This window comes from Octopus sinensis, linkage group LG17 (assembly GCF_006345805.1).
Source record: "Octopus sinensis linkage group LG17, ASM634580v1, whole genome shotgun sequence".
NCBI classification, from domain to species: domain Eukaryota; kingdom Metazoa; phylum Mollusca; class Cephalopoda; order Octopoda; family Octopodidae; genus Octopus; species Octopus sinensis.
The window spans coordinates 43,566,867-43,638,955 of NC_043013.1; the positions used below are offsets into that span (position 1 = coordinate 43,566,867).

At 38.1% G+C, this 72,089-nt stretch overlaps 2 protein-coding genes across 3 annotated transcripts in view; one reads left to right on the top strand and one right to left on the bottom strand.

The window, feature by feature from the left end:
- Positions 1-2,716: 2,716 nt before the first annotated feature.
- Positions 2,717-48,234, bottom strand: LOC115220848 (WD repeat, SAM and U-box domain-containing protein 1-like). Of its 2 annotated transcripts, none has more exons than XM_036510537.1 (12): positions 47,683-48,234; positions 41,346-41,545; positions 30,850-30,933; positions 25,391-25,484; positions 23,032-23,065; positions 21,069-21,109; positions 17,134-17,228; positions 15,423-15,674; positions 12,229-12,315; positions 11,915-11,980; positions 8,994-9,138; positions 2,717-3,152 (listed from the first exon to the last, which is right to left on the bottom strand). In XM_036510537.1, the coding sequence occupies exons 1-12, from the start codon at positions 48,105-48,107 to the stop codon at positions 3,140-3,142; spliced, it is 1,536 nt and encodes a 511-aa protein (XP_036366430.1). In that variant the 5' UTR covers positions 48,108-48,234; the 3' UTR covers positions 2,717-3,139. The 2 variants fall into 2 exon arrangements, 1 of the variants encoding a protein (XP_036366430.1); XR_005002701.1 differs by lacking the exon at positions 2,717-3,152 and adding an exon at positions 7,936-8,030 and having other exon boundaries at positions 8,424-9,138; positions 47,683-48,214.
- Positions 48,235-52,994: 4,760 nt separating this feature from the next.
- LOC115220844 (aspartyl aminopeptidase) overlaps positions 52,995-72,089 on the top strand; it is a 46,217-nt gene continuing 27,122 nt past the window's right edge. Inside the window, exons 1-3 of the mRNA XM_029791024.2 lie at positions 52,995-53,150; positions 64,807-64,885; positions 66,889-66,977. Coding sequence (XP_029646884.1) covers positions 53,148-53,150; positions 64,807-64,885; positions 66,889-66,977 — 171 coding nt within the window. The 5' untranslated portion in view covers positions 52,995-53,147. The remainder of the gene's footprint in view (positions 53,151-64,806; positions 64,886-66,888; positions 66,978-72,089) is intronic.

Consider the following 72,089-nt stretch of genomic DNA (forward strand, 5'->3'; position numbering starts at 1 on the left):
AGCGTCCGCTTTCCATGCCAGTATGGGTTGGACAGTTCAACTGGGGTCTGGGAAGCCAGAAGGCTGCACCAGGCCCAGTCTGATCTGGCAATGTTTCTACGGCTGGATTGCCTTTACAGTTAAATGATTTTCTGGTGTAAAATGTTTGTGCTGTCTAAAGTGTGTGCAGCACTCCATTGTAAGTCTTATTTCAGCTTCAAAAACGGTTAAGATTTTGTTAACAATGTGATCAAAGAACTCAATAAAACAAAAGAAAAACAATGACAACAACAGATTATTTACAAATAATTCCAATTTTGGTAGAGTTTATTTCCATAATTTGTAACAAAAAATATTTACAATTAATCAACAGTATAACGAAGTGTTTGTAGAATTTGTTAGAGAAGAAAAAAATTCAATTTTTTTTTTATTAAGACACCGGGGGGGATTCAGCCAAAAGAACAAAAGAAGAAGACCATTAATGTGGCTTGTGAATAATACTGGTTTCAAATTTTGGCACAAAGCCAGTAATTCTGGGGGAGGGGCTAAGTCAGTTAGGTCAACCCCAAATTGGTGCTTATTTTGTCAACCTTGAAAGGATGAAAGGCAAAGTCGTCCTTGGTGGAATTTGAACTCAGAATGTGAGGACGAAATGCGGTTAAGCATTTTGCTCAATAAGTTAATGCTTCTGTCAACTTGTGAATAATATAATTAAAAAGGATCAGGAACAATAACAGATGGTAGAAGATGGGTGGAATGGCAAGAGCAGGAGTTTTAAGAGGGGTTGAAGTAGTTTTAAGGAAAAAGATTTCAGACAAGGATGAATGAAAATATTATGTGAAAGATGTTTAAGAAATGAAGGAAGTCAACAGCCGGGAGAAAGAAAGAAAATATAAAGAAGAGTGAAGGTTTGAGATGAAGGAAGATTGGGAATTGGTAAAAATATGTATGATTGTGATAGAAGGAATTTTGGAGAAAGGAAAATTCATTTTTTTTGTGAAAAAGAAAGATTAGCTCCAAGAAATAAACAACTTTTGCTGAGTTATTTTTTGCTTTCTACAAGGAAGGAATATTTAACAAATAACACTTTGAATGAGAGAAAAATGGTTTGAGTGATGTTCTTGAAGGATAATTTTAACTTATGTCTTTTATTTGATAATTTACTCTTTTACTCGTTTCAGTCATTTGACTGTGGCCATGCTGGAGCACCGCATTTACTCGAGCAAATCGACCCCAGGACTTATTCTTTGTAACTGCTAAGTGATGGGGACATAAACACGCCAGCATCAGTTGTCAAGCAGTGCTAGGGGGACAAACACAGACACAAACATACATATATACGATGGGCTTCTTTCAGTTTCCATCTACCAAATCCACTCACAAGGCTTTGGTCGGCCCGTGGCTATAGTAGAAGACACTTGCCCAAGGTGCCACGAAGTGGGACTGAACCCGGAATCATGTGGTTGGTAAGCAAGCTACTCACCACTCCTATTTATTTTGTTCACTATGGTATCATCTGACTAGTGATTCTGAGGAGAGAAACTAATCAGATATATTTGATATGACTAGCTAACAACTGCAGTTGATGGGATTTGCAGCATCACAAAAGGGAAATTGTGACAATGATTCTTTTCCATCAATACTTTGAAACACAGGAAACAACATTTATGGATTTCCTGGGAGATTAATTCTGTGAAAAGTAAAATTAAACCACCATTGTCTTCCTTTATTCTTTCTAATGATTTAAAATAATAACAAGAGCACTCAGAGAGCGCAAACCTCTGCCAAGGCAACACCAACGTCCTCTCAATGATTAGCCAGAGATGATTTTTAAAATGAGAATATCTGAAATAAACTCAACTGCTCTCACAAACAAGAATACTAAAAATGAACCAGACTGCTCTCAAAAATTAAGTAAAAAAAAAACAGAAAAATAATCCAGAATCCTTGACCAATAACTGTTCCAGTTATTGTGGGTGCTCTTGGTATGATAAGAAAGGGATGTCGGAAACATCTTGATAATATCCCAGGAGAACCATATCTCAGAGAAACCCAAAAGGTTGTGCTGACAAGTACTGCCCACATCCTTAGAAAAACCCTATCAATTTAAATGTATATGTTGTATTACATGAAGATATTTTTCTACTGCCCCTGCCACTTGCCCTCCCCAAGCTTTCAGTCATACTGTAACATCTTTTGTCCTTCACTCACCCTAGGATACTGGGTGTGTCTTGGTGAGTGATTGTAACAAACATGCAGAATAAAAGTAAATAATAATAATAATAATCCTTTATACTACAGGCACAAGGTCTGAAATTTTGGTGGAGGGATCTAGTCGATTAGACTGACCCCAGTATGCAACTGGTACTTAATTTATCAACCCGAAAGGATGAAAGGCAAATTCGACCTCAGTGGAATTTGAACTCAGAACATAGCAGCAGACAAAATACTGCTAAGCATTTCACCCAGCATGCTAATGATTCTGCCAGCTCCCAGCCTTTATTATCATTATCATTATTATTATTATTGTTATTAAGGTAGAGAGCTGGCAGAAACATAAGCACACTGGGCAAAATGTTTAGTGGTATTTCATCTGTCTTTATGTTCTTAGTTCAAATTCCACCAAGGTTGACTTTGCCTTTCATCCCTCTGGGGTTGATAAATTGAATACCAATTGCATACAGGGGTTGATCTAATCAACTGGCCCCTCCCCCAAAATTTCAAGCCTTGTGCCTAAAATAGAAAAGATTATTATTATTATTATTATCATCATCATCATCATCATCGATAATAATAATAGTAATTTATAAAGATTGATGTAACTCTTCATGAAGGTAATTAGACAATAATGATAATTTAGTTCAGAGTGTGAGAAGCATTGGTTGGTTAAAGTAAAAGTCAAAAGACAAACCAATTTTGGAGACAGAGAGATCAATGATGGAGAAAAGCTGAAGGAGAGGATAGAAGACATTAATTTCTCTAGTGAAGTAGGCGCAGGCATGACTGTGTGGTTAAGAAGTTTGCTTCCTAATCATGAGATTTTGGGTTCAGTGCCACAGTCGAGTACTTCTACTATAGACCCAATATGTAAATGAACAATCTGGTGTGTTTATTTTAATGGCTCATTAATGTATACAGTGAATTCTTTTTACCCTTGGTGTCAGAAAGACACTCTGCAAGAAACGAAAACAAAATTGAAAGAAGAAGAAAAACTAATAATAATAATAATAATAATAATAAGTTTAAGTTAATGCTAAAAAAGTTTAAGGAAGAAAGTTCAGTAAACAGCATAAAGTCTTTAATATAATATAACAACATGATTATGGAGTTAACTGAACAGAAATTCAGTAATTCAGGAAGTGTGTTTATAGAATAAGAACTGGATACTAAACTATCCTCACCGTCATTACCACCATATCTGGCACTGTCATCAACATTCTTGACTTAATGTTTACTTTTCCCATGTTGGCACATAGTCACAGAAATTTTGCTGATTCTTAAGGAATGCTAACTTTTTGTGGTTTGTCATCTGGTTCTGAAGTGTCAATGTGACATAAAATATTCCCTAAAACAAATATAAGAAACAGGAAATCCTTTGCCACCATCAAGTCATTGCAGGGCAGGTATAATATTAACACCCCATTCCAGCCCTACAATAATGAAAGACATCAACAGTAACAGCAACAGCTGAGAAGGCAGCCCCCGTTACATAGCAGCCAAAACTCCCTCAAATCACAACCAATTGTTTTAAGGAAAGGAAAACAGAGCGGACAATGTAGTCCCAAAGATACAGAAAGATGAGATGGTCACAGCTGGAAAGGCTTTGATTATATGCCTGCTCAATCAGGGCTGACCTAGAGACTAAACAATAACAACCAGAACAACAAAAATATAGAATGTTTATAGAAAAATGAGTGGGTGACATAATCAGCAGAGCACTGGAAAAAATACTTAACACTTTTGTTACCAACCTGGCTGAAACCAGCTCTGGCTCTGTAGTACAAATGTCTTGTTTTCATAAGTTTTGAATTAAAATCTTCCACCAAACCTTAGTCACAATTTATGTTCCTAACACTAGCTTAAAGATAACTAAGTTATTTTACAAAATTCTTTGTTATATTTAAAGTAATTGATGGAATAATTGAAATCTTCCACCAAACCTTAGTCACAATTTATGTTCCTAACACTAGCTTAAAGATAACTAAGTTATTTTACAAAATTCTTTGTTATATTTAAAATAATTGAAATCTTCCACCAAACCTTAGTCACAATTTATGTTCCTAACACTAGCTTAATGATAACTAAGTTATTTTACAAAATTCTTTGTTATATTTAAAATAATTGAAATCTTCCACCAAACCTTAGTCACAATTTATGTTCCTAACACTAGCTTAAAGATAACTAAGTTATTTTACAAAATTCTTTGTTATATTTAAAATAATTGAAATCTTCCACCAAACCTTAGTCACAATTTATGTTCCTAACACTAGCTTAATGATAACTAAGTTATTTTACAAAATTCTTTGTTATATTTAAAATAATTGAAATCTTCCACCAAACCTTAGTCACAATTTATGTTCCTAACACTAGCTTAATGATAACTAAGTTATTTTACAAAATTCTTTGTTATATTTAAAATAATTGAAATCTTCCACCAAACCTTAGTCACAATTTATGTTCCTAACACTAGCTGAATGATAACCAAGTTATTTTACAAAATTCTTTGTTATATTTAAAATAATTGAAATCTTCCACCAAACCTTAGTCACAATTTATGTTCCTAACACTAGCTTAATGATAACTAAGTTATTTTACAAAATTCTTTGTTATATTTAGAATAATTGAAATCTTCCACCAAACCTTAGTCACAATTTATGTTCCTAACACTAGCTTAATGATAACTAAGTTATTTTACAAAATTCTTTGTTATATTTAGAATAATTGAAATCTTCCACCAAACCTTAGTCACAATTTATGTTCCTAACACTAGCTTAAAGATAACTAAGTTATTTTACAAAATTCTTTGTTATATTTAGAATAATTGAAATCTTCCACCAAACCTTAGTCACAATTTATGTTCCTAACACTAGCTTAAAGATAACTAAGTTATTTTACAAAATTCTTTGTTATATTTAGAATAATTGAAATCTTCCACCAAACCTTAGTCACAATTTATGTTCCTAACACTAGCTTAATGATAACTAAGTTATTTTACAAAATTCTTTGTTATATTTAAAATAATTGAAATCTTCCACCAAACCTTAGCCACAATTTATGTTCCTAACCCTAGCTTAATGATAACTAAGTTATTTTACAAAATTCTTTGTTATATTTAAAGTAATTGATGGAATAATTGAAATCTTCCACCAAACCTTAGCCACAATTTATGTTCCTAACACTAGCTTAATGATAACTAAGTTATTTTACAAAATTCTTTGTTATATTTAAAATAATTGAAATCTTCCACCAACCTTAGCCACAATTTATGTTCCTAACACTAGCTTAATGATAACTAAGTTATTTTACAAAATTCTTTGTTATATTTAAAATAATTGAAATCTTCCACCAAACCTTAGCCACAATTTATGTTCCTAACCCTAGCTTAATGATAACTAAGTTATTTTACAAAATTCTTTGTTATATTTAAAATAATTGAAATCTTCCACCAAACCTTAGCCACAATTTATGTTCCTAACACTAGCTTAATGATAACTAAGTTATTTTACAAAATTCTTTGTTATATTTAAAATAATTGAAATCTTCCACCAAACCTTAGCCACAATTTATGTTCCTAACCCTAGCTTAATGATAACTAAGTTATTTTACAAAATTCTTTGTTATATTTAAAATAATTGAAATCTTCCACCAAACCTTAGCCACAATTTATGTTCCTAACCCTAGCTTAATGATAACTAAGTTATTTTACAAAATTCTTTGTTATATTTAAAGTAATTGATGGAATAATTGAAATCTTCCACCAAACCTTAGCCACAATTTATGTTCCTAACACTAGCTTAATGATAACTAAGTTATTTTACAAAATTCTTTGTTATATTTAAAATAATTGAAATCTTCCACCAAACCTTAGCCACAATTTATGTTCCTAACACTAGCTTAATGATAACTAAGTTATTTTACAAAATTCTTTGTTATATTTAAAATAATTGAAATCTTCCACCAAACCTTAGCCACAATTTATGTTCCTAACACTAGCTTAATGATAACTAAGTTATTTTACAAAATTCTTTGTTATATTTAAAATAATTGAAATCTTCCACCAAACCTTAGCCACAATTTATGTTCCTAACCCTAGCTTAATGATAACTAAGTTATTTTACAAAATTCTTTGTTATATTTAAAATAATTGAAATCTTCCACCAAACCTTAGCCACAATTATGTTCCTAACACTAGCTTAATGATAACTAAGTTATTTTACAAAATTCTTTGTTATATTTAAAATAATTGAAATCTTCCACCAAACCTTAGCCACAATTTATGTTCCTAACACTAGCTTAATGATAACTAAGTTATTTTACAAAATTCTTTGTTATATTTAAAATAATTGAAATCTTCCACCAAACCTTAGCCACAATTTATGTTCCTAACCCTAGCTTAATGATAACTAAGTTATTTTACAAAATTCTTTGTTATATTTAAAATAATTGAAATCTTCCACCAAACCTTAGCCACAATTTATGTTCCTAACACTAGCTTAATGATAACTAAGTTATTTTACAAAATTCTTTGTTATATTTAAAATAATTGAAATCTTCCACCAAACCTTAGCCACAATTTATGTTCCTAACACTAGCTTAATGATAACTAAGTTATTTTACAAAATTCTTTGTTATATTTAAAATAATTGAAATCTTCCACCAAACCTTAGCCACAATTTATGTTCCTAACACTAGCTTAATGATAACTAAGTTATTTTACAAAATTCTTTGCTATATTTAGAATAATTGAAATCTTCCACCAAACCTTAGCCACAATTTATGTTCCTAACACTAGCTTAATGATAACTAAGTTATTTTACAAAATTCTTTGTTATATTTAAAATAATTGAAATCTTCCACCAAACCTTAGCCACAATTTATGTTCCTAACACTAGCTTAATGATAACTAAGTTATTTTACAAAATTCTTTGCTATATTTAGAATAATTGAAATCTTCCACCAAACCTTAGCCACAATTTATGTTCCTAACACTAGCTTAATGATAACTAAGTTATTTTACAAAATTCTTTGTTATATTTAAAATAATTGAAATCTTCCACCAAACCTTAGCCACAATTTATGTTCCTAACACTAGCTTAATGATAACTAAGTTATTTTACAAAATTCTTTGCTATATTTAGAATAATTGAAATCTTCCACCAAACCTTAGCCACAATTTATGTTCCTAACACTAGCTTAATGATAACTAAGTTATTTTACAAAATTCTTTGTTATATTTAAAGCGATTGAAAGAAACACAGAGCATCTCAAAATAAATACAATAATGAAAGGGTTAATGAACTAAAATAATGTCCAGGTTCCTAAATAAGCAACAGAGCATTTTGTATCAGTTTGGAATATAACAATGATACTGTAAAGATATGAGGTGTGTGCTTGTATGAGGAGAACAAGAATACATTGTAGTATTAATACCTTTTTAGCTAACAATTTTGCATTTCCTATATTAATAGGTTAATAGTTGTATAGAAGTGGAGGCATACGACTTAATAGTTAAGATATTCGGCTTACGATCATGAGGTTGTGAGTTCAATTCCCAGCAGTGCACTGTGCCTGTGAGCAAGACACTTTATTTCACATTGCTTCAGTTGTGCCTGTATTTCAAAGGACGAACCTTGTCACAATCTGTGTCACACTGAATCTCCTGAGAACATTAAAAGTACACATGCACATACAAGCACACACCTCGTACAGGTAAACATAGAACTGGAAGAAAACGAGCACAACATACACGGTTTTATTAAAAATTTTGTTTGATGTTCAGAACATAATTATTGTGACTGTATGGGGTTAGTATTTGTGTTGCTATAGTTACTCTTTACTCTCTTTTACTTGTTTCAGTCATTTGACTGTGGCCATGCTGGAGCACCGCCTTTAGTCGAGCAAATCGACTCCAGGACTTATTCTTTGTAAGCCTAGTACTTATTCTATTGGTCTCTTTTGCCGAACCGCTAAGTTACGGCAATGTAAACACACCAGCATCGGTTGTCAAGCGATGTTGGGGGGACAAACACAGACACACAAACACACACACATACATATATATGCATATATACGACGGGCTTCTTTCAGTTTCTGTCTACCAAATCCACTCACAAGGCTTTGGTCGGCCCGAGGCTATAGTAGAAGACATTTGCCCAAGGTGCCACGCAGTGGGACTGAACCCGGAACCATGTGGTTGGTAAACTAGCTACTTACCACACAGCCACCCCTATAGGAACACCAAAGCAACAGGCACTAAGCACACATAAGTACTGCAAGTACACTAATGAGTGTTGGTAAGGTCGTTGATGTTACACAAGCAAGCATACATATTTAACATTGTGATATGACTGGTACAGAAGCTAAAACTTTAAAGGCATTCACCAACTTGCAATGACACTAAGTTACTTGATAACCCACCTGCCCCATACACAGACAAAGCAATGGATCCCTTGTCAGTTTGAATCATCAGCATTCCACTTGTTTATTCCACAAACCCTTGTACACTTCTTCAAAAAAATCTACAGGCAGAATCAGCATGATATTGTGTGCAGTTCAATTTACAAATGCAGTCTGTTTGATAGCGTATCACAGTTTCTGTCAAGTCAATTTAATTCACAAGGCTTGGGTCAACCAAAAGCTACAACAAATGACACTTGCCCAAGGTGCTACACTGTGGGATTGACCCAAGAATCTCTTGACTGAAATGAACTTCAACACCATTCAACTATGCCCTCTCTCTCTTTCTCTTGCACACACGCACACACACACACACATGCTCACATACATGGCCTTACGTTGTGGCATGATTCTGGATTAACATTTTCACGGTTAAATTAGGAATAAGCTGTTGACTAGGAAGAATGATATTGGTCATTGGACTGCGTATACTGCCAGATTTGATCCAGGACTCAATTGCTGTCCTCTCATAAGTGTAGCCATCTGTTAAGAAATAAAAATGCAATAATAATAATAATAGTAATAGTAATAGTAATAATAATAATAATAATAATAATAATAATAACAATAATAATAGTATTAATATTAATAATAGCTCAGATACTAGGAAACCCCAAAATGGCAGAAATTCAAAAGATAGTGCTCATGGGAACTGCTCATATCCCACGCAAAATACTTTCTATGTAATCTCAAGTTTTAAAACAAACATAATTTTCTTATGGTTTCTTAAACATTCTCTAGAACAACGCTATGTACAAAACCAAATACATGGCACCCGAGGCATAACACCAGCATGAACTTCCAACTTGTTGTCTCTTGAGGTCTCTGGGTGAGACTTGGAGCCAGCTTGTGCAAATGTAAAGCAAAAGTCAAACAAAATAATAATAAAAATTATGATGATGATAATAATAATAATAATAATAATAATATAATAATAATAATAATAATAATAAAAATTATAATAATAATAATAATAATAATAATAATAATAAAAATTAAAATAATAATAATAATAATAATAATAATAATAATGGTTTTAAGACTAACAATTTTAGAGGAAGGGGAAAGTTGATCACATCGATCCCATTGCTTACCTAGTACTTATTTCATTAACTGCAAAAGGATGTAAAGCAAAGTCAACCTGAGCAGAATTTGAACTCAGAATGTAAAGATGGACAAAATGTTTAGCAGCATTTTGTCTGGTGTGCTAATGATTCTGCCAGCTCACCACTTTACTCTTTTACCTGTTTCAGTCATTTGACTACAGCCATGCTGGAGCACCGCCTTTAGTCGAGCAAATCGACCCCAGGACTTATTCTTTAGAAGTTTAGTACTTATTCTATCGGTCTCTTTTGCCAAACTGCTAAGTTACAGGAACGTAAACACACCACCATCACTTGTCAAGTGATGTTGGGGGACAAACACAGACACACAAACATATACACACATATACATATATACAACAGGCTTCTTTCAGTTTCCGTCTACCAAATCCACTTACAAGGCTTTGGTCGGCCCGAGGCTATAGGAGAAGACACATGCCCAAGGTGCCACGCAGTGGGACTGAACCCGGAACCATGTGGTTGGTAAGCAAGCTACTTACCACAATGCCTATAGCTACTCCTGCACCTAACAATAATCCTTTCTACTATAAGCACTGGGCCAGAAATTTTGGGAGAGGGTTCTAGTCAATTACACCAACCCCAGTGCACAACTGGTACTTATTTTATCAACCCTAAAAGGATGAAAGGCAAAATCAACCACAGCAGAATTTGAACTCAGAACATAAAAATAAATAAGCTTTTGTCCAATGTGCTAACAATTCTGCCAGCTTGAAACATGAATTATATTAATGATGAAATAAAAAAGGCATCGGAGGGGCAATGCATACTCTCTTTTACTATTTTACTTGTTTCAGTCATTTTGACGGCAGCCATGCTGGAGCACTGCCTTTAGTCGAACAAATCGACCCCAGGACTTCTTCTCTGCAAGCCTAGTACTTATTTTATTGGTCTCTTTTTGCCGAACCGCTAATTAACGGGGACGTAAACACACCAACAACAGTTGGCAAGTGATGGTAGGGGGACAAACACAGACACATAAATACATATATAGATATATGACAGGCTTCTTTCAGTCTCCATCTGCCATATCTACTGACAAGGATTTGGTTGACCTCAAGCTATAGCAGAAGACACTTGCCCAAGGTGCCACGCAGTGGGACTGAACCCGGAACCATGTGGTTGGGAAGCAAGCTGCTTACCACACACCCACTCCTGCACATATTTTCACAAATTATAGTGTGGCTTACAATGCATTGCTTACCCATGTTTTTTAATTGAACTGAATTAATTTTTTTCCTTTTTAAGTATCACCATTATAGGTATTTATACTCTGGTGAAATTAAGAAATCAAATTATGAATAAATGAAACCCTTGAATCCACCACTTTACACACATGCACACACAAACAGAGTCACATATTTATGTACGCACACATCTCTACGCACATAGGTACACCATGATCTATATACACGCAGACAAGGGTTGATTCATATGAAAAGGAAAGTGAACAAAATAATATGCTTATCAGGAAATAAGTCACATTAACCAATACGTCACATTAACACTACAGAAAACACTCCATGGTAACACTCCCAAACTATAGCCAATACACAATGTTAACAGTTACAATACAACCAAATACTAGAGGATCAACTGTAATCCTAAAACAATTTAAAAAAAACTTTTTCCTTTTTTTTTTAAGATAGGCATAGGAGTGGCTGTGTGATAAGTAGCTTGCTTACAAACCACATGGTTCCAGGTTCAGTCCCTGAAATGCTGCTAAGTATTTGGTCCTGCATGTTAACGATTCTGCAAGCTCACCAACTTATTAATAATAATATATTTTTTTTCTTTCTACTATGGATACTGGGTTTGAAATTTTAGGGAAGAGGTTTAGTCAATCATACTGACCCCGGTTTTTCATCTGGCACTTATTTCATCGGCTCCAAAAGGAATAAAAGACAAAGCATTTCATCCATCTTTATGTTCCAGGTTCAAACTCCACCAAGGTCAACTTTGCCTTTTATCTTCTGGGGTCAATGAAATAAGTACCAGTTGAACACAGGGATCTATGGGATCAACTTACTCACTCCCCTGAAATTACCGGCCTTGTACTGAAATTTGAAACCAATATCAATGTTGAGAAAGTGCAGCTACAATCTGACAGTAATACCATGTCTCTTTTCTACACTGACCTGAAGCAATCACTGGATCTCTCATAATTTCTCTGGTTATTGGACACAGAAATTCATCTGGTGAATCTGTTGAAACAAATTTAAAGAGAAATCCTCCATTATTTTCTTATGTCATAGTAACAATATCTGAAAGAAATTTAATTTTCTTGACATTTACTTTCATCAACACATCACATTAACACTACAGCCAATACGTCACATTAACACTACAGAAAACACTCCATGTTAACACTCCCAAACTATAGCCAATACACAATGTTAACAGTTACAATACAACCAAATACTAGAGGATCAAATGTAATCCTAAAACAAACCTTTTAGAGACATCAGAGAAGTTGTAGACACTTGTTTAGTAAGTTGGTCCCTTGCACGAATAATTTTACTTCTGCTTCCATATGCCTCTGAAAGAAGAAACCAGAAATTTGGGACATTTTAACAATTTCAAAATGTATAGAAGCATTTAACTATTTGTTGTAGTGAAGGACTACAGAGATTTTAACTACCGTAAATCCTTGAGTATAATACGTAGGAGATTTTTAGGGGGCTGTACCTCTGAAAAACCTAAACCTTGTGTATAATACGCACTCCTTCTCCAACTTGAGAAAAGGAGGTCTATATAACGTCCTTGGTTTGTAAAAATGTATACGGTAACGTCCTTTATTATTATTGTATATATAACATAATGCAAACTTGTAGCTTTTTTGTGCATTTTGTTTGCAGAAAATAAAGAAGTAACAGTAATAGCGTTTAATAAATGTTGCTTACTGCAAGTTATGGAGGATTCTTTTATGATTTCATTGCTTTCAGGCTTAGCTTAAGGTATTTTCGCGTCCGACATCACAAAATGCGTCTGAATAAACATTGACGGACAGCAAATAGAGACTCGGACATTGCTTATAAAATAATTTTCATTTTTAACCTCGTATATAGTATGCACTAGGGATTTTGACCTTTAAATTTTGGGAAAAAAATGCGGATTATACTTGAGGATTTACGGTGTTTACATTAAGATAAAGGAATATGAATACATTTATCAATTTATATCATTATGATGATGGAATATAGATAGATTTTTACATTCTCTTTCTATACACCATGATACTAATACAAAAAATAAGATAAAAGCTGCATATTATATGTAAGATATATTTTTTTCTCAGGAATAGCACATAGTTACTGGTGTATGTTATACACGAGTGCACATTATAAACAAATATTTAACAGTATAGGCACAGGAGTGGCTGTGTGGTAAGTAGCTTGCCTACCAACCACATGGTGGAGGGTTCAGGTCCACTGTGTGGCACCTTGGGCAAGTGTCTTGCGAGCGGATTTGGTAGACGGAAACTGAAAGAAGCCCATCGTATATATGTATATATATGTATGTGTGTGTCTGTGTTTGTCCCCCCAACATGGCTTGACAACCGATGTTGGTGTGTTTATGTCCCCGTAACTTAGTGGTTTGGCAAAAGAGACCGAAAGAATAAGTACTAGGCTTACAAAAAAAATAAGTCCTGGGGTCGATTTGCTCCAGTATGGCCGCAGTCAAATGACTGAAACAAGTAAAAGATTATTTTAGACACTGTCTTGTTTACCAGAACTTACATCTATACAGAACCAAAATCACTCTCTTTGTTTCAGTCATTTCACTGCAGCCATACTGGAGCACTGCCTTTAATCGAGCAACTCGACCCCGGGACTTATTCTTTGTAAGCCCAGTACTTATTCTATCGGTCTCTTTTGCCGAACCGCTAAGTGACGGGGACATAAACACACTAGCATCGGTTGTCAAGCAATGCTAGGGGGACAAACACAGACAAACAAACATACACGCACACATATATATACATATATACAACGGGCTTCTTTCAGTTTCCGTCTACCAAATCCACTCACAAGGCTTTGGTCGGCCCGAGGCTATAGTAGAAGACACTTGCCCAAGGTGCCATGCAGGGGGACTGAACACGGAACCATGTGGTTGGTAAGCAAGCTACTTACCACACAGCCACTCCTGCGCCTATTGAAAAATGCAATAAAGTCAGTCTACCACGGTGCAACCCATATAATAATCCAATGCATATCAAAGTGTGCAGTATGATCTGCAACTAGGTAAAGATTCGGCACAGGTGTAATGGTGCATCACAAATCTATTCAATCATCAAACTATGGAAGTCAATGAGGCCTACAATCTCACAAAATAAGAAGGATATGTAATATATATTTCTTTACTACCCACAAGGGGCTAAACACAGAGGGGACAAACAAGGACAGACAAACGGATTAAGTCGATTACATCGACCCCAGTGCGTAACTGGTACTTGATTTATCAACCCCGAAAGGATGAAACGCAAAGTCGACCTTGGCGGAATTTGAACTCAGAACGTAACAGCTACGCATTTTGCCCGGCGTGCTAACGTTTCTGCCAGCTCGCCGCCTTAATAGGGTATGTAATATAATAACTGGTACTTCATAAGTTATGACAACGGGGGTTACAGTTGTTCCAATCAATGAAATAACCTGCTCATGAAATTAACATGCAAGTGGCTGAGTATTCCACAGATGCACATAACTGTAACACAGTTCTCAGAGAGATCCAGCTTGACACAGAATGTGACAAGGTTGGCCTGATGAATTACCGATGCAACTCATTTTTGCCAGCTGAGTGAACTGGAGCAATGTGAAATAAAGTATCTTGCCCAAATGGCGGTGCCCCAGCATGGCCACAGCTTGTGAGCTGAAACTAGATAAAATAAAATTTAAAAAAAATAAAAAATAGACAATACGCTGCCAGGTATCGAACTCACGACCTTGTGATCATAAGCTTAACACCCTAACCACTAAGCCATATGCCTTTACAGTCATAAAGGTATTGCATCTCAAAAAACCACAGAATGGTTACAGCTTGAACATCTTTAATCATAGGGCTGCTTGATCAGGTAATACCTAGGGCTAAACAATAATAACCATCATAATTTGGACAAGTAACCGGAGGAGGTTCTACACCAGCCATGGGCAAATTGCAGCCTGTGAGACCTTCTGAATAGAATAATAATAAAAAAATAAATGCGCACTTTTAAAGCCTAACCAGGCTCATGGGCCTGGTTTCCCAGTTTCTATGGCATATGTGTTCCCCAGCTGGATGGGACACCAGTCCATCGTAGCGTTACTCATTTTTTGCCAGCTGAATGGACTGGAGCAACATGAAAATGAAGTGTTTTGCTCAAGAACACAACGTGTCGCCCGGTTCAGGAATTGAAACCACAATCTTACGATCGTGATGCCGACACCCTAACCACTAAGCCACGTGCCTCCACTGCTGAATAGAATACCTAACAAAAAATTTACCTTGAATCTTTTTAGCAATGCAGCCCACCTGATGATGAGCCATGTCTCATGTAGCCTGCTTCTTGACAAAGACTGCCTATACCTGTCCTATATGGTATTTCAACCTGCTAGAAATAACAACCCAAATTTCCTTCAGACTTTTTTGAATAAGACAATAATTTCTTACCTATTCCCAGTTGTTTCTCAATGACATCATCTGACAGCATTAACAGTTCATGCCCATCAATGGCATGTTTTCTGAATATTTCAGTAATCTCGTTTAATCCAGACTTTTCAAGCCAGTTACACACATCATCGACAGACCATTTGCAAACTGGTTTCTGCTGCTCTAGGTTTGCAGAATTGACAGAAATTTTTGTTGGGAAAGGAAATGTCTGAGAGGCTGCGCTACTGACATTACTGACATCTGGAGAAGGTTCTGGAAGAGAAATTAATATTTAATACTCAGCAGTTTTAATTATGTGTGTGTGAGGTGGAATTCTTTCTGTCGGAGGAAAATGAAAATAATATTTTATTTGTAATAGTTTTGATGAATTTATAAAAAGCACTGCTGATGGTGCTATGTAAAAAGTACCCAGTACACTCTGTAAAGTGGTTGGCATTAAGAAATGCATCAAGCCATAGAAACCAAGCTAAAACAGACTACAGGCCCTGGTGCAGATCCTGGCCTAGCCAGTTCCTATCAAGCCATCCAACCCTGCCAGCATGGAAAACAGGTGTTAAATGTTGATAATCATGATAGGGAAAGAAAAAAAATTAATATATTAGGTGCAGGAGTGGCTGTGTGGTAAGTAGCTTGCCTACCAACCACATGGTTCTGGGTTCAGTCCCACTGTGTGGCATCTTGGGTAAGTGTCTTCTACTATAGCCTCGGGCCGACCAAAGCCTTGTGAGTGGATTTGGCAAACAGAAACTGAAAGAAGACCAGTGTATATATGTATATATATGGCCACACTCAAATGGTGCTTTTAATGCTCCACCGCTACAGATGCCAGTCATATATATATATATACATACATACATGTTGAGTGCTAACTGTTGCAGAAAAATAGAGTACTCAATACCATAGCAGAGATTAATAATATATTTTTTTTTGTTGAGTCAATCTCTTACTACTCTGAGGTTCAACTGTAGGTACACAAGACCTACAGGCAAGTTACATCATCATCATCATTTAACATCAATTTTCCATGCTGGCATGGGTTGGATGGTTTGACAGGAGCTGACAAGCCAGAAGATTGCATCAGACTTCACTGTCAGTTTTGGCATGGTTTTTACAGCTGGATGCCTTTCCTAATGGCAACCACCTTACAGAGTGGACTGAGTGACTTTTTATGTTGCAACAGCACCGGCAAGGTTGAATTTGGCATGGTTTTTATGGCTAGATGTCCTTCCTAATGCCAACCACTAGTGAGTAGGTAGGTGGGTAGATATATAGGTAGGTAAGTAGATAGGTAGGTCGGTAGGTAGGTAGGTAGGTAGGTATGTAGGTAGGTAGGTAGGTAGATGGGTAAGTAGGTTGGTAGGTAAGTAGGTTGGTTGGTTGGTAAGAGGGTAGACAGATAAAGGTAAAAAGATGAATACAAAGATAGATGGAAAGATGAACAGACGGACAGATGGATGGACAGATAAACACAGACAGATGGATGGACAGATGAACGAACATACAGATGAACCAACAGACAGACGGGCAGACAGACAGACAGACGGACAGCCATACAGACAGATATAAATTCATATAAACACTTATATCCATGTTTGGATACATAAACAGTACACAGAGACACAGGTTTTAACCAATTTTGAAAGCAATGCAATAAGAAATTGCCAAGTATTTGATGTATTTTGGTGAAAAGAATTAATAAATAACTCCTAACCGTTGCCTCCCATGATCCACACTTTAATTGTCTTATCATTGGATCCAGATGCTAGGTGAGTGTCATCCAAAGAAAAAGCACAGCATGTCACATACCTGGGAAAAGAGAATATAGGATGAGCATGACGTTTAGTTGAAGGGTGAATGTATAAATATATGTATATATGTGTGTGTGTGTGTGTGTGTGTGTATATATATCTATCTATATATATATATATATATATATATATATATATATATATATATATATATATATATATATATATATATATATATATATATAATGTGTGTGTATATATATATATATATATATAGATATATATATATATATATATATATATAATGTGTGTGTATATATATATATATATATATATAGGATAAATGTAAAAAAAACACAAACTGGGACAAGAACGCAAAACAGAAGACAATACAAAAAAACGGACGGGACATTCGAAGCCTTCGATCTTCAGTCAAGAACCGGATCATCTTCGCAATTTCGGCTGATTAATTTTGATATATATATATAACTTATAAACAAGGGGAATAGAAGAATTATTTCAATGCCAATATGGTGAGAACAGACTTTAAGTCGTCAATTTCTACATTTCATTATACATTCACTATAAATACACGTCAAGGAAAGCTGAAATTGAGGAAAGCAAGCTAAGAGAATTTGTTTTTAAAAGTTCGTTATTTCTATATTGAATCAATTTCGGGATTAATCCTATGGATTTTCCCCTCTTCAGTAGAAAATACGATAAGAAATAAATTGTTTATAATAAGCTGTTTATAATTTTAACCTTTATAGGTATTTTAATGTGCTGCCACTTTTGATGAAATATTTTCTGAAAAAAATTTTATCCTATATTAGTAGTATATATATATATATTGGGTCATCCCATAAATAATGCACTTTAATTCATATATATATATATATATATATATATATATATATATATAGAGAGAGAGAGAGAGAGAGAGAGAGAGAGAGAGAGAGAGAAACAGAGACAGACAGGCAGGCAGGCAGAGACAGACAGAAGGAGAGAGAGAGAGACACACATGCACAGATACATACAAGGACAAATAAAGATGTGTTAAATACTATACAAGATAGGATCTTGATTTACTGAAATTATCCCTGCTCCCAGAAAAGGTAGAATAATCACTTAGTACAAATTGATATCAACTACAAATGAGAAAAAGAGATTGTCTCGAGAATAAAGAATTTCTCCAAAATTGACGTGCCAATAAGGAAAAGTATTTCATTATCTGGAGACAAGAAGATGACTGCAGATGAGAAAATATGTTTCTGCCTTAATAAGCATCATCAGCATAGCAATTGTCCTCTCTTATCTTTAGCAGACAAGACACAGATATATATATAAAAAAAAAAAGGTAGTACACATCTATGGCCTAGGTACTTTACAAAACAGGAATAAAAATGAGCAAAGAGAAATATCCCTGAGTGGCCAGAGGCATGCCTTTCATTAGCATAGATGAGTATAGTGTCTCAATAAATATAAACTTCTAACCCATACTAACAGGAAGAAATGGACGTAAAATAAAAAGCACACACACACATGTATAAAGATAATAAAACATGAGGAGATGGAGAACAACAGGCTTTAGTAGTAGATCACAACATTTGTTTCAGCACTGCATACCAGCTCTTTAAGTGGTTGAGTTTGTATTCAAAAACCATTATTCTTTATAATTATTATATAGTTGAATGCTGCACACCAATAACTGTGTGTGGGTGCTTCGTCATGGTGAAATGTGTGTGTGTGTGTGCATATGTGTGTGTGTGTGTGTGTGTGTGTGCATGTGTGTGTGTATTTATATATAGGTTGTATAGTGAAGTATGGTGAAGAATGGTGTATGAAGTTTTGTAGTGTGATGCAGAGAGCAGAGGTGTGTACTACTGAATACAGTACAATATTTTGCTGTATGACATCACCACAGTGTAATGTAGGGCACAGTGTTGTGTGGCATCGTATATTGTATAAGGCGGCAAGCTGGCAGAAACGTTAGCACGCCGGGCGAAATGCGTAGCCGTATTTCGTCTGCCATTACGTTCTCAGTTCAAATTCCGCCGAGGTCGACTTTGCCTTTCATCCTTTCGGGGTCACTAAATTAAGTACCAGTTATGCACTGGGGTCGATATAATCGACTTAATCCGTTTGTCCTTGTTTTTGTCCTCTCTGTGTTTAGCCCCTTGTGAGTCGTAAAGAAATAGGCATTTCGTCTGCCAAAGGCGGCGAGCTGGCAGAAACATTAGCACGCCAAGCGAAATGTGTAGCTGTATTTCGTCTGCCGTTACGTTCTGAGTTCAAATTCTGCCGAGGTCGACTTTGCCTTTCATCCTTTCGGGGTCGATAAATTAAGTACCAGTTATGTACTGGGGTCGATATAATCGACTTAATCTGTTTGTCTGTCTTTTGTTTGTCCTCTCTGTGCTTAGCCCCTTGTGGGTAGTAAAGAAATAGGTATTTCGTCTGTCGCTACGTTCTGAGTTTAAATTCCACCGAGGTCGACTTTGCCTTTCATCCTTTCGGGGTCGATAAATTAAGTACCAGTTATGTACTGGGGTCGATATAATCGACTTAATCTGTTTGTCTGTCTTTTGTTTGTCCTCTCTGTGCTTAGCCCCTTGTGGGTAGTAAAGAAATAGGTATTTCGTCTGTCGCTACGTTCTGAGTTTAAATTCCACCGAGGTCGACTTTGCCTTTCATCCTTTCGGGGTCGATAAATTAAGTACCAGTTATGCACTGGGGTCGATATAATCGACTTAATCCGTTTGTCTGTCTTTTGTTTTTGTTCTCTCTGTGTTTAGCCCCTTGTGGGTAGTAAAGAAATAGGTATTGTATAATGTAAAAAGTTTATTGTAGTTTGACAAGATTTAAATCATGTAACTGCTTAAGCCAAGCAAAGGAAAATACAAAGAACAGACAGCATAAACTTTTTTAACCCTTTAGCATTCAAACCGGCCATATCTGGCCAAAATATTCAGCCTGTTTTATATTGAAACTGACCAGAGCTCGCCTCTCACCTCAGCCCTACCATGCTGTTCTAAAACTAAAAAAATCACATCACTGAAATCTCTAAACTACAAGATAATACATGATTAATTCAAAACAATATAAATAAACAAACATCACATTTGATAGAATAATCTGAACACTAAAGGGTTAACTTCCACTATGACAACAACCTGAATGATAGCAGTGAGCGGCAGTGACAACAGCAATAATTTTCATGATGACAGCAAAAGGTTGATAATAATGACAACAAAAAAAAAAAAAACATAATGATATTACCCAGATAATACAATGTTTAATGTGATAATATAACAACAAAAATAAGTTATATGACAGTGATGATAAAAGCTGTGACTGTGCTGATTTGATATTCATGAATAAAATAACAATAATGATAAAATAAATCATCATCATGACAATAACAATGAAGATGACTATGATATTGTTTGTGGAAGCACTCCATCGGTTACGACGACGAGGGTTCCGGTTGATCCGATCAACGGAACAGCCTGCTCATGAAATTAACGTGTAAGTGGCTGAGCACTCCACAGACATGTGTACCCTTAACGTAGTTCTCGGGGATATTCAGCGTGACACAGAGAGTGACAAGGCCAGCCCTTTGAAGTACAGGTACAACAGACACAGGAAGTAAGAGTGAGAGAAAGTTGTGGTGAAAGAGTACAGCAGGGATCACCACCATCCCTGCCGGAGCCTCGTGGAGCTTCAGGTGTTTTTGCTCAATAAACACTCGTAACGCCCGGTCTGGGAATCGAAACCGCGATCCTACGACCGCGAGTCCGCTGCCCTAACCACTGGGCCATTGCGCCTCCAGACTATGATATAACAATGATGATGATGAAGATGCCGTCGGTAGTAAGAGAAAGAAAGCAAACCTTACCTTGTGTGACTGGTAAGTATTTGAATACACAGCCCTTCCGACTGAAATATGGAAGACAAACAATATAAATAATGAAGTCATCTCAATCAGCTTTTCTCTTATCTCACAACATCATCCAGGAATCAGATGCATTATACAAATGTATTTATTCGCAAATTTGTAGTTCATGTTGCTCCAGTCCACTCAAAACGAATGGTACCTGTATTTTAAAGGGCCAGCCTCGTCACATTCTGTGTCATGCTGAATCTCTCTGAGGACTATGTTACAGATATATAGGCGCAGGAGTGGCTGTGTGGTAAGTAGCTTGCTAACCAGCCACATGGTTCTCGGTTCAGTCCCACTGCGTGGCATCTTGGGCAAGTGTCTTCTGCTATAGCCTCGGGCCGACCAAAGCCTTGTGAGTGGATTTGGTAGACAGAAACTGAAAGAAGCCCGTCGTATATATGTATGTATATATATATATGTATGTGTGTGTGTATATGTTTGTGTGTCTGTGTTTGTCCCTCTAGCATTGCTTGACAACCGATGCTGGTGTGTTTACGTCCCCGTCACTTAGCGGTTCAGCAAAAGAGATCGATAGAATAAGTACTGGGCTTACAAAGAATAAGTCCCGGGGTCGATTTGCTCGACTAAAGGCGGTGCTCCATCATGGCCACAGTCAAATGACTGAAACAAGTAAAAGAGTAAAAGAGTATGTCTGTGGAGTACTCAGCCACTTGCACGTTAATTTTATGAGTGGGTTATTCAGTTGATCAGATGAACTAGAACCCTCATCATCATAAACAATAGAGTGCCTGTAGTTATTCTCCAGTAAACAAAATAAATTTATACCTAAAAATTTATATACATAGACCCTGTGAAACCATTTATAAACGCAGAACCCAGACAACTAATTACATACATAGAACCTATACAACTATTTATATACACAGAGGACCTATTCAATTAGTTATATGTCAGAATGTAAACAACCATTTATAAATATACACAACATACAAATGTATTTATAATCACCGAACCTACACAACTGGCACTTCATCGGTTATGGTGACAAGTGTTCCGGTTGGTCTGATAAACAGAACAGCCAGCTTGTGAAATTTATGTGAACTCTACAGATATGTGTACTCTTAATGTAGTTCTCAGGAAAAAGGCCGGCCCTTTGAATTACAGACACAACTGAAGCAACATGAAATAAAGTGTCTTGCTCATGGATACAATGCAATACTGGGAACCAGAATCAGAACCTTATGAGAGAAAACTGAATACCTTAACCACTGAGCCATATGCCTTCACTCCTATACAACTATAGGCGTAGGAGTGGCTGTGTGGTAAGTAGCTTGATTACCAACCACATGGTTCCGGGTTCAGTCCCACTGCGTGGCACCTTGGGCAAGTGTCTTCTACTATAGCCTCGGGCCGACCAAAGCCTTGTGAGTGGATTTGGTAGACAGAAACTGAAAGAAGCCCGTCGTATATATGTATATACATATATATGTATATGTGTGTGTGTTTGTTTGTGTGTCTGTGTTTGTCCCTCCAACATCGCCTGACAACCAATGCTGGTGTGTTTACAACCCCGTAACTTAGCAGTTCGGCAAGTGAGACTGATAAAATAAGTACTAGACTTACAAAGAATAAGTCATGGGGTCGATTTGCTTGATTAAAGGCAGTGCTCCAGCATGGCCATAGTCAGATGATTGAAACAAGTAAAAGAGTAACTGTTTACAGGCACAGAACCTTCACAGGCATTTATACACATCTGCACTATGGTTTATATACACCAAACCAATACAACCATTCATATACACAGAAACAATACAACCAGATGGGTTGGGTATGAATGGAATGTCTTAGATCACAAGTCTACCGAATGTTGCCTAACCTGAGGCTAAATAATAATAATAATAACAGACTCTAACAAAATACTGTATTTTGGAATTTGAAGAAATAAATGGTAACTTACAGGGTCCCAAAGTCTTATAGTTTTATCAAAGGATCTGAAAACATAAAAGAGAAAAAGAGACAAAATAATTGTAGGCCCACTTTACTAATGGAATTCAAAGGAAAGTTACATGAAGCCCCATATCACCTTAGTTTTCAAGGCATGATGCAGTCCTCAGGTTCGCTGGACCTGATCAAATCACCCACCCCATGCCAACATGGAAGATGAACATAAAAGGACAATGACAATGATGATGATGATTATGATGATAATGATGGTGGTAGTGGTGATGATGATGATGATGAGGATGATGGCAATGATGATGCAGAGGGTGGTGGTAATGGTGATGATTAAAGTGGAGCACTGATTTTAGAGATCTGTCTGTTATTTTTATGATAGCTCTGTTTGAGAAGGAAGGACTATGCCTGTGACCTTTCGAGGATCTTTAAGACCAAGGATAACTTCTAGAGAGGAAGTTCTCCTCAAACACAATGAAGACCTGGCCCAAATGTGTTCAAAACAGTGGGCTCTGCTAAAGGCACTCATGGGCCAGGTAATAATATAAAAAAAAACCACCCAGTCAGAGAAAGAAATGAAGTTTACTGTCAGCAACTGTGAGACAACGTTCCCACACCCTACAACTCTCACTAGCTCTAATTCTGTTCTCTTACAACATCATTCTATCTCTTTCCGTAATTACTACTAAACAATGAAGAGGATACAAACTTTACTTCACATGCTTTTGGATTTATCATAACCTGCCCGTCAAGGCAAGGTATTTGTAACGTGACGGTAAATAAATACTTTCTTAAAACTTCATGCATTGTCCATCTTTCACATCTTACAACTTGCCGTTAAAACAACAAATTTTTATTGCTACAACTGCTGACTCCAACATTTCATAATATTGTTTACAAATCAATTTCTCCTGCTACAGTTCCTTTTGATATTGTTATTGTCTTTCTTATTATTTTCTTTGTCTTAAGGCTGCGAGCTGGCAGAATTGTTATCATGCCAGGCAAAATGCTTAGCAGCTTTCCATCCATTTTCATGGTCTGAATTCAAATTCTGCTCTGCTGAAGTTTACTTTACCTTTCATCCTTTAGGAATCGATAAAATAAGTACCAGTTGATCACTGGGGTTGATGTAGTTGACTTAGCCCCACCCCCGAAATTGCTGACCTTGGGTCAAAATTTGAAGTCATTCTTATTGTCTTTCCTATTATTTCCATTGTCCCAAGATGGTGAGTTGGCAGAATTGTTAGCACGTCAAGCAAACTCCTTAGTGGCATTTCATCTGTCTTTATGTTCTGAGTTCAAATTCCACTGAGACTGACTTTGCCTTTCATCCTTTTGGGGTCAATGAAATAAGTACCAGCTATGCACTGGGGGTCAACTTAATTGACTAACTCCCTTCCCAAAAGTTTCAGGCCAAGTGCTTACAGTAGAAAAGATTATTTCCATTGTTCTGGCTATTATTGCTATTTCCTGTAATAATTAACATGGAAAGAGTTCGTTTTGTTGAGTGGGAAACATTTAATGATTATTCCATGGCTCTTGGTACATGTGAGTAATTTATTAGGCAGAAACAATAGCAACAACAACTAGTTACCACTTTTACAAACTTGTCTTTTATACCTATTCTTCTAACTTTATATTAAGAAGTCGAACATACAGATTCCTGTAACTCAAACCACCTCATGATCCCAGCAGACAAAATGGAAAAGGTGTTGCCTCTGAAGATGTACTGGAACAACAACTCTGACTCACAGGGCTCACACTTGTCACTCTATCAATTCTGCTAATCCACTGGTCTTACTGTGGTAAGTAGATTGCTTACAAACCACATGGTTCCGGGTTCAGCTCCACTGTGTGGCACCTTTGGCAAGTGTCTTCTACTATAGCCTCAGGTCAACCAAAGCCTTGTGAATGGATTTAGTAGACGGAAACTGAAAAAAGCTCGTCGTATATATGTATGTGTATATGTGTATGTGTAAATATATATATATATATATATATATAGTTAATCCAAACAAGAAAACACAGAAAAAAACACGGCAACGCGAGGACGTGGAACAATTAAAGTATTATTTGACGCTCAGGAAGGAAGTGAAGATATATATGTATATATATATATATGTATGTGTGTGTGTATGTGTTTGTGTGTCTGTGTTTGTCCCCCCAACATCGCTTGACAACCGATGCTGGTGTGTTTACATCCCCATAACTTAGCGGTTCGGCAAAAGAGACTGATAGAATAAGTACTAGGCTTACAAAGAATAAGTCCTGGGGGTTGATTTGCTCGACTAAAGGCAGTGCTCCAGCATGGCCACAGTCAAATGACTGAAACAGGTAAAAGATTAAAAGAGTAATGTACTTACCCCGAAGCCAGCAGGTTTTTATGATGAGCAAAACAACAAACAGAGACAGGTGCTTTGTGTCCAGTAAGGACAAATTTATTGTTAACTTGTACACCTGGAAGGTAAAACATGAAAGGCAGAAACATTAGAACTGGAATGAATTCATGATTCTTGTGTCACTCCAAAGTAGAGTAGTTTACATATAAAATGAGAGTAGGTACAAGGCTCTGACATTTGTAAATTACTAGTGTCATGCTAGAGTAGTCTAGTATATGTGTAAGGGTTGACAACAGGAAGGGCATCCAGCCACAGCAAATTTGTCTCAACAAATTTTTTCTGACCCATGCAAACATGGAAATTTAGATGTTAAAAATGATGATGATGATGACATAAATGTGTGTGTGTGTGTGTGTGTGCACACAGACTTGTACATGTACAAAATGGATATTAACAATGATATATATATATATATATATATATATGTGTGTGTGTGCGAAAGTGCCACACCCTGGCAGTTGAGGGGACCTGTGGAAGAGGTAGACCCAGGAAAACCTGGGTCGAGGTGGTGAAGCACGACCTTCGAACTTTAGGTCTCACCAAGGAAATGACCAGAGACCGAGACCTATGGAAGTATGCTGCGTGTGAGAAGACCCGGCAAGACCAGTGAGAACAGTCAAAATCAAAATCAAACCAAATCAATTCATATATCAGAAAGCAGAACCAAATTGAGGTCGATCAACATCAGTGGGAATTGCAGCTGTGGTTAAGCGAACCATCCGATCGTGGTCGTTGCCGGCGCCGCCCCATCTAGCCTCCGTGTCGGTGGCACGTAAAAGCACCATCCGTTCGTGTCCGTTGCCAGCCTCGCCTGGTCCCCGTCCCGGTGACACGTAAAAGCACCATCCGTTCGTGGCCGTTTGCCAGCTCTGTCTGGCACCTGTGCGGGTGGCATGTAAAAAGCACCCACTACACTCACGGAGTGGTTGGCGTTAAGAAGGGCATTTAGCCGTAGAAACACTGCCAGATCTGACTGGGCCTGATGAAGCCTTCCAGCTTCACAGACCCCAGTTGAACTGTCCAACCCATGCTAGCATGGAAAACGGACGCTAAATGATGATGATATATATATATACGGTTAAGTAATTGAGATTCTAGTGAATTCTAAAGAATTCACATGAATATGGTCCTTAACTAGGATGCACCGGAAATCTATATGGTGTTAACCATACGACAAGTGGGGTGATTACAAATAGGAAAAAAGCAACAAGAATGGATTAAAATCTCGGTACGATCGTTTCGTATGAGGACATCTTTAATAAGCTACAAAAAATGCAGTGAATACAGATGGCTCGTACTCGTCAGCCGAAAAAACATCAGAGAATTCCCAAACATCAAAAGGGGTAGATACAAAAGAGGTTGTAAGATTAGCTGCATTGAAGAAAGTTCGATTCATGGAGATCCGATGAAAGGTTTTAAATCTATAGAATTTATGCATGTCTACATATAGTTCATATTGAATATTTGATCAAGTTGTGTGAAGAAATTTTCGGATACAGTCATGCAAAATTTCTGAAAATCCGAGTAAGAGGCAAAGTGACTGCCATATCATGTAGAGGAAAGTCTGAGTAAAAGCATAGTGACTGTCATATCGTGTAGAGGAACAGATTGTTATTGAAATCTACAAGAATCGCAGATAAGTTCGATTTTTTGGAGATCCGATGAAAAAGTCTTGAACTTACAAAATATGTGTATGTCCTTATAGTTCATAATCCAGTTTTGTGGAGAGATTTAGGGTACAATCATGCGAAAAATATCAGGGAATCCGAATGAGAAGCAAAATGACAGTCTTATATTGTAGCGGTTCAGGTTGTTAATGAATTTATCAAGAATCACAGAAAGAGGAGGAAGGAGGTAGAAATTTAATCAGTTACTGCTATTTAAGCTGTCAAAGAGAAAGGAAAGGGGAAGCTAAGGGGATGGGCACAAGTTGATACTAACAAAAAAGTCTAAGTTTGTTTAGAACAAAATTCGAACTGAGGTCAACAATTTATTTCTTTATTTATAAATGTTACTATTAATAGATTGTCAGGTTACAAAGAGGTCATTAGAAAGGAAAGAAAAATCTTACAACCTCTTTTGTATCTACCCCTTTTGATGTTTGGGAATTCTCTGATGTTTGAGTACTAGCCATCTGTATTCACTGCATTTTTTGTAGCTTATTAAAGATGTCCTCGTACGAAACGATCGTACCGAGATTTTAATCCATTCTTGTTGCTTTTTTCCTATATATATATATATATATATATAGGCGTAGGAGTGGCTGTATGGTAAGTAGCTTGCATACGAACTACATGATTCCAGGTTCAGTCCCACTGCGTGGCACCTTGGGCAAGTGTCTTCTACTACAGCCTCAGGCCAACCAAAGCCTTGTGAGTGGATTTGGTAGATGGAAACTGAAAGAAGCCCGTCGTATATATATATATATATATGTGTATGTGTGTGTGTGTGTGTCTGTCTGTCTGTGTGTGTGTACGTTTGTGTGTCTGTGTTTGTCTGTCCAATATTGCTTGACAACCGATGGTGGTGTATTTACATTGCCATAACTTAGTGATTCGGCCAAAGAGACCAATAGAATAAGTACTAGGCCTATAAAGAATAAGTCCTGGGGTCGATGTGCTCGACTAAAGGCAGTGCTCCAGCATGGCCACAGTCAAATGACTGAAACAAGTAGAAGAGTAAAAGAAAATATACATATATATATATATATATATATATATATATACATATATAACTACAAAATTAGAAAATGGAGAAACATACTTAAATCAATAAAACATCAACTATCAGATGATACCCAATCAATACTTTATTACACCATTACATATCAGTAAAGGCATTATACAAATTATACAGTAAATGTAAATAGACAAAGAGATATAAGTATAAAATTTCAAATATAATATGTAATTAAATCATATCTGACAGCTGTTTCGGCAGCAAGGGCAGTCATACCTCATTTAACCTATAAGCCATAAAGGCAGGTATAAATGAGGCATTAACAAGGATGCCCCACGGCCTCTTCAGAGAATTAAATTTGTTATAATTGTGAAAAAATTATTTTTCCATATACAATTTTTTCCAATTTTTTCACAATTATAACAAATTTAATTCTCTGAAGAGGCCGCGGGGCATCCTTGTTAATGCCTCATTTATACCTGCCTTTATGGCTTATAGGTTAAATGAGGTATGACTGCCCTTGCTGCCGAAACAGCTGTCAGATATGATTTAATTACATATTATATTTGAAATTTTATACTTATATCTCTTTGTCTATTTACATTTACTGTATAATTTGTATAATGCCTTTACTGATATGTAATGGTGTAATAAAGTATTGATTGGGTATCATCTGATAGTTGATGTTTTATTGATTTAAGTATGTTTCTCCATTTTCTAATTTTGTAGTATTAATTTACGGTAATATTATTACCTTTACCCATATAATACAATAGATGAACTGATTGTTTGGCAATTTTTAACATCTATGTATTAGTCTTGTTGGGTACCTATCTAGCAGTATATTGGATATATGTTATCCCATGGTGGGTTGAATTTTCAACCCCTATCTCATTTTATATATAATATATATATATATATATATATATATGTATGTATGTATGTATGTATATATGATTATTGAATAGTGCAATCCAGTAGTATTGCTTCCCAGTAAAACAAAGCACCATCAGGTTAAAGTATACATTACATTAACAAACATAATTTGAAAAGTTCGAAACCTAGGTCCTAGATTATCCACATCTGGGTTGTACATTTATTTAATATTCTTCTTATAGGTAAAAAATTTTTATGTTCGCTACCTGCAAACATCTTTGCCAGCATATATATATATATATATATTTTTTTTTTTTTACTTGTTTCAGTCATTTGACTGCGGCCATGCTGGAGCACCGTCTTTAGTCAAGCAAATCGACCCTGGGACTTATTCTTTGTAAGCCCAGTACTTATTCTATCGGTCTCTTTTGCCGAACCGCTAAGTGACGGGGACGTAAACACACCAGCATCGGTTGTCAAGCAATGCTAGGGGGACAAACACACACACACATATATATATATATACATATATACGACAGGCTTCTTTCAGTTTCCGTCTACCAAATCCACTCACAAGGCATTGGTCGGCCCGAGGCTATAGCAGAAGACACTTGCCCAAGATGCCACGCAGTGGGACTGAACCCAGAACCATGTGGTTGGTTAGCAAGCTACTTACCACACAGCCACTCCTGCGCCTATATATATATATATATATATATATATATATATATATGATGATATAGCCATCCACTCGTGAACCGAGGAAGACCATTGCCGACCTTCATCATCATCATCATCATATATATATAATATATATATATATATATATATATATATATATATACAGTGAAGCTTAACTATAGCGTCATATATTATCAACTGCTATTTCTAGTAATATTGGTGCATTGTTGTACAACTATCCTACATCATATATAATATATATATAATATATATATATATATATATATATATATATAGATTCAGATGAATACGGTACTTAAGTAAAGGCACCAGAATTTAGTATGGTATTATCCATATAATTCAAAATGGGGTGATTTAATCCTTGTTACTTATTTTGATTATACATGAATATATATATATATATATATATACATAGAACAGACTTATTTTAGTTTCTATCAATCATACCCACTCACAAGATTTTGGTTGGCCCAGAGCTATAATAAAAAACACTTGCCAAAGGTGGGACTGAACCCAAAGCCACACTGTTACAAAGTAAAGTACATAACTACGCACCTGTGTGTGTGTGTGTTGTGTGTGTGTGTGTGTGTGTGTGTGTGTGTGTGTGTGTGTGTACTCTTTACTCTCTTTTATACTCTTTTACTTGTTTCAGTCATTTGACTGCGGCCATGCTGGAGCACCACCTTTAATCGAGCAACTTGACTCTGGGACTTATTCTTTGTAAGCCCATTACTTCTTCTATCGGTCTCTTTTGTCGAACCGCTAAGTGACGGGGACATAAACACACCAGCATCGGTTGTCAAGCAATGCTAGGGGGACAAACACAGACACACAAACACACACGCACATATATATATATATATATATATACGACGGGCTTCTTTCAGTTTCTGTCTACCAAATCCACTCACAAGGCTTTAGTTACATGATAAGCATAGCTTTCACCTGGACACATTTCTGAATTATTTGTTCACTCTGTTTAACTTTCTTAACCAACAACAACAACAAAAAAACCCCACTCCAATGAACAAAATGCAATGTTTGAACAACACCAAAATCGTTCTAAAGTCAAGATTTTTTGCCATGGTAACAACAGTTAAATTAATTACGCCAGCTGAGCATTACTCAAAGTCAAATAAATACACTCGTTGCTTAGCAGTACTTACTTGTCATATCAGCTGACACAATTTCCCAAAGTTTTAGTAATGCGTCTTGGCCACAGGTCGCCAATAAATATTTGGTATGATTATCTGCAAAAATACAAACAAACAAATGTATGCATATTATCACTTCATTATTATTATTATTATTATTATTATTATTATTATTATTATTATTGAGTGAGAGAGCAATGCATGCCATCAAAGTGACACTGGGGTACAAATATACAAAGCCCAATATACCCATCATGACTACCCATCTGATAAGGGTACACCAGGCACATGCATCACAACCATATGTGCATGACATGGTGATCTCATATCAAGATAAACAGTGTATAACCTTGCAAGTGGGGCCCAGTTAGAATTTTCTGCAGGTCGTATAGCCCGTTCTGCTCATAAGGTCCCTGGAATAAAATTTATTTAAGGATGATGAATGAAACACCCATGTTTCCAGGGGTGAATTATTCAAATCTCAAAGAATCCCTCTCAACACATGGCTATGATGCACCCCCCACTACTTCTGCTCGTGATCAGAGATGCACATATCGTCAGCCACTAAGGGACATGCTCAACTGGTTAAGGTCAAACAACTGACAAGCAAACCTGTGGTATTGAGCAGAATATTTGCTGTAGCCCATCTTTTATACCAAGACAAAACAATGTACATGATAACACTTCCAGTCAGTTAAGATCAGAAGCCATGAGAGCCACTGCCTGGTACTGCATCAGGGCTACTCTTATTATTATTATTATTATTATTATTATTATTATTACTTTCTTTTTTCTTTCAAATTTTCTTCCATTTCTTGCCGAGTGTCTTCCCGACTCCTAGGGCAAAGAAACTCATAGTGTATATTGGTAGGCCATTAAACCAAACTCAGTAGTTCGTTCATTTTTTTTTTTTTTTTTTAAAGTTAAATTAAAATACATGAGCAGCAACAGTTCTCACATCGACAATGCTCTTCTCAATACATGTGATGTACCAGTTAAGACAATCTTTTGCACTTCTTGCAGGGATGGTAAGCCAGGGATCATTCTCATATAATTTTCGGTTCCCTTCTTGATCATTCCTAGTGCTCCTACGATCACTGGTATTGTAACCGCCTTGAGATGCCACATTTTCTCAATTTCAATGAGTAGGTCTTTATATTTTCTGAGCTTGTCAAACTCTTTCGCTGAGATATTATGATCACAGGGGATGCTCATGTCGATCAATAAGCAAACTTTATTGTTTTGGTCTTTCACAACAATATCTGGTTTATTGGCCTTGATGGTTCGGTCTGTATGTACTGGAAGGTCCCACAGAATGGTTACATTTTCTCCTTCAGTTACAGCCTCAGGGTGGTGATTATACCACTTGTCGGCAGTTTTGATATTGTAATGCCGACTTATTAGCCAGTGGAGATATTGGCCAACTCTGTCATGTCTTAATTTATACTCCACTGGTGCTAAGACTTTACATCCAGAGATTAGGTGGTCCACTGTTTCAATCATGTCGTTACAGAATCGGCATTTTGGGTCTGCGCCATTTTTCATCACATTGGCCTGGTAGTTCCGGGTTAATAGGCTTTGGTCTTGAGCAGCCAGGATGAAACCTTCGCTCTCTGCTTTTAGCCCTGAGCTCCGCAGCCACTGATGGGTTTGCTTCTGGTCAACATCAGCTTGTTTGCTGCGGGTCACATATTTGCCGTGCAGAGGTTTCTCCTCCCACCTATCAGCCAATTGCTCGTGCGCTTTTTCATTGCCATCATTTTCACCTTCTTTGCAACAATAGTTGCCGTACTTCCCTCGGGTTGTTCAGTTTGGGTATCCTGCACGAGATCAATAGCAATTTTTTGCTTTCCTTGATGATAGAATGAAGCTTCTTTTCTCTCGTGATTTTCCACGAGCTTTAGCATCCAGTCATTCGATATTTCGAGATATTTGGCCAGTCCAATTGTGGTTGTTTTGTAAGCTAGTTCAAATTGGATCAGGCCTCGACCTCCTTGGGCTCTGGGAAGGTAAAGGCGATCTACGTCTGCCTTTGAGTGGTGCATCCTATTACAACTCAGCACCTTGCGTATTTTTCTATCTATATTCTTTACTTCACTCATATTCCAGTTCAACACATTGTAGCTATAAGTAACAACTGGAACTGCTAAGGAATTTATAGCTAACACCTTGTTACGTGCATTTAGTTCAGATTTCAGGACTGCACGAACTCTCCTATAACATTCCTTCCTGATTTTCTCTTTCATGCTTGCATGCTGAATACCAGAGCCTTCATTTATCCCTAAATATTTGTATGTTTGTTCTTGCTCAAGCTCTCTTATGACTGTGTCAACATCTAACACGACTGAATTTGTGGTCTTCACTTTCCCTTTCTGGAAAGTGGCCTTGGCACACTTCTCAAGTCCAAACTCCATCCCGATGTCATCGCTGAATGCTTTCACGGTGCGCAATAGGCCTTCAAGTTCATTATTGTCTTTACCATAAAGTTTTAAGTCATCCATATAAAATAGATGGCTTATTTTTTATTGGCAATTTTATACCCATACCCTGTTCTGTTTAATTCACTTGTAAGGGGTATTAGGGCTATGCAGAATATTAAAGGTGAAAGTGAGTCACCTTGAAAAATTCCACAGTTGATGTTTATATTTTCTGAGGCAAGTACTCCATTAGAGTGGTATAATTGGAGATTCGTATTCCACAACGACATATTGTGCTTCAGGAAGTTTGAAATCACAGGGGAAATTTTGAAGATGTCCAGCGATCTCAAGATCCATGAATGCGGTATACTGTCGAAGGCCTTTTTATTGTCAATCCATGCGGTGCTGAGATTTCTGCGCTTGTTGTGACAGTTCTCAAGGATCATACGATTGATTAGCAGTTGATCTTTGCATCCGTAAGAGCCTCGGCGGCACCCTTTTTGTTCAATGGGGAAAATATCGTTCTTCTCCATGAATGCATATGTTTTCTCCGCCAGGATAGATGTTAGGATTTTATACGTGGTGGATAGAAGGTTATAGGCCGATAGTTTTTTGGAAGGTTGGTTTCGTTATTCTTTGGGAGTAGGTAAGTAATGCCACTTGCTAACCATTCAGGTGTTTTCTTTGGGTCTCTCATAATTCCATTGAGCAGCTGAACTAGCTTACCGTGTGCGCACGGGAGCGATGCGAGCCAGAAATTCGGCACCCTATCTTTACCGGGGGATTTCCAATTATGGGCCTTCGTGAGTGCCTTTCTTAGGTCTGCTATTGTGATATCTTCCCATGCTTGTTGTTGTAAATTTTGGTAGGATCCTTCAGTTTGTATAATCCAGTCTGCATTTATGTTGTACGTCTTCTTGTCACTCCAAATCCTTTTCCAAAAGTTTTGAACTTCTTCCATGGGAGGGGGGTCTTTAACGGTTACTTTCTCCTTCCCTATTTCTCTGTAGAATTTTTTGGCATTGGATGTGAACAGCTTATTTTGCTTGTAAAACTTGTTCTCTTCTCAAATCTTCGTATTCTTTGGGCTTTTGCTTGGACTTTTTGTTTCAGCGTTTCTTTTATTGATATCAGTTCTTCTCTTGGTGAGGATCCAAATTTTCTCTTCATCTTTCTTCCTGTTCTGGATCTTACATCATTTCCACATATTAGTTCATTTAATATTGATATTTCCCCTCTCATAAATTCAATCTCTTTTTCAATTTTACTTCTCCAGGTTTGATTTCTTCCCAGGTTTTGTTTTCTTTGTTTTTTCGGGGGCATACAGCTGGTTTCAATTGCCCTAACAGAAGCGTAAATAATTTCATTTAACTCAGTAAAATCAGGTTTTAATTCTCGTATTATTTCATTTGTTACATAGTTGCCAATTTGGATTTGTTTTTTATTTTGGTTTGTATTTGAGAGTTTATGAAGCGGTTCTCTATCATTCATACTTGTATGTCTTACAACTTCAAGCGTATTCAGGATTTTCTGCCTCATTTCTGCCATAGACTCTCTGTGTTCTTCAGCAAATGCGAGATCTTCAGTTACTGTTGTTTTTTCGTTTTCCTGGCTATCTTTAATTGGTACAATAGAATTTCTTGTATCTTCAGGCCTTTGCGTACTTTGGTCAGATGGCAGTCTTTCAATTAAGCCTCGTGGCGGGCTATACTGTTCATCTGATTCTTCATTTCCTTTGTGTCTTATATTTATGTCATTTTCTGTTGCGTGCTTGATCGCGCTTATTTCACTGTCTGTGAGTCTGTTATTTCTAAAGATATCCCTCCTCACATTTGCTAATTTGTTCTCGTCCAAATAGGGCCTACTGTCTTGATTCCGTGTTCTCCATATACTGTAAGAGTTTGCGGTGTGTCTCTCTTGAGATGGCCTACCTAATGCATAGTAATAAGCGTATATTACTTCTTTATACTCTTCTCGGGTCCATTTGTTCCGCTTACATTTTTCTTTCTGTGGTGGTTGTGGTGGTGAACTTGGAGGGCTCGAGTTGGGGGATTTCCCGTTCAAGTGACCATCCATGTCCGTATTCGGAGAAGAGTTTGTGCCAGTTGATGACTTTTCGATCCCAGGCTGGCTCTTCCCTGGGGGACGCGCTTCCAGATTAACCATAGGACAAGCGATTTGGTATACTGATTTAGTTTTCCTTTTAGTTTCCAAAAACATTTTGGTGCTACGATAATGTTATCATTTTTTAGCTTTGATTGGCTCGTGGGGAGACGGCCATCATTGCCGTTACAATTATAATCGTACCATTATAGCAGCCGTAGTCGGCTTATTATTGTTATTATCACCACCATTACCATCATCATTATCATCACCATCACCATCACCACCATCATCATCAATGATATTGTTTTATGTGTAGTCACAGCAGTATCTTATTATTGTTATTTTTGTTTTTTTATCATTATCACCATCACAGTAGTGTCTGTCTGTCTCGTTGGCTGGCTTGGTGGTTGGCTGGCTGACTGTCTTCAACACTAGAGTTCTTGCCTGTCAAATAATACTTTCTTTGTGTTGGTTGAACTCTTTGAGTGTGTGTGTGTGTGTGTGTAGATAGATAGATTATCAGCACTACTACTATCATTATTATCATCATCACCATCATCACCATCACCATCAGTGATATTTTTTTTTTTTTTTCTCTTTAGGTGCGGTCCTATCGGTCAAAAAAAGTTCAGATGTTTACTACTATTAGGCTTAAGAAAAATTAAGGAAGGGCTGTTCTGTATTGTTTGTGAATAGAGAAGTTGTGTTCGACCAGAGAGAATCTTAGCATCATCATTTTTTTTTTTTTTTTTTTCCATGTGCGTTTGTGTTATTGCAATAAAAAGTGTTTGTATATTTCGTGTAAGGTAATATTGTGGAGGTTGAAGTTGACTTTTCTAGAGATGTTTGTATGTCCAGTTAGAAGAACAGGTGTGTTTTTACAATAAAAAAAGTATATGTTTACATTTATATTTGAATATTCAGGGAGGAAGCAAAGAAAAGTCAGATTTTCATAGAAAGTTTTAGGGTCTTGTAAGTCCACAAAAACAAAAAAAGAAAAGCGTGATGTGTTTAGAGAGAAGAAAAAAAAAAGGATGTTTACAGAGGCAATTGTGGGTATCAAAGTTTTTAAAGCTGGTCGAATGTATGATTGAAAACTGTAGATATTATTATTATTATTATTATTATTACTATTATTATTATTATTATTATTATCATTATTATTATTATCATTATTATTACTATTATTATTATTACTATTATTATTATTATTATTATTACTATTATTATTATTATTATTATTATCATCATCATCATTATATTATTACTACTACTATTATTATTACTCTTACTACATTATTAAGACGGCAAGCTGGCAGAATTGTTAGCATGCTAAGCAAAATACTAAGTGGCATTTCATCTATCTTTACATTCTAAGTTCAAATTCCACTGAGGTCGATTTTGCCTTTCATCCTTTAGGGATCAATAAAATAAGTACCAGCTGAGCACTGGAGTGGGTGTAACTGACTAACCCCGCCCCGCAAATTTCAGGCCTTGTGCCTTTAGCAGAAAGGATCATTATTATTATTATTATTATTGAATAAGCTCTAGCACAATTATTATTATCAAATAGGCAAAGAGTGGCGAGCTGGCAGAATCATTAGCACCCTGGGCAAGATGTTTAGTGGCATTGTCCATCTTTATGTTCTGAGTTCAAATTTTACCAATGCTAACTTTGCCTTTCATCCTTTTGGGGTTAATAAAATAAGCACCTATTGAACACCAAAGTCAATGTAATCAACTTACCCCTTCCTTGGAATTGCAGGCCTTGTGTTAAAATTTGAATGCGTAGGAGTGGCTGTGTGGTAAGTAGCTTGCTTACCAACCACATGGTTTCGGGTTCAGTCCCACTACGTGGCACGTTGGGCAAGTGTCTTCTACTATAGCTTCAGGCCAACCAAAGCCTTGTGAGTAGATTTGGTAGACGTAAACTAAAAGAAGCCCGTCGTATATATGTATATGTGTGTGTGTGTATGTGTTTGTTCCACCAACATCGTTTGACAACCGATGCTGGTATGTTTACATCCCCGTAACTTAGTGGTTTGGCAAAAGAGACCGATGGAATAAGTACTAGGCTAACAAAGAGTAAGTCCTGGGGTCGATTTGCTCGACTAAAGGCGTTGCTCCAGCATGGTCACAGTCAAATGACTGAAACAAGTAAAAGAGTATTATTATTTTTATAATTATTATTTATGGATTACGAAATACATCGAAAGTTTCCTTTATGGAAACAAGGATTAGGTATATCTTGGAAAATATCCATAAATGTATTTAAGATTGACAAGGATTTTAGACATCAATGTAAGCAATTAATGTGAACTAAAACATTTAATGGGTGAACATAACGTAGCACTCTGTCGGTTACTATGATGTGGGTTCCAGTTAATCTGATCAATGGAACAGCCTGCTCGTGAAATTAACGTGCAAGTAGCTGAGCACTCCACAGACATATATACCCTTAACGTAAGTTCACAGAGTGTGACAAGGCTGGACCTTTGAAATACAGGTACAACAGAAACGGCGAGCTGGCAGAATCGCTAGCACGCTGGGCGAAATGCTTAGTGGTATTTTGTCTGCTGCTACATTCTGAGTTCAAATTCCACCGAGGTCGACTTTGCCTTTCATCCTTTCGGGGTCGATTAAATAAGTACCAGTTACACACTGGGGTCAATATAATCAACTTAATCCATTTGTCTATCCTTGTTTGTCCTCTCTGGGTTTAGCCCCTTGTGGGTAGTAAAGAAATAGGTACAACAGAAACAGGAGAGAAAGTTGTGGTGAAAGAGTACAGCAGGGTTTGCCATTACCCTCTGCCAGAGCCTCATGGATCTTTAGGTGTTTTTGCTCAATAAACACTCACAATGCCCAGTCTGGGAATCGAAACCATGATCCTACGACCATGAGTCTACTAACCACTGGGTCATTGCATCTCCACAATGGATAAACATACATAAAAAGGCACAAGGTTAACATGATTATTATTACTACTACTATAATCCTCATGAAGGCGCATGGCTCAGTGGTTAGAGAGTCGAGCTTACGATCGTGAGGTTATGAGCTCGAAACCTGGACCAGGCTGCATGTTGTGTTCTTGAGCAAGACACTTTATTTCACATTGCTCCAGTTCACTCAGCTGTAGAAATGAGTTGCAACATCACAGGTGCCAAACTGTATCAGCCTTTGCCTTTCCCTTGGATAACACTGGTGGCATGGAGAGGGGAGGCCGGTATGCATAGGCGACTGCTGGTCTTCCATAAACAACCTTGCCCGGACTTGTGCCTGGGAGGGTAACTTTCTAGGTGCAATCCCATGGTCTGTGTTGTGACCGAAGGGGGTCTTACTATAATCCTAACTACTGCTATTACTACTATATATAATAATATTATTATTATGAGCCTTATGGAGCTAGTGACAGGTGATTGCGACCTTTGGTGATATATCATGCTGCTTGTGTAGATGTGTCAAGCCAAGTGAGACTGTAGTCAAGGCTGATGCTGGTGTCAAGTGAATGGTACCTGTGTCAGTGGCACATAAAAAACATTCACTACACTCTCGGAGGAGTTGGTGCTAGGAAGGGTATCTAGCTGTAGAAACCTTGCCAAACCAGATTAGAACCTGGTGCAGTTCTCTGGCTTACCAGTTTTCAGTCAAACCGTCCAACCCATGCCAGCATGGAAAGCGGACATTAAATGATGATGATGATGACGATGATGATGAAGTACTGTTGTTGTCGCTAGGCCAAACTCATCGTAAAGCAGACATCGTAAAGCGGTCCGTGCCCACCAAATTTGTTGGTGTTATACCTTCGTAAGAAATCATCAACATCATATTTGTCATTATAAGGAACCTTGTGTAGGTAAGCTGAGTCTGCTGTTCAATTTCAATATTACCTTTATTTTCTAAATACATAAATAAAATGTAAATTAAAATTTCTTCCTAGTTAAGACATTTTATTTCACTCATCCTTCTAATAACCTTGGGAAAGATATAAAAGTTACAACTTCACTCATGAAAATCCAATGCCTTGTGCCTATATTCTTTTCTACTCTAGGCACAATGCCCAAAATTTGTAGGGAGCAGGCCAGTCAATTAGATCGACCCCAGTACACAACTGGTACTTAATTTATCGACCCTGAAAGGATGAAAGGCAAAGTCGACTTCGGCGGAATTTGAACTCAGAACATAAAGACAGACGAAATACCACTAAGCATTTTGCCTGGCGTGCTAACGTTTCTGCCAGCTCACCACCTAAGGCCTTGTGCCTATATTAAGATTTGGTCAGAAGTCACCTGACAGTAAATCAAAATTCCATAAACACTATCTGTAATTCTGTATTGACTTGAATGGAAAAATGTATCGCTCAAGAAGGACTTCAGTTTGAACAATTTTCATGATGTTTCATATTTAGATGCTTCTATTATATTCATTCAGTTGTGAAACATAAATAAATCTTGGAATTAAATGGTTTTGATTTACTGTCAGGCAACTTTTGGCCAGCCCTGTATTAAGATTAAATTATAAGGTTAGATGGTTTAAAATAAATTGAAGAATAAAAAAACTGGATGTGAAATGGAGTAGTATTTACACAAGTTAATTGTTTCTTATTCCATTGGTTTAAAAGATCTGAATTGGGGCATAAAGAGAATTAAATTCAATACTGTTACATATTTACTCCTCTACTCTACAGTCTTAGCTACCTACACTGTATTTTTAAAGTACAGTGTACTTTTAAAGTACCTACACTGTACTTTTAAAGTAAACAGTATTCCTATATACACAGAACTGAACAAGACATTTTAAAAGAAGGCTCGGTTGTGTGGTAAGAAGATCTGCTTCCCAACCACATCGTTAGGAGGGTTCAGTCCCACTGCTTGGCACCTCGGGCAAATGTCTTCTGCTATAGCCTCAGACCAACTAAAGCCTTGTGAGTTGATCTGGTAGATGGAAACACAAAGAAGCTCATTGTGTGTGTATTGGGTTGTCCAGAAAGTTCGTACCAATTTTTAAAGGAAAGAAAAAGGTCAATAAATACTTGCCATTACATTTTTAATCAACCAAATATGAACCATTTTGTTGCACAATGCGTCTCCATCTTTCCTTTGACTTGAAAATACCCTCTTCCCAAAATTTAGGTGGTTTCATGGCAAAGAATTCAAGGTATCTTTTTGCGTCATCCAAGGAATTGAAATTTTTACCATTAAGACTATTCTGCAGAGACCTGAATAAGTGGAAATCCGAAGGAGCAATATCTGGTGAATGTGGAGGGTGGGGCAATAAATCCCAGCCGAGCTGGAGCAATTTTTGCCTGCTTCCCAAAGCATCAAGTGCCAAAAATAAACTTTCTTATCTTCCATTTTAAAGGGTTACAGAATTAACACAGGTTATAGAAACAAACTTTCTTCCACGAAAATATAGCTTAAACTGTGCTCTAAATGGAGGTGTAGTCAAATCCTATTTTATGGACTCAGCCATGTTCTAAAATAAGTCAAAAGATAAGCTACTATAAATTGGCACGAACTTTCCGGACAACCCAATATATACATATATATACACACATACATATATACATACATACATATATACATACATACATATATAATATATGTGTGTGTGTGTGTGTGTGTGTGTGTATATATTTATATATATATGTATACATCATCACATATATATGCATGTATGTATTTGTGTCTGTGTTTGTCCTCTACCACTGCTTAACAACCAGTGTAGTTGTGCTTACGTCCACGTAATTTAGCAGCTCAGCAAAAGAGACTGATAGAATAATTGCCAGGCTTAAAAAAATAAGTAGTGGGGTTGATAGATTCGACTAAAAAATTATTCAAGGCGGTGCCCCAGCATGGCCGCAGTCTAACGACTGAAACAAATGAAAAGAATAAAAGATAAAACTGCAGCGATGCTCTCCAAACGAACAATGTTTTAAATGTTATGTACAGATAAGAAATAAGAATCTAGGAAACAAAGTCTTACTTTCTGTAGATATATTACTCCAAAAATCGCATCCCATCATATCGAGATCATGTGCTTCAAAGTCCTTAAGCAAGCCTCTACCAAGATTTTGAAACATATCCCAAACACGAAGCTTTCCTGTATTGCAGCCAGACACCAGCAATTTACTATCAGGACTGAAGGCACAAGTCACCACAAACGTCGTGTGTCCTTGCAGGCACCTGAAATTGGATGGGAAATTAGAAATAAAGACTTGTAGGCATTTTGAAGTGAGATAAAAAGCTTTCAGATACACTATGAATGAAATGATTGACTTAACCTTTTAACATCCAGATTTCTCCCTCAAATTTACTGATTATTTATTCACATCATTTTGAACTAACCATACAGTATTGCGGTGAAGATGGCTGTCAGGAAAGTGTGAGCCCTGTGAGTCAGAGTGGCTGTTCCAGCATCTCTCCCTTGCCATCCTCCAGGGCAACGCCTTTTCCATTTTGTCAGCTGGAACCATGAGACGGCCTGACGTAGAGGAAACTGTACATTCCACTCCTTGATGCAAAGTTCTTCTCATATCCTATATGGCCTTTTGGTTTTCATTCATTGTTTATTATGAGGTTATATTTAAGGTAGCAAGCTGGCAGAAACGTTAGCACGCTGGGCGAAATGCTTAGCAGTATTTCGCCTGCCGTTACGTTCTGAGTTCAAATTCCGCCGAGGTTGACGTTACCTTTCATCCTTTCGGGGTCGATAAATTAAGTACCAATTACACAATGGGGTCGATATAATCGATTTAATCCATTTGTCTGTCCTTGTTTGTTCCCTCTGTGTGTAACCCCTTGTGGGCAGTAAAGAAATAAGAAAAGTTAGCACGGTTGGTCATGGTCGGAATATCTGAATATTTTTTATGGTAGGCCTGTCTGATAAAAGATGACCCGGAGCTAAACTACAAGAATTAATATCATCATCAGTTTGACCGTTTTTTCCCTTTTTTTCTCTCCTACACTGTTACAAGGAATTAAGCACCACATACAACTAGAATTTTATTTCTAATGTAGGAACAACTGGCAGAACCATTAGCACACTGGGAAAAATGCTTAGTGGCATTTCTGAGTTCAAATTCTGCTGAGGTCAACTTCGCTTTTCAACCTTTCAGAGTCAATAAATGAGTACCAGTGGTGTACTGAGGGTCAATGTATTTGACTTAACTCCTCCTCTGAAATTACTGACCTTCAGCCAAAATTTGAAACCAATATATGAAAAGTGTTATGATGTTTTCTCAAATCAATGGGGGCTGAGACTCTGGGACATCCACAACCCCTCGGCGACCTCACCTAAATACAATAGTTTTATTTGATTGCAGAAAGGATGAAAAGCAAGGTCAAGCTTAACAGTATTTTCACTAGGGACAGGACAAACTTATTTGAAGACTTTTATTACCACTCTCTCATCTTATTATGATTAATATGTCTATTTATTTACTATCCACAAGGGGCTAAACACAGAGGGGACAAACAAGGACAGACGAACGGATTAAGTCAATTACATCGACCCCAGTGCGTAACTGGTGCTTAATTTATCGACCCCGAAAGGATGAAAGGCAAAGTCAACCTCGGCGGAATTTGAACTCAGAATGCAGCAGCGGACGAAATACCACAAAGCATTTCGCCCGGCATTCTAACGATTCTGCCAATTCGCCACCTTAATATTATGACTAACTAGCAGTATCGCCCGGCGTTGCTCGGGTTTCTAAGGGAAATAACTACATAAGCATTTTTAGAGAGTTATAGCCAAAAAATAGCAAAAAAATGCATTAAAAATGGAAAAAAATGATGGTAAATTATTTTTTAAATCGTAGACTCATCGTAGATGCGCGCTAATACCCAGACGGGCTCGATATGAATCACAACTATAAGATACCCGGTTTTGGTTAAACTGTACCGCAAAATGTGGGAGTAGTTAGGAATCTAAATCGTAGGAGACAGACACACAACTTCACTTTTATAAATAAAGATATGTCAACACTTAGCCTTTTCAGTGTCCAACTTTGAAAACATTGCCTCCTTCCCACACTCATACACGGAAATGGAATTTTGCCATGAGATTTATCGTGGCATTTTGATGTCTTTTCCAGCATAAAAAACATATATCCATTTACTTCCAGCCTTTCACTGAGGTTGCATTTTATATAGATTCAAGTTTGTTTTGGTTATTTGTCAGCATCACAAGGGCGTGGGTGATAGCATATGGTAAAGTAGACAGAAGTTATGGATGTTACAAGGTTTAATTCCAAGTAACGGAAATGAAGCAGACATGGCTGTGTCAGTAAAAAAACAAGAGCTGGTTTTTCAACCATGTGGCAATGGGTTCAGTTCCATTATGCAGCACCTTGGGCAAGTATTGTCTTTTACAGCCCTGGGCTGAGCAAAGCCTTGTGAGTGGATTTGGTAGGCAGAAACCGAAAGAAGCCATTGTAAAGATGCAGTCACCGTATTTCACTCCATAACTTCCACCTCTGAAGAGCACACAGTTACATAATTGGACAGTTACCTAACACTTCGGTGAACCCCTAGTACAAACCTGACCAGTAGGATCAGCCATAATAGATATATTGAGTCACCCCATAAATAATGCAGTTTTTTTATACTTCTTTTATTTTTCAAACTTAAGATAATATACTACACTCACGGAGTGGTTGGCGTTAGGAAGGGCATCCAGCTGTAGAAACACTGCCAGATCTGACTGGGCCTGATGAAGCCTTCCAGCTTCACAGACCCCAGTTGAATCGTCCAACCCATGCTAGCATGGAGAACGGACGCTAAATGATGATGATGATGATGATGATACTCTGCTTCATTTTCTACAATGCTCTATCTATCCAGTAGACTTACAAGGCCCCTCTTTCAAAATTCACTTGTCCGTGACAAAAAATACTCCTCCAGTACTGTTCTGACCTCGTCTACAGAGTTCATATTTTTTCCATCCAAATGATTTTGAAGACTGTGGAGTAAATGATAATTGGGTGGGGCAATGTCTGGCAAATATGGTAGGTGGAGCATCATTTCCCATTCAAACTGCTCTAGCCTTTGGAATGTCATCCTCGCTGTATGTGGCCAAGCATTATCCTGATGGAAGAACACCTTTTGTCTTGAAACCAGAGACAGGTGTTTTTCTTCTAGTGCTGACTTAAGCCACTCAAGCTGCTCGCAGTAGATCTCCTTCGTTATTGTTTGTTTTGGATTTAAAAGTTCAAAGTGGAATAAACTTTTCATATCCCACCAAACAGATAACAATACCTTACGTGGGTGAAGACCCTTTAGCCTGGGGTGCTGGTGTTTCTCCTTTCCCTACCCACTGTCTTTGGTGCTTAACATTTTTATAGAAAACCGATTTCTTGTCACCAGTCACTATTCGGTACAAAAAAGGTTCATTCGTGGGATGTGACAGCAAAGAAGAGCACACATTCAATCTCTGCACATGATTGGCGCAGGAGTGGCTGTGTGGTAAGTAGCTTGCTTATCAACCACATGGTTCTGGGTTCAGTCCAACTGCGTGGCATCTTGGGCAAGTGTCTTCTGCTATAGCCCACGGCCGACCAATGCCTTGTGAGTGGATTTGGTAGACAGAAACTGAAAGAAGCCTGTCGTATATATGTATATATATATATATATGTGTGTGTGTGTGTCTGTGTTTGTCCCCCTAGCATTGCTTGACAACCAGTGCTGGTGTGTTTATGTCCCCGTCACTTAGCGGTTTGGCAAGAGACCAATAGAATAAGTACTGGGCTTACAAAGAATAAGTCCCGGAGTCGATTTCCTCGACTAAAGGCGGTGCTCCAGCATGGCCGCAGTCAAATGACTGAAACAAGTAAAAGAGTAAAAGAAATTAAACTCAGAAAGTTTGTAAGGAACTCACTGACCCAATTTGCTGACTTTTCCAATGGCATGCAGGTGTCAATGAATGGTTGAACAATTAAATCCAATCTTCTCTGCTAGTTCAACAGTTATGATGGGATTTTGTTCCATCAGGGTTTGCAGGATGTCTTTGTCAAGCTGTACAGATCTTCTAGGATGAGGCTCATCTTCTAGGATGTAGTTTCCAGCTCGGAATTTCTGGAACCACTGTTGACACTGGCTTACCCTTAATGTCTAATCCCCATATGTTGCATTAATATTCCTCACACTTTCTTTTGCATTGTTGCCTTTATTGAACTCATAAAGCAAAATATGCCGAATATGCTCCTTTGTCACTTTCATTATAGCTTTGAAAAAATAACTTAAAATCAAACTGCTCTCATCAAAACTTGCACTAAGAATAAGTACAAAGCAAAATTAATACCTGCTTTCATAGCAAGTTGATGCAGGTTGTTTATCCCACCTTCCTCCGACTTTTAGTTCATGCAATTGAAAAAACCGCATTATTTATGGGATGACCCAAAATAATACTGCACACTTCAATTTATATATATATATATATATATATACGAGAAAGGGAAAAAAATTGATCAAAAGGTAATATTATGATAACTACACTACATTTTAACAATATAATCTAAAATTGTATCTTAATTTATTATTTGTTCTTAAGAAGTTTTTTGTCACCAGAAGCGTTTTGGACTGCCTAAATATGATACCGGTGTGTATCGCCCTAGATATACTATGGTTGAAAACAGAGCAGCTGATCGTGGATGTAACACTTTTGTTCAAAGGTCTGTTTGTTTGATCCTTCTCGAGCCATGTCTGGCTCATAAGGGCCGGTTTTCCAGTTTCTTTGGCGTATAGGTTCCCCACTTGGACGGGACGCCGGTCCATCACAGGTGAGCCGCAAGATGCAGGAAGAAAGAGTGAGAAAGTTGTGGCAAAAGGGTCAGCAGAAGTTCGCCATTACCTTCTGCCGGAGCCACATAGAGCTTAGGTATTTCAATCATAAACATACGCATCGCCCGGTCTGAGAATCGAACCCACGATCCCTCGACCGCGAGTCCGCTACTCTAACCACTAGGCCATGTGCCTCCACAAAGGTCTGTTTAGACTTGGCCAGGGGTTAAATGATGCCTATAAGCAGGACTGTCAATGGAAAAAATGGTGACGAAAATATGATAGGCGTAAAGATAACAATATTTAAGATGATAAAATTAAATCAAATTGTCAAAAAATCATTTTGAAAACTGATCGATCGCCCAAAAGCAGGTGAGACACCAGACTTTCGACATACTGGTCGGGATCTGTCAGGGACTTGGCAGTTTCAGAGTTGTTATTGTTTACCCTGAGATCAGTGAGCAGACGCTCCTATCATGACCAACCCACCTTTCTTTTAGACGCCGGAAGGAGATTTGTTTTGTTACTTCTGGCAGGCCAAACAGCGCGAAAAAATACTCGTTTACTCAAATTCTAGTTGTTATTGCTGTTTGTTCCACCTCGGCCGTCTCTGATTTAGTTGACTTTATAATCAAAGACGTTCCATCGCACTTTTAAATTTTTATTCTTTTTTATTTATCTATTTTTTAACAGTAAGCTCTTATTTGTCGAACATTTGATTACTAGTAGCAGCAGCTCAAAAGGATACACCGAGAATTCTTTCTTGACCCGAAAGCTAGGAATTGACCATGGTAAAGCTTGTGGCCAGTCCAGACAGAAGACGAAAACTCATGGGAAGTGTCACCGAAGAAATTTAATCCAAAACGTCCACTCCTCGCAACAGGTGAATTTAGCGATACCTATAAACTCTCTTGGACACTTTCATTACCATTGTCGCTAACACTAGTCCTCGCCGATTTCCGAGGATTCTGGAATTTACTCATAGAAAACTGTCCATTTGGAGACCGTGTCATTGTCAAAACACAAAAAAAAAACTGCGATCTTACCAAAGATCGCCAAAAAGAATATCACTGCATGCGTGCGGCGTACTTACACACAAACATTCACAAACACACACATATATATATATACATATATTGAGTTAACGGTACTAGTATCGTAGAGTGGTCCCAGTTTGCGTACACACGCTAGCCAGACGTAGGCAGTCGATCCTACGAGCTGACTGGCGCATGCACGATATATACTTGTATCGATATATACGTGTATACGATATATTTACTTGTATATATACGATATATACTTGTATCACACGTCCCCGATTCGCGCGCAAACCGGGACCACTCTACGATACTAGTACCTGAGTTAACGAGGTACACTTCGCGGTCTTTTGAACCAAAACCATATTTCCCTCAAATCACACCCTACCGTCTTAGAGTAAAGGAAACTGACACATATAATAACACATTGGTCTAGAATGTTTTTAAACATGGATCATTTCGATCAGTGCAGATGCAGTGGTCGAGAACAACAGCATACATACATACCTTATCAAATCTAAAGAAGTGGACTCCCAAATACACAAGGTCTCATCGTCACTTCCGGATACAAGGTAAAAACCGTTCGGAGAAAACTTACACACACGTATACCACCTTTGGACGGGTGTTCGAGGACAGCTTCTTGCTGTCCTGTATTTAGATTCCAAAGTATTAGTTTACCGTCCGTGGAACAAGATGCCAACAACGTCCCGGCCGGATTAAACGCACAGGAGTTCACGTACAAACTATGTCCCGAGAGAGGCGAAAGAGGAATCATTTCGGCGAATCCTGGAAACGACCACAAACGAACGGTTTTGTCGCCTGCACAGCTGGCCATAACATGTTTAGAAAACGTTAGTCCGTTGATGTCCGATGTATGCGAGTCCAAAGAATGAGAAGGTTCGGTCGACGGGGGAAAGCAAATTCCTGCCATTGCAATAAAATAAACACAAGTGGAGGAGATGTCGTTTACAACAACAACAACTAATGTGTCTGTCTATAATAGCTTGTCACCAAATTCCGTTAGTTACAATTAAAATCGACATTCCTGTTAATTAATTGATAAAATATATTATTTTTAATTATTGAAAATACATTTTCTTTTAAAATTTTGTTTATTTCTCAAAAGTTATTTTAAAATTTTGATTCGATGATCGATAATCGAGACATTTAAAAACAGCCGCTTACATCACCAACAGCAGAACAAATAGATAAAAAAAAAATGTCATTCAGTACTTTGACAAATGTTTTTCAGCATTTCTCCTTAATGTCAGCACCACTCCCATTCAATTATAATAGGGTTTATTTATCAAACTGTTTTGATTTATTACAGCAAATATGCTGGTGTCTACTTACAAAACTTTTCGTGCCCTGAATACTTGACTATAAACAATAAGTGCTGGTGTCACCCAAACACTCAGTAAAGTGGTTTTAATTGAAACCATGCCAAAACTGAGACATTGGGCCAAGAATGGATCTTTTGAACCATCAATCTATGCCTTTATGGCATGGAAAGCGAATATAAAATGATGACGATGGTGATGATGATTGTGTGCGTATGGTTAAGAAGTTCTCGCTTTGCAACCACGTCGTTTCGGGTTCAATCCCACTGCATGGTACCTTGGGCAAGTGTCTTCTACTATAGCTCCAGGCCATGCAAAGCCTTGTGAGTGGATTTGGCAGACGGAAACTGAAAGAAACCCGTCGTACGTACATACATACACACACACACACACATATATATATATATGCGTGTGTGTCTTTCGAGTCTGTGCCCCCCCCCCCCTACTATCACCACTTAACAGATGCCGGTGTGTTTACGGTTCGGCTTAAACAGTCCGATAGAATAAGTACTAGGCTTTAAAGAAAAAGTCCTGGGGTCGATATACTCAACTAAAAATTCTTCAAGGCAGTGCTCCAGTATGGCCGCAGTCTAATGACTGAAACAATTAAAAATAAAAGGTATATGTATCTACGTGTGTCTTTGTGTTTATTCCCTACCACTGCAAGACATCCGGTGTTAATTTCTTTCTGTCCCCTTAAATTAATGATTCGGCGAACGCGACCAATGGAACAAGTGTACTTTTAGTTATCTCACCCCCATTAAAACATTATCATTAAAAAGTTGGGTTACCTCCCCACTAAAAATTTGGCGACGAGATTGGATAAATACTTCAACACATTGTTGACGTTTAGCCTCCTCTTCATTGTTTATTGATTTTTCATTTTTATTTGTTTTATCGAGGTATAAACAATTTTTTAAAGTTTGGGAGATAACCAAAAGTAACGATATTTTTCATAAAAACGGGGGGGGGGGAAGATACCCGATTTTTTAATGGGGGTGAGATAACCAAAAAGTACCAGAATAAGCAGAATGTGCAACTGATGAACCATTCAGGTGGGAAATGGCAAGGAGAATCACACTCCATATTGCTTTCATAGTGAATTGTCTATATGATTATGAGAGCAAGTATGACTCAGTAATTAAGAGGTTCACTTTGCAACCAAGTGATTCTCAAGTTCAGTCTCACTGCATGGCACCTTGACTGTTTTCTACCATAGAGTCTGATCAAAACCTTGCAAATGAACTTCAGTGGGTGAAAACTAAATGGAAATCTGACAGAAGGACTGTTCCTGTCCTTGGTCATCAGTTTAATTTATCACCTGATTTAACACCATCACTTGCAGCTTGGGTGGCTTTAGTGGAATCACTTTGTTTCAAACAATAGGATTAGATCTTCAGTCTAAGAATAACTTCTTCCAAACCCTTGTAAAAGGTTATTTACGCTAGTCTCCCTCCTAATAACTAAAACATTAAAAACAAAAACCTGCATTACCTCATCCAACCAGAATATGCTATTTCAGTTGTAACAACTTCAATTTCCTGTAATGCAGTTGTTTTTTTTTCATCATCAATAATTTTTAGAGATAGTCCCTCAAGGTTAAAATAAATAAATGCGCCCTTTTAAAGCCTAGCCACGCTCATGGGCCCAGTTTCCCGGTTTCTATGGCGTATATGTTCCCCAGCTGGACAGGACACCAGTCCATCGCAGCGTTACTCATTTTTGCCAGCTGAGTGGACTGGAGCAACGAGAAATGAAGTGTTTTGCTCAAGAACACAATGCATCGCCCAGTTCAGGAATTAAAACCACAATCTTAGGATTATGATGCTGACACCCTAACCACTAAGCCACGCACCTCCACTGTCCCTCAAAGTTACTGGAGGTGAACTGGCAAGTCCTGATTTCTTTCACGGTCAGCTATATGTTGCATGCTATCTTGTTGGACCAAGCAGTAGCCAGAATAAAGAGAAGTTGAAAAAAGTTCAGGATGTTATTTCCTGTGCTGGCAACAAGGGAATTCTCTCTTCATTGTCTGTGTACAAAGTACAATGTTGTATGGTAATGAGGTGAGAACACTAAACATTGAAGATGTGCAAAGGTTTGTAACAGGATTGTTTTTGTTTGTTCCTTCTCGAGCCAGGCATGGCTCATAAGGGCCGGTTTCCTGGTTTCCTTGGTGCATAGGTTCCCCACCTGGACGGGACGCCAGGCCATTGCAGGCGAGCTACAAGATGCAGGAGGAAAAAGTGAAAGTTGTGGCGAAAGAGTCAGCAGAAGTTCGCCACTACCTTCTGCCGGAGCCGCGTGGAGCTTAGGTGTTTTGCTCATAAACACACACATCGCCCGGTCTTAGATTTGAATCCGCTATCCTTCGACCGCGAGTCCGCTGCTCTAACCACTAGGCCATGTGCCTCCTTTGTAACAGGATGAAAGGTCTGTAACACTGGTGGGGTGCAGGTTTCTGGAATAATATATATATATATATTTCCTTCAGGATGAATCGGTAGCCCTGGAGCTAGTCACAGTAGTCAAGTGGTGTGAACCAAATCCTGTCTTGTTCCAGCATAGTGTAGCATTGCCACATGGTGGCAGCTTGAGGAGAGATGTGAGAATGCGTCTGTTCAATTCGACTGTCAGCTTCGAGAGAGATCGATATGCAGGAAGTTTTGCTGCTGCTAGTTCTCTGTGAATGCACATGAGGGAACTCCGGCAGGCCTCCTGGAAGAATCCATCTCTGCACACGTGCCCTGAAGACTTCCAAAATGGCGCCACTACAGGTTTTTGCTCAAGTGCCTACCCACACACTCTCCATGCCATCACCTACCTACCCTCTCCAATTCCTCTCACCTTCACTACCTCTGCAATCACCCCAATTCCTCTCAACATCACTTGCTCTGTCTGCTACCTTTAAACATCTTCCCTCACACTCTCATGGAACATCCTCCCCTATTCCCTCTAGACCACTTATACGCCCCCCCCCCACTCTTACTTGTAGCAGGCCCTCTCTCTCACACACCAACTATCTCTATAGCTCTCTCTAACTCTCTCCCACTCTTCCTCCTTGTCCTACTGAGGTAGCCAAGTATCCCAATAGTAAGAAAACCACCTCTGTCATGCTCTAATCTCTCACTTCCACTCCCTCTCTCAACTGAGAGGTCCTTGTCTTGCAAGCTCACTGGTGCTGGTGCCAGGTAAAAAATACCTATGCCAATGCCAGGTAAAAAAAAATACACCCATGCTAGTTCCACATAAAAGATACCTGTGACAGTGCCATACAAAAGCACCCATACCAGTGCCACATATAAAGCACTGGTGCTGGTACCATATATAAAGTACTTAGTACACCCTGTAAAGTGGCTGGTGTTAGAAAGGGCATTCACAATGGAAACCATGCCATGGAACAAACTGCCGGCATCAGTTGTTAGTTGTCGGAGCACTGCATCCTTCAAAACTTCCATGCTTCCTGAGATTCGCCAACACTACACCTGATTTTCTCCCCCTCCATACACACACAAGCATGTATCTGACTCATACACTGTTCGCTTTCCAGACATTTGTACATTACTGCATATGCTTTATATGCACTTTTGATAAGTTGTGGTGCACTTAAGCACTGTATACAATAAATTTCATTATTATTATTATTATTATTTAATTGGAGCCTGGTGCAACTCTCTAGCTGGCCAACTCCTTTCAAACCATCCAACCCATGCCAGCATAGAAAACAGACGTTAAATGATGATGATGATGATAATGTGCTAGAGAAACCATACTAAAACTGAGAAGACCATGTAAGACGGGGTTCTCTCTAACTTATACAGGTAGTAACACTGAACAAGGATTCAAAGACCACAATGAAACGTCCAACCCATACCAGTAGGAAAAACAAACGTAAAATTATGATGATGATGATGCGCGCGCGCCCGCATGATTGTGTGCATGTGAAATTTGACCCAATTCAGGAAATATCCAACCAGGATGTCAATAAAATGAAAATAAAACCAATCTTCTCGGTTTGAACGACAGTTTTTTTATAATAATTTCCACATAACTAAACACTTTTAAACTTCGTAAACTGGTAGAATGTGTTTATAAAACATCTTTTTCTCTTGGCTTTATTGAGAAAATTCTATAGTTTGTAAGACATTTGTTGTTGTTTTTTCTTCAATTTCTGCAATTTCAACCAATCAGTGACGTCTATTGAGGTGAAAACATTCTGTGCCGTATGAATATGTCCCTCGTTTAAGAAACAGATTGGGTTTATTTACATTTCTGAAGATAAAAAAAGATACCCTTCCCCCCACCCTAACCCTAACCCTAATACTAGGGTCATAATTATGGGTGACAATTTCATATGACACCGCTAGAAAAAAAAACTGCCGTTCAAAGCGAAAAGATCCAATAAAACAGATATACTGCGAGAAATATTACATCATTCTGAAATTCAATAGAAAATAACTTAGTGTGTATGTGTGTGTGTGTGTGTAAAAAGAAAGTGTGGATAATAAAAGTAGGCGGGGTAAGCGGACGAATATTTATTGGTCGATATTAAAGCAAGCGCTCCGGTTGACGGGCCGCAGTCGAGTATTAAAGAGCGTGTGTTGTCTTTGCCGGCGTGTTTCTTCTTCAAAATGGTAAGTTGAAAATCTGCTGTACTATGCACAAAACACCATCGTTAATAACAATTTTTTTCAGCAATCTTTCAGCCGTTTTTACTTCCGAATACTGGAGCCATACCTTATTTCTTTTGTATATATATATATACATACATATATATATATATATATGTATATATATATATATATATATATATATAAGCATCCAAGTCAGCTCCGATCCGGCTTTGTTCTAAAGTCCTTAAGGTTGTAAATGTTTTAAGATTTTTTGGGGTTTTTTTTTTTTAAACATTCCGGTCGGTTTTGTATAATTATAATAATTATTCGGCTGAAGGTCTTCAGATAGCGTGAAATTTTCATTTTATTTTTCTCCGTTTCATTGATTGGGAAATAACTTCTTTTGTCATCGTGACAGAAGCTATATTCCGTTATGATGTTGTTTAGTCCCTGCACTTCTTGCCTCTTGCATACTAAATGTAAATATTAGCTGTAGTAAAGTTTGAACTCCTTCCAATTAATTAACTTGTTTCGGCGACAAAATTTCCGAGAAAATGAAATCTGATTAAGGGTCCGTGATAAAGACCAAAATTTACCATAAGGGGTCAAGTTATCTTGTGTGTGGGGGATAGTTTTTTTAATTTTATTTTTAACTGAAACCACAATATATAGGCGAAAATAAAGAATGCGCACACCCGGTGGTTAGGGTTTTTGCTACGCCGAAAGCAGGTGGTGTAAGTATTCTTTACCTCCGCCCAATATATATATATATATATATATATACCTATTTCTTTACTACCCACAAGGGGCTGAACACAGAGAGGACAGACAAATGGATTAAGTCGATTATATCGACCTCAGTGCGTAACTGGTACTTATTTAATCGACCCCGAAAGGATGAAAGGCAAATACCGGAGTAAACACAAACGTGAAACAAGGTGGAAAAAAGAGTACTCAAATACCAGAGGTTGAGTAATATGGTTTATTTAAAAGCAGCAGAAATTTAACAAAAGCTGTTACTCAGAGTTTCACGTTCCCGTTCGTCGATATATATATATATATAATATATATATATATAATATATATATATATGGCATTGCCATATAGGCTATATATATATATATATATATATATATATATATATATATATATATATGGCATTGCCATATAGGCTTATATATATATATATATATATATATATATATATATATGGCATTGCCATATAGGCTTATATATATATATACAGGCCTCTACATAAAAAATTGCTCTTCATATTCGAGGTTCCGATGAAGCTATATAAGGTGTTACTCAGGCACTTAACTATGACTCCACTGTATTTTATAGCAGAAACAACTTATAACCTAACGAAGTTCATGTATATATATAATGTTCACACACGTACAAAGTGAAGGTGGTCACTTAATCTCAAAGCCCGTTGTGTTATATATATTTAGTAATAAAAAAAGTCTAAACATTACAAACTATTTACACGAGACTTAATCTATGATTAACGAATACAGAGATAAGACATGTTACATGTTTACACTTGTCTCACGAGACAAATGAAACAGTAAAAAATTACCCTTTGTTGTGCCATAGAGATGGTTTTAATTATTTAGTTAAGTGCAAACTTTAGGAGTGAAAGAAGTGTTCCAGTTGTAAGCCTCCCATCCCACATTTTGTGTATCTTGTGACTACAATTTGATGTTTTTTTTTAAAAAAAAACTGATAGCGGTAGGGTCTGCTTCGAGTGAGATTTGGTTTCTATATTTTCTCTTCGTTAAGTTAAAATCAAGAACAATATATTGCAAAGTTAAATCTCTCTCTATATAAACGGCAGTTTGTCTGTGCGTGTTTCTGTGTGTCTGTTTTCTCGTACCCTCACTCTGACCACGGCTTTCAACCGATTCTGATGAAACTTGACACACACATAGCCCAATGTCATAATTCAAAACTAACGCAGCGAAAATTTTGAAAAGTTCCCCCAGTTCTGAAAAAAATCGATAAATTCGACATGGGGTCGAGAATCAGAAACCCAAACCACAGACCGTCTAGGGGACGCAACTCCACCTTTTTTAACTCTCAAAAAAATTTACCATCATTTTTTTTCCATTTTTTTGCTATTTTTTGGCTATAACTCTCTAAAAATGCTTTATAGTTATTTCCCTTACAAACCTGAGCAACGCCGGGCGATACTGCTAGTAGCGAAATAAATGTCCATGTAATTGTAGTAGAAACGTTAATATCAGTTAAAATGTAGCAAAAACCTTTGATCTGTTTATATTCGAAGCTAAAACCGAGAATCTAACCGTTTCTATTACAAGTCGGGTAATTTACCAACTGCTCTACACAATAAAAAGTTGTTTAGTCCCTGGTCAACTCTTATCTAACAGGCTTATCATCAAAGCATTGGAGCATAGGTGTAATTTAAAAGAGGTTGAACCGAAAGTAGGCTTAATCGACTTTTACGTTAGCTTCTACTCAGGTGCTTGATCTGTTGGCTATTAGCAGCCAAATTTCCCCCACCCCAAACTATGTCCCTTTTACACTTTTCTTTTACTTGTTTCAGTCATTTGACTGCGGCCATGCTGGAGCACCGCCTTTAGTCGAGCAAATCGACCCCAGGACTTGTTCATTGGAAGCCTAGTACTTATTCTATCGGTCTCTTTTGCCGAACCGCTAAGTGACGGGGACGTAAACACACCAGCATCGGTTGTCAAGTGATGTTGGAGGGACAAACACAGACACACAAACATACACACACACACACACACACACACACACACACACACACACATATATATATATATATATATATATATATATAGGAAAAAAGCAACAAGAATGGATTAAAATCTCGGTACGATCGTTTCGTACGAGGACATCTTTAATAAGCTACAAAAAATGCAGTGAATACAGATGGCTCGTACTCGTCAGCCGAAAAAACATCAGAGAATTCCCAAACATCAAAAGGGGTAGATACAAAAGTTGTAAGATTAGCTGCATTGAAGAAAGTTCGATTCATGGAGATCCGATGAAAGGTTTTAAACCTATAGAATTTATGCATGTCTACATATAGCTCATATTGAATATTTGATCAAGTTGTGTGAAGAAATTTTCGGATACAGTCATGCAAAATTTCTGAAAATCTGAGTAAGAGGCAAAGTGACTGCCATATCATGTAGAGGAAAGTCTGAGCAAAGTGACTGTCATATCGTGTAGAGGAACAGATTGTTATTGAATTTTACAAGGATCGCAGATAAGTTCGATTTTTTGGAGATCCGATGAAAAAGTCTTGAACTTACAAAATATGTGTATGTCCTTATAGTTCATAATCCAGTTTTGTGAAGAGATTTAGGCTACAATCATGCGAAAAATATCAGGGAATCCGAATGAGAAGCAAAATGACAGTCTTATATTGTAGCGGTTCAGGTTGTTAATGAATTTATCAAGAATCACAGAAAGAGGAGGAAGGAGGTAGAAATTTAATCAGTTACTGCTATTTAATCTGTCAAAGAGAAAGGAAAGGGGAAGCTAAGGGGATTGGCACAAGTTGATACTAATAGAAAAGTCTAAGTTTGTTTAGAACAAAATTCGAACTGAGGTCAACAATTTATTTCTTTATTTATAAATGTTACTATTAATAGATTGTCAGGTTACAAAGAGGTCATTAGAAAGGAAAGGAAAATGGGGTTGTTTTTAAATGAAATTAAACAATTATATTATTATTATACTATACTATAATACACTACACTATATTATATTATATTATATTATTTTGATATATTATATCACATCACAATACACTACGATAGGTCTGGGATTAGCAGAATTAATTTTTAGTGTAAAAGAAATTAAGAGATTTAACTAACTAATATTTGTAATGGGTTAAAAAAATAGACTAAGAAATGGAGATAAAAATAGAGCAAAATTTAATTTATTAATAATATGGTCCAATAGAAATAAATCAAATAATTTAAGTCAATAAGTATTAAATAGTACCATCAGAGAGAGAAAAAATTATAATCATAGCTAGTTAGATCTTATCTTTCTAGTTAAATATATAATATACTATGTAGGAGTGATATGTAAGTCAAAATGAATTTTATGCAACATGATTCCAGTATACAGTTATCAATTGAGATATGATTTAAAGTATCATTTAAAATATTTAAGAGTCTTAACCCGAGCATGTATACAAGAATTTCCAAGTTCAATTCTGCTGTTTAATTGAATTTCTCCATTATTTCTATACATTAGTATTTCAAATGCTTCCATGGAGCAAAGTTGGCAGCCTACTCTGCTATTTTTATAGGGTTTTGCTCTTCTGACTAATTCCCAATTAAGGTTATATTTGATATTATTGTTTTTTAGTTCCCAAATTTTACTAGAAAGAGTGGTGCTATCAGCCTTATGACGTAATTTAAAGGATGAGAGATGGTTATTCAATCTCTGTTTAAAATTTACAGTGCATCCAACATAAGAGAACTTATTATTATCTGTGGTTACGGAGCACTTATAGATTATGTTAATCTATATAATTTTTTCCTATTTGTAATCACCCCATTTGTCGTATGGTTAACACCATATAGATTTCCGGTGCATCCTAGTTAAGGACCATATTCATGTGAATTCTTTAGAATTCACTAGAATCTCAATTACTTAACCGTATATATATATATATATATATATATATATGTTACTCAGAGTAACAGCTTTTGTTATATTTCTGCTGCTTTTAAATAAAGCATATTACTCTACCTCTAGTATTTGAGTACTCCAGTATGTATATATATATAATATTGAGGTCTCTTTCTTTCTTTTGTTATCTTACCGTTTTTACCTATATATATATATATATATATATATATATATATATATATATATATATACGACGGGCTTCTTTCAGTTTCCGTCTACTAAATCCACTCACAAGGCTTTTGTTGGCCCGAGGCTATAGTAGAAGACACTTGCCCAAGGTGCCAAGCAGTGGGAATGAACTCAGAACCATGTGGTTGGTAAGCAAGCTACTTACCACACAGCCACTTGTGTGCCTATGTCTTTATTTATATTTTAAAAAATGGAAAACATGCTGAAAGATAAAATTCTAAAACGTATCACGGTAATATCTTTTATTCAGATCTTTTATCTTCTGCTGGATTCAGTCATTGAAAGGTTTTAGTTGAAAAGATCCCCCCCCACACACACACACATCAGAACTTGTTCTTTTAAAGTCTGTTACTTATTTTGTTTCTCTTTTGCCAAAACAATTAAATTGTAGGACATAAACAAACCAACACTGGTTGTCATACACATTCACACACACCCACACATACACATGCATGCGTGCATGCACATACACACACAAAGGCTTCCATGCAGTTTCCTATTTCTTTACTGCCCACAAGGAGCTAGACACAGAGGGGCCAAACGAGGACAGACAAAGGGATTAAGTCGATTACATTGACCCCAGTGCGTAACTGGTACTTAATTCATCGACCCCGAAAGGATGAAAGGTAAAGTCGACCTCAACGGGATTTGAACTCAGAATGTAGCGGCAGACGAAATACCGCTAAGCATTTCGCCCGGCGTGCTAACGTTTCTGCCAGCTCGCCGCCTTCCATGCAGTTTCCACCTACCAGATTCATTCCCAGAGCATAGGTCAGTTCAGGACTATAGGAGAAGACACCTATGTGCTGTGCAGTGGGACTGAACCAGAAATCATGTGGTCCCAAAGAGAGCTTCTTAACCACATGGGCATGTATACATTTATAAATGTATTTGAAATGTTTTATTCAGTGAAAATGAAGATGCGTTTCATATACATAAATATAGCCCAACTGATAAATTTGAAGATTTACATGCCAGATCAAAATATTGTTAGAGTATGGTCACCATTTAAAATTTAATTAGTGCCAGTATGGATAAATGTCAAGAGCTTCAGTCAAGTACATCAACATCAAAAATCAATGGAAATTGTAGTTGTGATCCCTGTGCCAGTGGCACGTAAAAAGCACCATCCAAACGTGGTGGATGCCAGTGCCGCCTTGACTGGCTTCCATGCCGGTGGCATGTAAAAAGCACCAACCGATCGTGGCCATTGCTAGCCTCGCCTGGCACGTAAAAAGCACCCACTACACTCATGGAGTGGTTGGCGTTAGGAAGGGCATCCAGCTGTAGAAACACTACCAGATCAGACTGGAGCCTGGTGCAGCCTTCTGGCTTCCCAGACCCCGGTCGAACTGTCCAACCCATGCTAGCATGGAAAACAGACATTAAACGATGATGATGATAGTTTTGGATTCAGTTCAGCTGTGCAACACCTTGGGCCAGTGTTTTCTACTTATAGCCCCAAAGTCAACCAATACCTTATGAGTGAATTTGGTAAAAGGAAACTATGGAAGCATATCATAAACTTGTGTGTTTGTACTGGAATGCGTCTTTCCTGTTAAAACAGGTTTTCAGAGACCAGATTAGCACACTAGTAAAGAGGGCTTTAGGGAAAATATTACCTTCCTTGGAAACGATGAGTGTTGGCAACAGGAAGGACATCCAGCTGTAGAAAATCTGCCTCAACTAATTCTGCTTGACCCATGCAAGCATGGTAAAATGGAGGTTAAAATGATGATGTAATCATTTTGTGCACTTTTATAACTATTTGGAATGGTGAGGAAGTTAAAGCAATATTTTAGATCTGATAGAAAAACTGCTTGGAATATTTAGGTGGCCTAGGCATCAGAAATGACAGGATGGCTGTCATACATTTCTCAGTGACTATAAGATGAGGGGATGAGGAATATTTTCAGATAAATCAAGATATTTGTAATTGGAGGACTTGAGAGAAATTCTGTTTTGTTTTGAGAATTTTCTGTACTGATTATTACATATTGATAATGCAGGGGAACAATTTTGAGCATAATTGTTGGTGAGTTTCCTTTTTCACTTGGTTTAGACTAAAATTAGCATGCTGATTCCAAAACTACAGTCAATTTTCTTCTATCACATCTATTTATTTTTGTATAACTTACTCTCTGAATAAACACAATTTTATTATTTATCTATAAGTGATAGGTCATCTGCTTTTATCATTTCATTAATAAAACTGAGGATCATTTTTGAAATGAATTTTAGTGGTTTTGCTTTTTACAATCAGTCCTACCTAATTTGGTGATGCTGGGTTCATAAATGCCTTCAGAAATGTTTTATTGTGTTAGGTTTTTTTTTTATTAAATAGGAATTCATTTTATGCCAAAAGATGTCTTGATGGAATCTTTCTCTTTGCTCATTACTTATTGTGCTATGATTTTCAAGGAAGTAGTCCAGATGACTGCACAGGAAATGCACTTTTACGCTCATGCTGCAGCCCAGTGCTCAAAAATTGGTTAACAGGGTCTGTGCAAGTTTTTCATAATTTGATAACTTCAGGAAAGCAGACACAACTGCAGCAAAAGCGTTCCATGCTTCTTTTCCAAAGCCAGGCATGGTCTCCAAAAACTGCTTGCCCTGCAATAACTACCTAATCTGAGGCCCATCAAATACGACCCTAATTTTCTCACAAGACAAAGCTGGAAACTTTCTGCTTAAGTATTTGAAACAGTTACTGTTTCAGTGTTTCAACACATGTTTTACACACTATATGGGAGGGGGGGAGGGGTGCCCAGGCTTTGTCTTAATCACCCAGTTTCATGCTAAAGAAATGTAAGCCTTCTTCACAAAATCTGTGATTTTGTTTCACTGTCTAGATAAAGTGTAACATCTACAAATATAACAGAAGACATCAGAGTTGTTTTTGTGTGTTTTTTTGTCTCACAACTGGCCATATTTCTGAAATACAAAACATATGTATTTAATTTAGTTGTCATCTGAGAAAAGCATTTTCAGAACTGTCAGCAATTACAAAGTAAGCAAATGCAGTCTTGTGATGGTAAAGTTTCATAAAGACCATGCATACCATAAAATTCTACAGTTCTTTGACCAAGCTGGACAGAGTGACCTTTGACATGTGACCTCAAGTAAAATATCAAGGGCACATTCAAAATATCAATTTTCATAAGAAATATTTTTAAGTTCAACAAAATGTGACTCATCCGGTTTGGAATATAGTCACACCAAGTCCAGCACACTAGGAATATCTGCTGACTAATTTCACAGATATGAGGTGTGTGATGTCAGGGACCACAGAAATATGTTGTTTATTAACATCGAAATGTATAAAGGACACGATGACATTTAAAACTGGTTAGATTAAAGATAGTGAAAGTTGCTTAATCATGGCTTTTGGTTTCACTTTTGTAGTCAAATTTCCTTTAAATGAAAAACTATGTTTTCAAAGTTATGTCCGGTTCCATACATGAGTCTGCATTTGATGAAGCCAAATCTATCCTTAGAAACAGGGACAATATTGGAAATGTTGTAAAATGGACATTTGAGTATGTGAAAAATTTTTGATGTGATAGAACAAAATGGATTTAATTTTTGAAATGAGCACACCAGAATTACTAGGAAACATTTCTCCATCACCAGACAATAAAATCCATGCTCCCCAGTGTAATTATCTGTGCTGATAAATATTTATTTGATGCTAATTGTTTAAATGAATATTATCAGGCGCAGGAGTGGCTGTGTGGTAAGTAGCTTGCTAACCAACCACATGGTTCCGGGTTCAGTCCCACTGAGTGGCATCTTGGGCAAGTGTCTTCTGCTATAGCCCCGGGCCGACCAATGCCTTGTGAGTGGATTTGGTAGACGGAAACTGAAAGAAGCCTGTCGTATATATATATATATATGTATGTATGTTTGTGTGTCTGTGTTTGTCCCCCCACCATCGCTTGACAACCGATGCTGGTGTGTTTACGTCCCCGTCACTTAGTGGTTCGGCAAAAAGAGACCGATAGAATAAGTACTGGGCTTTCAAAGAATAAGTCCCGGGGTCAAGTTGCTCGATTAAAGGCGGTGCTCCAGCATGGCCGCAGTCAAATGACTGAAACAAGTAAAAGAGTAATATGTAATTATCAGTACAGAAAATTCTCATCACAAAATAGAATTTCTTTGAAATCATCAAATTACAAGGCAAAAAAACCTCAATATATGTTTATACATTCTTGCATTTACACATGCAGATAGATTGACATGTATGAGAGTGTACTGCAAAGTTCCTGGTTTTGGGTAAAAGAAAATACAGGAAGATTAGTTAATTATGATTTTATTCAACATATTTCCTTCTCAGATTCACACATTTATTGCAGTGGTCCTTCAGTTTTTCAAAGCCCTATAGAAGAACTTGGAAGGTTGGGCCTCCAACCAGGCCTTTTGTGACACCCTTACAGCCAGGAACTTTTCAGCACCCCCTTGTACATACTTGCATTTACACCTGCAGACACCTTGACATGTACACATATACGTGGTGGGATTTCCCAAAATCTGATATTATTTATTGTTGGAACAAATGTTTTCACAATGTCTTTTCATCCCACCCTTCTGCATTTGGTTAAGGGACTGCTTAATCAGGATTGAACTGGGGCCAAACAACAACTTTAAGACAGTTCTATATTTAAGAGATGAAGAATTATGTACATTCGACGGATATTTGTCCTCATCTTGTTTGTTGACAAGATGGGCATATGGTGTTGTTAACCACTATGCCGTATGCCCACGGTCATATGGTGTAATGGTTAAGAGCGTGGGCTACTAACCCCAAGATTCCGAGTTCGATTCCAAGCAGTGACCTGAACACTAACAATAATAATAATAATAATATCAAAAAATACCTTAGGAATGAGAACCCGGGTTCGAAATTTCCCCAAGACACCTGAAGTAGGCTGGAGGGTATATCAGCTGAAATGTTGTGTTAACAACAAACAAGATGAGGACAAATATCCGTCGAATGTAAATAATGTAAATAACAACTTTAAGGTAGAGAAAGCCAATACACAAAGGCCAACAAGGTTATGTTTTTTGTCCAAGGATTCTAAATAATTGTTGTAGTGAATTTTCAATGCAGCCCATTTTCACATCATTTAAAAAGACAAATCTCTTGTCTTGTTTTGCTGCCAAATAATAAGTGTTAACTATTCCTATGGCTAGAATTGAACTTGGTACTACAATTTGATGAATCATTCAACTTCACAATGCTGCCTACAGCAGTGAACTGTACCACTGTATGAAATGAAGGAGCTTTTACATGGTTGCTCTACCTACTCGAAATAGCAGCCACACACTGTCATCTTAAAAAAGGAAGGACAAGGCCACTAAAAATTGCAAGATGATCATGGCTGAAATGCTTTTGATCATTGATCTACTTGATCAGGAAGCTAACATAGAACTGAGCAGCAACAACCATTGGAGGCGCAATGGCTCAGTGGTTAGGGCAGCAGACTCGCAGTCGAAGGATCGCGGTTTCGATTCCCAGACCGGGCGTTTATTGAGCGAAAACACCTTAAGCTCCACGAGGCTCCGGCAGGGGGTGGTGGCGACCCCTGTTGTACTCTTTCGCTCCAACTTTCTCTCACTCTTTCTTCCTGTTTCTTGTCTCCGACTTCCTACGCAACCGCTGAGCCTGGATGCGCATTCATCCATCCGTCGATGCTCTTGGTGTCGGGGGTTGACCTGCTTTCTCTTCTGCAAGTCTTACGAATAGCAAAAGGACCACGTTTCGAATTTCTCCCACTACAGACGGGACGAAGACCGCTTCGCTCAACAAACAAGCAGCAACAACCATTTAGAGGTAGGCAGGCTGAGCTGTTGAAGTTTAAAGGTCATCTTCACTGACACAGCACAAATATCCTCCAATTCAAGAGAAGTTCAACAGAAACACTAGACATGTAATGATTAATGGCTAAGATTAATTTTTGATAAATGTTCATATGCAATGACTCAGAACATGGAGGATTTAACCTTAACTGGAATTTTACTAGAAATTTACCATATTTATCAATGGACTGACATTGTCTGCATTGCTTTTAGGTCACATCGAGTAACTAAAGTTGTGATGTCCAAGTGTTTTAATTTATCATCATCATCATCGTTTAACGTCCGTTCTCCATGCTAGCATGGGTTGGACGGTTCAACCGGGGATCTGGGAAGCCAGAAGGCTGCACCAGGCTCCGGTCTTATCTGGCAATGTTTCTACAGCTGGATGCCCTTCCTAACGCCAACCACTCCGTGAGTGTAGTAGGTGCTTTTTACGTGCCACCTGCACAGGTACCAGGCGAGGCTGGCAACAGCCACGGTCGGATTGGTGTATTTTACGTGGGACTTAATTTTGATAATGTGAAGGCGCATGGCTCAGTGATTGGAGCATCGAGCTTGCGATTGTGAGATCGATTCCGAGACTGGGCTGCGTGTCGTGTTCTTGAGCAAGACACTTTATTTCACGTCGCTCCAGTTAACTCAGCTATAGAAATGAGTTGCGACGTCACAGGTGCCAAAATGTATCGGCCTCTTTGCCTTTCCCTTGGATAACATCGGTGGCATGGGCGACTGCTGGCCTTCCATAAACAACCTTGCCCGGACTTATGCCTCAGAGGGTAACTTTCTAGGTGCAATCCCATGGTCATTCATGAATGAAGGGGGTGGGGGTCTCCTCCAATCTTGATATATTTTATGACATTTTTTTTCTGATCATCTATGTTTATATGTCTGATATTTTCCTCTTTTTGTGTCTTTTATTTTAATCTAGGCTTTTTCACGAGAAACTGTATTGTCTTCAGCTGAAGAATTTCTGAAGTTTGTCAATGCAGGCCCATCTCCTTACCATGGTATGTTACTCGGTCCAACGATACTGTTTCTATGATTGAATTGTGTATTACACTGCTCAGTTTGTTCTTAGAATACTGAGTTGATGATCTGATTTCAAATCCTGGGTTGAAGTCTATGCATGGATGTCACCATCGTCATCATCATCATTTAACATTCATTTTCTATGCTGGCAAGGGTTGAACTAAAAGTTGACCACTGCAGGGTTCAACCCTTTAGCATTGAGACTTATTGTTAAATGTAACGTTTATTTATTCATTGCTTTAAATATTCAGCCAGTTGCCATTCTTGTGGCTTTGAGATTTCAGTGATGTGATTGTTTATTTTTAGAATGACATTGTAGGGCAGGTGTGAGAGGCTGGATCTAGTTAGTTTGTATGTAAAACGGGTAGAATATGTTTGGCCAGATATGGCTGGTTTAAATGCTAAGGGGTTAAACGTAAAGATCCGGAATAAATACAGAATGTAAATTTTGAAGAACACTCTAATGCAGTGGTTCTCAACTGGGGTTCATAAGGCCCCTGAGAATCCATATAAGATTTTCAGGAGTTCACACAACAAAATGATAAATTGGGAATCTACAATAGTATTTTACTGGACCCTGAAAAAATTCTCCTTTAGATATATGTATTGGTATGTATTGCAAGAAACAGCTGGGTTTCTTTCTCTTACATTTTACATAGTTCAACCTAGACAAGTCAATGTGCGGAAAACAAAATGGGAATTTAGAACTTTCTATAAGACAATTTTTTAGACATTGGATAAACTGTCAGGGGATCTACCAGAATAAGATAACAATCAAAGGAGCCCATTGATAAAAAAATGGTTGAGAACCCCTGTTCTAATGCTTCTGCCATAGAATACGGATGTGTTGTTAAGTTTGTTCCACAGTCACTTGTTTTGGGGTTTGAAACATTAGCATAACTCCTTGAGCTAGTTTTCTTTTCTTTTTTTTAAGTGAACCCTTTTGCATTTAAATTATTCTGTCGAGTCTTAATGTTTATTTATTCACATCGTTTTGAATTAATCTTACATTATCTTGTAGCTTTGAGATATCGACGATGTGCTTGTCTATTTTTAAAATGACATTGCAAGATAGATGTGAGAGGCCAGTTTGAACATAAAACAGGTAGAATATTTTGGCCAGATATGAAATAAAATAATAAAAATGAAATTATTGTATACTGTGCTCAGGTGCACCACAACTTGTCAAAAGTGCATATAAAGTATATGCAGTAATGTACAAATGTCTAGGAAGCGAACAGTGTATGAGTCAGATCCATGCTTGCATGTGTATGGAGGGGAGAAAATCAGGTGTAGTGTTGGCAAATCTCAGGAAGCATGGAAGTTTTGAAGGATGCAGTGCTCCGACAACTAACAACTGATGCTGGCAGTTTGTTCCATGCTTTAGCAACTCTTAGTGTGAAAAAATGTTTCCAAAAGTCATGGGAGCTGTGCTGCTTTCTGACTTTGTAAACATGTCCACGGGTGTTAGCCAGGTGGAGTTTGAAAAGGTTTGAATATAGCTGGTTTAAACATTAAAGGGTTAAAATGATGATGGTGATGATGATTGTCTTGACAATATTAGTTAAACCTAATGACATACATCATCATCATCATCGTTTAACGTCCGCTTTCCATGCTGGCATGGGTTGGACGGTTCAACTGGGGTCTGGGAAGCCCGAAGGCTGCACCAGGCCAGTCTGATCGGGCAGTGTTTCTACAGCAGGGTGCCCTTCCTAACGCCAACCACTCCGTGTGTGTAGTGGGTGCTTTTTATGTGCCACCTGCACAGGTGCCAGAGGGGTCTGGCATCGGCCACGTTCGGATGGTGTTTGTTACGTGCCACCAGCACGGAGGCCAGTCGATGCGGTACTGGCTACGGCCACGTTCGGATGGTATTCTTATGTGTCACCGGCACTGGTACCACAAAACTACAAATTCCATATGTGTATATTCCTATATAATGTATATATTTGTATATCCTGTGCTATTTCATTTCCAGTTGCTGATGCATTGAAAACCATGTTGAAAGATGCTGGCTTTGAAGAGTTAAAAGAGAGTAACCATTGGACTCTGGAAAATTCTAAGAAAGTATAGAAATCTGTTTTATGTTGATTCATTTTCAGTTTATTCACTAACTTACATCAACAAATCATACATATCTAACTGGATAAGGGGTTGGGTTTTTGATGTAAGGAAGCTTTTCCGGTGGAATCCTAGTTAAAGCACCCATATAATCCCTCATTACTTTTATTTTCTGGAATTTTCAGAATATTTTTGTGAATTTGTGTTCTACGCACAGGAATTCATATGATTATGTAAAGAAAACTGGTGCTTTTTACATGGTACCAGTACCAATGCTTTTTACATGGTACCAGCACCAGTGCTTTTTACATGGTACCAGCACCAGTGCTTTTTACATGGTACCAGCACCAGTGCTTTTTACATGGCACCAGCACCAGTGCTTTTTACATGGTACCAGCACCAGTGCTTTTTACATGGTACCAGCACCAGTGCTTTTTACATGGTACCAGCACCAGTGCTTTTTACATGGTACCAGCACCAGTGCTTTTTTACATGGCACCAGCACCAGTGCTTTTTACATGGCACCAGCACCAGTGCTTTTTACATGGTACCAGCACCAGTGCTTTTTTACATGGTACCAGCACCAGTGCTTTTTACATGGCACCAGCACCAGTGCTTTTTACATGGTACCAGCACCAGTGCTTTTTACATGGCACCAGCACCAGTGCTTTTTACATGGCACCAGCACCAGTGCTTTTTACATGGCACCAGCACCAGTGCTTTTTACATGGTACCAGCACCAGTGCTTTTTTACATGGTACCAGCACCAGTGCTTTTTACATGGTACCAGCACCAGTGCTTTTTTACATGGTACCAGCACCAGTGCTTTTTACATGGTACCAGCACCAGTGCTTTTTTACATGGTACCAGCACCAGTGCTTTTTACATGGTACCAGCACCAGTGCTTTTTACATGGCACCAGCACCAGTGCTTTTTACATGGCACCAGCACCGGTGCTTTTTACATGGACCAGCACCAGTGCTTTTTACATGGTACCAGACCAGTGCTTTTACATGGCACCAGCACCAGTGCTTTTTACATGGTACCAGCACCAGTGCTTTTTACATGGTACCAGCACCAGTGCTTTTTACATGGTACCAGCACCAGTGCTTTTTTACATGGTACCAGCACCAGTGCTTTTTACATGTTACCGCACCAGTGCTTTTTACATGGTACCAGCACCAGTGCTTTTTACATGGCACCAGCACCAGTGCTTTTTTACATGGTACCAGCACCAGTGCCTTTTACATGGTACCAGCACCAGTGCTTTTTACATGGTACCAGCACCAGTGCTTTTTACATGGTACCAGCACCAGTGCTTTTTTACATGGTACCAGCACCAGTGCTTTTTACATGGCCACAGCACCAGTGCTTTTTACATGGTACCAGCACCAGTGCCTTTTACATGGTACCAGCACCATGCTTTTTACATGGTACCAGCACCAGTGCTTTTTACATGGCACCAGCACCAGTGCTTTTTTACATGGTACCAGCACCAGTGCTTTTTACTCGGGTACCAGCACCAGTGCTTTTTACATGGTACCAGCACCAGTGCTTTTTACATGGTACCAGCACCAGTTGCTTTTTACATGGTACCAGCACCAGTGCTTTTTACATGGTACCAGCACACAGTTGCTTTTTACATGGTACCAGCACCAGTGCTTTTTTACATGGTACCGCACCAGTGCCTTTTACATGGTACCAGCACCAGTGCTTTTTTACATTGGTACCAGCACCAGTGCTTTTTTACATGGTACCAGCACCAGTGCTTTTTACATGGTACCAGCACCAGTGCTTTTTACATGGTACCAGCACCAGTGCTTTTTACATGGTACCAGCACCAGTGCTTTTTTACATGGTACCAGCACCAGTGCCTTTTACATGGTACAGCACCAGTGCTTTTTACATGGTACCAGCACCAGTGCTTTTTACATGGTTACCAGCACCAGTGCTTTTTACATGGTACCAGCACCAGTGCTTTTTACATGGTACCAGCACCAGTGCTTTTTACATGGCACCAGCACCAGGCTTTTTTAACATGGTACCAGCACCAGTGCCTTTTACATGGTACCAGCACCAGTGCTTTTTACATGGTACCAGCACCAGTGCTTTTTACATGGTACCAGCACCAGTGCTTTTTTACATGTACCAGCACCAGTGCTTTTTACATGGCACCAGACCGTGCTTTTTACATGGTACCAGCACCAGTGCTTTTTACATGGCACAGCACCAGTGCTTTTTTACATGGTACCAGCACCAGTGCTTTTTACATGGTACCAGCACCAGTGCTTTTTACATGGTACCAGCACCAGTGCTTTTTACATGGTACCAGCACCAGTGCTTTTTACATGATGGTACCAGCACCAGTGCTTTTTTACATGGTACCAGCACCAGTGCTTTTTACATGGTACCAGCACCAGTGCCTTTTACATGGTACCAGCACCAGTGCTTTTACAGGTACCAGCACCAGTGCTTTTTACATGGTACCAGCACCAGTGCTTTTTACATGGTACCAGCACCAGTGCTTTTTACATGGTACCAGCACCAGTGCTTTTTACATGGTACCAGCACCAGTGCTTTTTTACATGGTACCAGCACCAGTTGTTCTTTTACATGGTACCAGCACCAGTGCTTTTTACATGGTACCAGCACCAGTGCTTTTTACATGGTACCAGCACCAGTGCTTTTTACATGGTACCAGCACCAGTGCTTTTTTACATGGTACCAGCACCAGTGCTTTTTACATGGTACCAGCACCAGTGCTTTTTACATGGTACCAGCACCAGTGCTTTTTACATGGTACCAGCACCAGTGCTTTTTACATGGTACCAGCACCAGTGCCTTTTACATGGTACCAGCACCAGTGCTTTTTACATGGTACCAGCACCAGTGCTTTTTTACATTGGTACCAGCACCAGTGCTTTTTACATGGCACCAGCACCAGTGCTTTTACATGGTACCAGCACCAGTGCTTTTACATGGTACCAGCACCAGTGCTTTTTACATGGTACCAGCACAGTGCCTTTTACATGGTACCAGCACCAGTGCTTTTTACATGGTACCAGCACCAGTGCTTTTTACATGGCACCAGCACCAGTGCTTTTACATGGTACCAGCACACAGTGTTTTACATGGTACCAGCACCAGTGCTTTTTTACATGGTACCAGCACCAGTGCTTTTTACATGGCACCAGCACCAGTGCTTTTTACATGGTACCAGCACCAGTGCTTTTTACATGGTACCAGCACCAGTGCTTTTTTACATGGTACCAGCACCAGTGCCTTTTACATGGTACCAGCACCAGTGCTTTTTTACATGGTACCAGCACCAGTGCTTTTTACATGGCACCAGCACCAGTGCTTTTTACATGGTACCAGCACCAGTGCTTTTTACATGGTACCAGCACCAGTGCTTTTTACATGGTACCAGTACCGATGCTTTTTACATGGTACCAGCACCAGTGCTTTTTACATGGCACCAGCACCGATGCTTTTTACATGGTACCAGCACCAGTGCTTTTTACATGGCACCAGTACCGATGCTTTTTACATGGTACCAGCACCAGTGCTTTTTACATGGTACCAGCACCAGTGCTTTTTACATGGCACCAGTACCGATGCTTTTTACATGGTACCAGCACCAGTGCTTTTTACATGGCACCAGCACCGATGCTTTTTACATGGTACCAGCACCAGTGCTTTTTACATGGTACCAGCACCAGTGCTTTTTACATGGCACCAGCACCAGTGCTTTTTACATGGTACCAGCACCAGTGCTTTTTTACATGGTACCAGCACCAGTGCTTTTTACATGGTACCAGCACCAGTGCTTTTTTACATGGTACCAGCACCAGTGCTTTTTACATGGTACCAGCACCAGTGCTTTTTACATGGTACCAGCACCGATGCTTTTTACATGGTACCAGCACCAGTGCTTTTTACATGGTACCAGCACCAGTGCTTTTTTACATGGTACCAGCACCAGTGCTTTTTACATGGTACCAGCACCAGTGCTTTTTTACATGGTACCAGCACCAGTGCTTTTTACATGGTACCAGCACCAGTGCTTTTTACATGGCACCAGTACCGATGCTTTTTACATGGTACCAGCACCAGTGCTTTTTACATGGCACGAGTACCGATGCTTTTTACATGGTACCAGCACCAGTGCTTTTTACATGGCACCAGCACCAGTGCTTTTTACATGGCACCAGTACCGATGCTTTTTACATGGTACCAGCACCAGTGCTTTTTACATGGCACCAGTACCGATGCTTTTTACATGGTACCAGCACCAGTGCTTTTTACATGGTACCAGCACCAGTGCTTTTTACATGGTACCAGCACCAGTGCTTTTTACATGGTACCAGCACCAGTGCTTTTTACATGGCACCAGTACCGATGCTTTTTTCATGGTACCAGCACCAGTGCTTTTTACATGGTACCAGCACCAGTGCTTTTTACATGGTACCAGCACCAGTGCTTTTTACATGGCACCAGTACCGATGCTTTTTACATGGTACAAGCACCAGTGCTTTTTACATGGCACCAGCACCAGTGCTTTTTACATGGCACCAGTACCGATGCTTTTTACATGGTACCAGCACCAGTGCTTTTTACATGGTACCAGCACCAGTGCTTTTTACATGGCACCAGTACCGATGCTTTTTACATGGTACCAGCACCAGTGCTTTTTACATGGCACCAGCACCAGTGCTTTTTACATGGTACCAGCACCAGTGCTTTTTACATGGCACCAGTACCGATGCTTTTTACATGGTACCAGCACCAGTGCTTTTTACATGGTACCAGCACCAGTGCTTTTTACATGGCACCAGTACCGATGCTTTTTACATGGTACCAGCACCAGTGCTTTTTACATGGCACCAGCACCAGTGCTTTTTACATGGTACCAGCACCAGTGCTTTTTACATGGCACCAGTACTGATGCTTTTTACATGGCACCAGTACCGATGCTTTTTACATGGTACCAGCACCAGTGCTTTTTACATGGTACCAGCACCAGTGCTTTTTACATGGCACCAGTACCGATGCTTTTTACATGGTACCAGCACCAGTGCTTTTTACATGGTACCAACACCAGTGCTTTTTACATGG

Excerpts from the sequence above, each read along its gene's own strand:
- LOC115220848 (XM_036510537.1), bottom strand. The coding sequence starts at position 48,107 with ATGGCAGGAATTTGCTTTCCCCCGTCGACCGAACCTTCTCATTCTTTG. Across the intron at positions 23,066-25,390 it reads AAAAACCTGCTGGCTTCGGG|ATCCTTTGATAAAACTATAA; the intron begins GTAAGTACATTA and ends TTATGTTTTCAG. Across the intron at positions 17,229-21,068 it reads ATACTTACCAGTCACACAAG|GTATGTGACATGCTGTGCTT; the intron begins GTAAGGTTTGCT and ends CTCTTTTCCCAG.